This window comes from Accipiter gentilis, chromosome 15 (assembly GCF_929443795.1).
Source record: "Accipiter gentilis chromosome 15, bAccGen1.1, whole genome shotgun sequence".
NCBI lineage: Eukaryota > Metazoa > Chordata > Aves > Accipitriformes > Accipitridae > Astur > Astur gentilis.
The window spans coordinates 8,509,911-8,581,999 of NC_064894.1; the positions used below are offsets into that span (position 1 = coordinate 8,509,911).

General features: G+C 40.0%; 1 protein-coding gene across 1 annotated transcript; it reads left to right on the forward strand.

Moving 5' to 3' along the window:
• The first annotated feature begins 10,869 nt into the window (after nt 1-10,869).
• On the forward strand, nt 10,870-52,727 carry TTK (TTK protein kinase). Its single transcript, XM_049818156.1, has 24 exons — nt 10,870-10,952; nt 14,209-14,382; nt 16,751-16,895; nt 17,165-17,390; nt 21,875-21,981; nt 25,783-25,926; nt 30,460-30,568; nt 30,671-30,746; nt 30,829-30,926; nt 31,963-32,053; nt 32,751-32,847; nt 35,602-35,783; nt 35,909-36,045; nt 37,598-37,724; nt 38,829-38,921; nt 43,039-43,196; nt 43,287-43,438; nt 44,699-44,823; nt 45,132-45,212; nt 47,134-47,310; nt 48,037-48,127; nt 48,359-48,456; nt 49,660-49,783; nt 52,525-52,727. The coding sequence occupies exons 3-23, from the start codon at nt 16,751-16,753 to the stop codon at nt 49,747-49,749; spliced, it is 2,604 nt and encodes an 867-aa protein (XP_049674113.1). The 5' UTR covers nt 10,870-10,952; nt 14,209-14,382; the 3' UTR covers nt 49,750-49,783; nt 52,525-52,727.
• Nucleotides 52,728-72,089: the final 19,362 nt, after the last annotated feature.

Consider the following 72,089-nt stretch of genomic DNA (forward strand, 5'->3'; position numbering starts at 1 on the left):
GCTTTTTACATTTCTGTCCCTAGCTTGGCAGTGAAAAAAATTGGCAAAATTTTGATCCTGCTTCCGAGTTGCAAAACTACTTATAGAATAGACTGTCTAGTAGATTTGATGGGTTGAAGAAGTTTCGCGTTGCCAAAAAAAAGAGAAAATGGAATTGTTACCTCTTCAAACATCCAAGCACTCCAAGAAAATGTCTTTGCTGGCTTTTCCAGGGTATTCTGTAACACATTTTCTCAGAAAAGGTGGACTTTATATAAAAAAATCAACCTGAAAATCTTTTCATAGATAGTATTAGAAAGTATTTAATTTAAAGTCATCTGATCCTGCAATTTTTAGTATGTAGCGGCATTCACAAAATCACAGGTTAATATGCTATCTCTGTAAATAAATAGGGAAGGATTTTGCTTCATGGAGGACTCCTGAAATACACCTTCCTGTTTCAAGCTAGGTACTGTAGGTTTCCTGAATGGAAATAATTACTCTTCTCAAATGCAGTTACTGTCCCTGACCCAAAAGCAATCAAACTTAGGAGAACAGCAAGTGGACAGACTGCCAGGCGGTAATCTAGGGATCTGAACTCCCCACATGTCAGCTACTCGTCGGTATCTGCCTATATGCCTGTCCTCACCTTCTAGTAAAAGTGAGTTCACCAAGGGGTTATCTATTTGCCACATTCTTTGGAGATTAAACCAGACAGTAATGCATGGTAACATGGGCAATTATGGGAGAGCTGATGCATTGTAAATTCATACCCTACCTTAGCCCGCAGTAACTGGCTGATACATTCATCTCTTCAATTTACCTTCCTGGTATTAATATGAGACCACACGTGGTTTCTTCTCAGAAGACATGTAAGATAAAGACTAGGGCAAAACCTGATGTGATGTTATTGGTTGCTCTGCCAGTCTTCTGGCCAGCTAGCATAAAACATTGTGGGATTTTTAGAGATGGGAATTCAGATTCCAGTGAAACAGTCAATGTGGAGTGTAATGGTTTGGTATGTGAGAAAATTTTGCTGCACCTGTCTAATGTTGGGTGAGAACTCAGCAGATTTTTCTAAGATGCTTTTTGTTTTTTGTGAAGAAACGCAATAAATCAGGCACTCAGCTGCCATGCATTTCAGAAAGACAGCAGGCACTTTGTGGGGGACAAAACAGGACCCAATACTTCACAGAGCGCTCAAAAATACTATAAGGCATTGGATTTGTTCAACCATGAATGCTTGATTCTTTCAGTTTAACATGGAGAACAAAAATCTTCCTCCTTATCCACTTAGATAATGTCAGATTTGCACACCACAGTGAATAATTCACTATTCCTGCTCTGATAAGTTTTTTAACTTTAACTTCTATTATCTTAAGTTATCATTTATTTTTGGAAGGAATCACACTGGCAAATAAGACAACTTTTATTTGTAATCTGTTTTTCTAAGGCATCTTGAAACTATTAGCTTACATTTTTGTATGAAAAAGTTGGTACTGAGGCATGAGACATGCCTGTATTGATAGCGGCTGGGTAAGTAGAAGTACCTGTAAACACTCAGGATGTAGGTTTTATCTCTGTGCTTTTTACAGAAATGATAGAGATCATCTGCTGAAACACTTTCAACATCTGTAGGGTAGACTTCCTTTACATCACTCATTGACAGGTCAGATTAATTCCTCATTCAAACATATCCCAGTCATCTCCTCTCCACACTTTTCCTTTAAGCTAGCTCAGTCCTTGATCTTTGCTGCTACCTTGTTCAACACTCAGGCCATCTTCAACGCATTCAGTACTTTCTAAACATCCACGGAGGTTTCAGTTATTAATGGTTTAAAGTTTCCAACATAATTCTTCAAACAGTGTTAAGCTTGAAGGGTTCCTGACAGGTTTCTCTATTTGGAAGGCAGTCCTTGCAATGCTTTCTTGGTTACACAGGATCCTCCTTTTTGACAATCAAGAGATATCATTTGGTCACAATTAAATTCCCTTCTTGCTACTGGAAACAGGCACAAGCTTTTCAAACTACTTTTCATGCAGAATCTATGTAAGCATACACTAGAGCACCCTTTGGCTACATCAGCATAACAAACCTCTTCACTGACAATGAGGCTAAGTGCCAACGTCCTACCAAGTAATTACTGTAGCCAATAATCAAGTTTTCCTAGTATGTATGAAACGGCCAGCATAGGTAGGCTCAAGATGTCAACAACTTTACCTGCCTGTGACTGTAATTGAGTTTTGAAGGATTTATTATCAGCGGTGTTAAGATCATTTGCTCACTTAAGACAATGGTCTTAAGGTCATAATCTTTGATTTTCAACTTTCCTAGGGCATGAGGTAACAAACTGGACAACTGGTGTGGTTTATCCCCTAGACAGCATCAGAAATGTGCACTGCCATGATGACTCCCCTTCCTTTATTTTCTCCCCGGGGACAAGTCCTCTTGTGATGCAAAGTATGGAATAACTGGTTATTCTCATGTCTTTGCTTTTAAAAAGAAGTTTTGTTTTGCCTTACCTCTGGGTACCTATTTCACACACAGTGAAAACAAGTGTTACTGCAAGACTACAGCAAGTAGATCAGCCCTTCCAATGAACCTGGAATTGCCTTGGCAAGCTTAGCCCTCCTGGTAGTATAACCCCCATCTCCACTGGCCTCTCCACATGTTCACCTACAAATGGGATGCACAGCAGCAGCATTGGTAAGTACCACTGTGTGGGCTGTAATCTGGCTAGCTCAGTTAACTGCAGCATTGACAATCATAACATCAGCAGTAGCCGGGGCTATACAATGAAAATAGAATATGTCGGTTACTGGCCCACACTGCGCTGCCATGTCTTGACTGCTATGTTACCTCTGAAAGCTAACTCATGCATGTCTATTCATGCTGCTCACACACCCAATGGAAAACAGGGTGGACAAAGCCTTCTAATCTCTTTTTATCAGTATTGTGTGTCTGGACATTTGCTAATTGCTAATTTCAACTCTCATACCTTTGATTAAATGACTCTTGGCCGTTGGTTCCTTTTGTGCCATTAATCTATGAGTTCCTCTTTGAGTAACCTCCTTCCTTGGGAAACCTTGGGAGGAGGTGTTGCTGCAGTGAGTTAACATGAGTAGAGATCGCTACCAAAGCCATGGTTCCTTTCCTAATTTTCTGCTGCTTTCATACCCCATCAATTAGAGAAATGTGCAGCTCAGCATGCAAGATCTGATTCCCGAAGAAGTAACCTGATTTTTCCTTATCAACCTTCTTGCAAACCGGTCAGGACACAACAGAGGAACTGGCTCAGTACAAAATCACGATCATTTCTCAAGTTACAGTCAGATTCTTGTGGAGCAGGCAATACTTTCTATCAGGCAATAGTCTGTACCATGCTATACATTATAGGTTTCTTTAAAAGATGTAATTTGGGTACCAGAAGCAACAGTGACAGCATGGAGAACCATGCAGAATAGTGCACGGCTTCTCAGCTCAACAGCTCTCAGCAGCGTATGGGAGCCCACATTGCTCTCTGTTGCTGCCCTTGGACTGCTTTCAATAACCAGGTTAGCTCATTTAAGATGAGCTAAAATTAAGAGCTCTAATGAGGATGTCCTGAGGTGGATCTTTTGGCTTTCATGCTACTATTTACAGCTGTGATAAAAATCAGTTACATATTTATTCCTAGTAATAACATCTTAAAATGCACCTCATGTTTGGCAGGCTTAGATCCATTTTTTCTTCTAAATATCTCCTGAGGCTCCATTCTGGGCAATCTGCCTAGTAACAGCTTCCACTTTCTTTGCTTCATTGTGTCATCTTGAGTTGCATTTTCACCTGGAAAAGTCAGTTCTTTTTGTGGGAAAATATCATCCAGTATCATTATTTTAGCCCTTTTTAATAACTTAATATTGGGGACCAGACTTTTACCTTCAGTTTAAATTTTAATTTCCTCAGTGCTTTACAGAAACAGCATTTCAATCAATTTTATGTCCATTCTAAAATTTCAGTTTGCTTCTCTTTTGATGAATTTTAAAATCTGATTTTTACTTCCAGCAATGGTAACAATCCCTGATATTTCAAAACTTACCACTCTTCACTGTTTACATGGTCTCATATTATGAAAACGAAAAAAGCTCTTTATTTCCATTTACTGGGAGGTATCCAAAAAATAGCCGAAGAAACATTCAGTTCCCTTAAATGCTTATTCTTCAGTTGACCAAAGTTTTCGCAGAGAAAATGAAAGAAAACAGTTTCTACACTCTGTGCATTTTGTGGAGAGTGTTGATGGGATTATTTGGCTGTATTGGTAATTAAAAAATGACTTGCGTAACTTCAGATTAAGCAGTATCCACAAGCAGGTATTCTTCTGAGACTGCAACAGTTTGTACCTCAGGTTCTATCTTTCTCTCTGGCAAGGTCTGATTAATCCCTATTTCCTATATGAATAGAAATAACAGGGCCCACTTTCTCAACAATACTGATGAATAGTAATTACAATGTACCTCAAAGAGTGCTCAAGACATTAACATCAAGATGATGCAACACAAAGCTGACCTATCTGCATGGTACTAGAATCTGTTGCTTCTGCGTGTAATTTTAACTATCAGTCCAACTGAATATTATAGTACGATACATTGTTACTTCTTCACAATGTCTGGCTTCACAAATAAAATTCATTCAATTTTGTCCCCATGTCACTTTTTACCAACTGCCTGAATTTTTTAGTATTTTTCCAAACTCCTTCCAATTTGTACATAACTTTGTGATAATGTAATAACTTTGTGCTAATATGGTAATCAGAAGCTCCAGTGATGCTTTTCATGCAGTCTGTCCAGGGCTGTTAAGAAAAAGAAGATATGAAAGTCTGAATCTGATCTCTCTGCTAATTCTGGCAGCAAAGGTTTCTGAATTCATGTCCCTGCCATCCTGGCTGAAATGACAGGTTTCTTTGTTAGCAGATCATTAATTTGTTGTATAGTTGAGGTTTGTTCATGCTCACAGCTCATCTACCACATGAACACCTCCTGTTGAAATGAGCAGATGAATGCTTCATGTCGCTGGAGTCTTCCACTAATGCTAAGCGTGAGACAAATGTCAAACGCTGTGTGTTGTTAACATTTGAGTTGTTTACTCATTATTATCAGCAAGAACAGTGAGAACTTTCAAGGTAGAAATTAATTTATCCATTTCCAGAGGTAGGAGATGATTTTGAGAGTAACTGGCCTGAATATTTTGATCATACTGCTGAGAAAAGAGGTGAACCAGTTCGAGGGACTCCCTTCATCCCACTGGCTGAGGTTACCTTCCCTGGAGCAGAGGGCATCAGAAAGAACGCATATTTGAGCTGCACCATTTCAGTCGAGCATCTCGCTTTCACTGGGATTAAAGAAGTATGCTGCATTCTTTATCTGCATTATGGTAGTAGTGACCTCCAACAAAAGAGGAAGAAAACAGGTAAAGGGTGAAAAGCAAGATTCATGAGAACTCTGTCAGAGTCCTTAATCGCTTAAAATGACAATTGCTTTTGGGGACAGTTATGACATACTTATGTCCTTGTGTGACATTATCTATACTTCCCTTGCAGCATTACTGACTGCCCACTTAGTCATTCTTTTCGAATGCTTGTGGTTTTATTTTTATAATTTTTTTTTCTGTTCTGGTTCTATTTTGTATTCTCCTAAGGTTGTTATATGTTACTCACTTCTGTTCCAACTGCTCCCATTCACTTAACAATTTCACTAATATTTTATTTACTTCCTTCTTAAGGTCATTAATAAAGATGGGTCAGAAGTGCAGTCTCTGTGGCATAATAATACATTGTTTGGATGCATTGATAATTCAGAGGGTGGAGTATTAATGATTGGCTGCTTAAATAAATTTTGAACCCTACTTTTTCTAGTCATGAGGGTACACTTCATTCCAGTACAAATATATTATTATTTATGCAATAATAACAATAACTGCATTTACATACTTATAACAGTATCTCCCACATGAGGAACTGCAATGATTACAAATCATTATCATCATTTTTCATAGATAAGGAAGAAGAAAAAAAGCAAAGCCCTAAGCCTTAGCTAAATGTCAGTAAGATGGTGGAAGACTTGTAAAGAAAACACAAGCCTTTTCCCTATTAGCTTTTCGTCAGCTCAGTTTTTACAAAATTGTTGAAAAGGGATGCTGGGAAAAGAAGTAGCTGGCAAGTAAGAAGTGGCGTAGATATGGGGTCATACTTAATCCTGAGGGGCACAGGAAGTGTTCCCATCTGTTGGATTTAGTGTCTGAAGGCCTGACCCTGTCTAGGCTTGTCGGATCCTGATTGTGTGTTCTTGGATGTAGTCATCCGCAAAGACTTTCTCTCTCTCTAGGTCTACTCTTTTTCCCAGCAGATGATTTCTGGAAAATCAACTCATCTGTCGGGTTTTTGTGTGTGTGTGGGGGCGTCTGTTACTAAATATCATAGTTACATGGCCTTATAGAAGCTGCATATGAAACCAGTCTGATAAGAACCAACTTCTTTGTTAAATATTTAGAAGTCACTTCATGTTCTTCTGGTTAAGAGTATCATTTAGATTACCCAAATCTAGATCTTGCCATCACTTTTTCAGGACTAAATTCACAATTATATGCGGTATCTTTGCTTGCTTTCACTGGTTGTGGTAAAGGAGTCATCAAAGGAGACTTTTAGCTATTGCAACGGTCTCAACAGTTACACAGTCTGTGGAGCAGCAAGCCCAACATTTTATAGATCTCCCAACCTTCTAAAGACCCCATACAGTCACACAGACTGGTGAACTAACAGAACCAAATCCATATCCTATTTTCTCTGCAGGGTCCTACAGTCTGACAATAAACAAATGTGGTTTGGTATTTATGTTGGGGTTTTCTTTTAGACACCGAAACAAGAAGTGTCTGATACCATAGCTGTATGTCATATTAGAGCTATAATGGTGATTGCTGTTTAGATGTCTGTTACACCTCTTTTGAAAGGTATATGTTAAAATGACTGATGCACATTATTGCGTTATGGCCACCTACTCTTTGAAATACTCTTAATAATCCAGTGAACAATGGTAACATGTTGTAATACCTTTAGGCCCTGATCGGGTATCGTGAATGAGTGCCTCTTTCAGCTGTGTACATTCTTAAATTTACTACTTTGAGCTGCCCAAGTAAAACTACTTTTACTCGGTTCCTTCTGATAGTCTTTTCTCCAAAACCTAACAATAGCAAAGTCTCAAGTCAGTCATTTATGAGGAGTGATGTCAGGAACAGATGTGGAGCAAGCTCAAGTCTCAGATTTCTTAAACCGGAAGACATTCACAGATGATGTCCCTCTACCCACACCCCTTATTTTCATTACAAAGTAAATTGCAGTCTCTCAGGGCTTTCTAAGGGAGAGGTAAAAGTAGATTCAGGTTTCTCTGGCCAAGGTTAAGCTAGTCACATAGAAACCACATGCAGTCTAAGGGCTGTACAGAGGAATGCTATGCACAGACTAGCATATGCTGCTTCTCAGGCAGGTTTTAGAGGACTGTCCCAGTAAAATTGCGTCTCTTCTGAACTGGACCAGAACGTGGGCAGAAAAGATTGTCACTTGTAGCTATGTGACTAATTGCTCTTAACTGACCTCTACTGCCAAAGCTTTAATCACAGAAGTAGTAGTCAGTATTATCTACAGTTTTACAGGTCAAAGCTCAGATTAAAAATTTCACTGAGGAACTGACTAACAGCCAGTATAACAAGTTGGATAGGTTTTATTGCAGTTAATATATATTATCTGACATTTTTAGAAATACTCAAGAATACATTTATATAAAATCAGTGCAGTAAACATGGCAACTGTACCATGCTTAGCTGCTATAAGATGGACACTCAATAGGAAATTTTCACCATATATATATGAAAAATATGTTTTCTTCTGTTCTTTTTACATGGACATCCAACAGAACCTATGGATCCAGCATGACCTGAAGTTGTGAACCTGCACAACAGACTGTTCACATGATTTCTCAACTCTGTTCTTTTCTAGTTATTTCCAGCCCACATAAATCTGTAACTCAGTCTGGCCATAGATGAAGTAAGCTGCTGAACAGCACCAGCTGGATCTGATGAAATCGATCTGTACAGCAGGGTATTATCCTCCTACTGAAGGTACCATAACTCTCATATCATCACGGATTTCCTGTGTGGCCTCATACATACATTGTACTGGCTGGATAACAGAACAAAACACAGGAGAACCCCAGCTGTAAAGTCATCCACAGCAGATTACTCATTATCCAGTATGCAGGTGAGCAATCACCTATTGTTTGTTGTAGTCAGTGCCAACCTGTAGAGGCTGTCACTATAATAGGTCTACAATTATCACCGTTTGAAGTGGGTATATATAATAATCCACTTTTCCTCAAGGATTAGTGCAGCTATTGAGTGCCAAAGAAATCCTCAAATGAGAAAGTTCTTAATGTGCTGGAATTGTTATCAGGATCTCTGGGGTTGATCCCTAGATCTGTTTTGGGCATCCTGTATGACTTAAGGTTTGCCACTCACTTTCCCATGCCTTAGTTTTCCAATATAAGATGTGAATAATACTTCTCAGTCTTACGTAGGTGCTGAAAACAAAATTCTCAGATATTTTCAAGGTATTCTAATGAGATGGCGATGCACAGAAAAGCATCTGAAAATGAAAAGGCACTGACAGGATGAAAGTGGATGTTTGGACTGTGTAGCAATTCATCACCGAGATATACAGGCTGCCTTGTTACTTCCAGGGGGAGTAAGTTAAAATTTGGAAAGTGGGCAATCAGCTGAATTAAAGCCACTTGTTTTTTTAACTTAAAAACAAAATACAGATTGTCCAGTGAAAAAGTATATCCGTGAAGGCAGGAAGCTAGTAACAAATTATGTTAGGAGATACAGCAGAGGACAGGATGAGGAGAAATGTTACTGCCTGGGGAAGGAAGCAGTTTAGAAAGAATTCACTTTACCTTATGAGTGCAAGTTACGCATTTGGACTAAGATAGCTGCAGACATTCCCTCAACAGTCAGCTGAGAGGACAAAAGACACCTCTAGAGAGTCCCTCACCTCATCTGGGGTTAGACAGTCTCCCCTGCGCTGGCTGGTAAGGGAACATGGGTCACTAGCTTTGTCTGGCTATCTAACTTTCAGATAGCTCAGAGAAGGCGAAATTAACCCTACCCTCCCGTTTTGATTTTTTTTTTGATAGTAGCCAAAAGCTTAATGCTAGCAATTATCTCAAATTGTAATAATGAACAATCAGACATTGCACCACCATGAGTAAAGATGCGTCCTTATTATAAGAGTATAATTAACCCTGTCTTCTCCATAGCTCTCTCTTGCGCAACTGCTAGCTGTTTTTTAGCAAATAACAGAGGTTTACATCCAGATTAAGCAACTCTTGTTTGATAGATTTGAGACCAGTGTTCCTTAAGCAGCAAAGCAGAAAGCAAAGAACAAAGAAAGAAAAAGAACAGAAAGTGGGAGAACCAGAAACACAGATTTATACAAGGGGTAAGAAGGGTTGTCAGAAATTATTTCTCCGATTCCCCAGGAAGCAGATGCTGTGACAAAACAAATCTGACTGAAAGAAACTTTGTAAGATGAGTCCCATACTTTCCACGTGATAAAGAATGCTGATCAATTCTTGAACACCAAGGATACGTCTCCCCTGAGTCTTGTGGATTCATGGAGTTCAAGGTGGAAAGGACCATTGGATTATCCAGCCTGATCTCTTCTTAGCACAGTTTAGAAATTTTCATGTAGTGGCTCTACTAATGATCAGAGTAAGTTATGCTAAACATATTGTACTACAAGCCTTAGCTTAACTGTGAAAAGCAAGAAAATGTATGCATTTCTTTCCAGAGCTTATCACCTCTTTTCCCATTTCTCAGTTCTTTTTTGCTGGCGCTGTGCCTCCCTCCCTTTCTCTGTCCCAGACTCCTCCCAAATACAGAACCTGCCTCAAATTCCTTTTTCTCCATTGGCCCCAGATTTGACAAATCTATATTGAAATCTGGTATGGCTGGCACCATTACTGAAGTGATCTCATACTTATGTGGTGGTATTCCTGATGTGGTTACGTAGGTGCTCTTGGTGTTGTACGACCGTACTCCACAAAAGATGCCCTTTTCAAAATATTCCACTTCAAATACCCGTGAAGTTTGTCTGTTCCTCACATAACTCCCCAGATGTGAGATCCAGTGACCTTTCAAGGTGTGATCCGTGGCTTTCGTCAGCTTCTTACCATGTTATGTTCAGCAATTTCACATCCCATTCTCTGGATTTCCATGTCCCCTCAGTCAGCTTAACCTCAGGCCAAAGCCTTGTCAACAGCCCGATCGTTTGCCTGCAGCCTTAACAGCATCTTTGCATCAAGTTTATTGGCACCCATTTCCTATCACCAATATAACACTCAAAATACGTCACGGTTAGAGCCAATCCCTGTGGTATCCTTCCGAAACGAACACCTTGAACGCTTCTCCCCGACCATTCCTTTTCGGGGCCTGGTGATTAGCCGGTTTCTAAACCAGTATGATGTGCGTGCGGACATCTGCGCATTTTACAGACTTCCAGCAAAAACGGGTACCGGGCTCCAGGAAGAAAGGGACAGCTCAGAGAAAGGGCCGCTTTTAGCAGCCTCAGGCATACTGCAGGTGCGGGATCAGTCAGTCCAGAGCCCGCCTGAGGAGAAGGCGAGCGCCCGCCATCACCAGGCGCTGGAAGGACCCGCCCCTGTTATGAGGAGCGCGGCGGCCACGACGCCCCTCCAATAGGCGGGCGGGCTCCGCTGTTTTTCCTTCCTCCGGCCAATCAGCGCTCGCTTCTCCCCCCGACACGTGAGCCGCTCTGACCAATGAGAAGCGGACTCTTTGGGCGTCGGTGATATTCAAACGGCGAGCGGCGGGCGCGCTCGGCCGGAGCCTCGTCCCGGCCCTGAGGCGGCAGCGGCGGGTGGTGAGGGTGAGTGGGCCCGGCTCGGCCCAGGGGGTCGCAGCCGTCTACCGGCGAAGCTCTTGGCGGCGGTGGCCGCGGGCCTCGCTTCCCACCGGCTCCGCTTTCCGCTCGCCGCCGGTGGGAGGCCCGGGCAGCGCGGCCCGGCGCACGCCTGAGGGAAACGGGAGCGGGCGGGCGGGCCCTGCGGGGCGGGGGGCCCGGCGGAGAACGGGGCCTGCGGCCACGCTGGGCTGCCGCCCCTGAGGGTGAGGAGAGCCGGTGTGTCTGTCGGCTCGTCTCCCTCGCCACCGTTTCTCACGGCCTCCCGGGATTCCTTCTGCTCTTTACCTGGGTGATAGAGCCGGTTGCAGGCTCGGCAGCCGGCGAGAGGATACGGTTGGGCGAGGATCGCAATCCGTTGTGGAAGTTATCCTCGGTGAGGCCGAGGAGTAGTGCTTTCTAGTAATAGGTATAAAGGAGAGCTGTGCTTGGTATTAAGTTACGCAAATGGTTTTGGAAAAAAAGGAAGGTGCGCGTGGGCAAGGAGAGGGAAAAGGAGAGAAAAATCTTGGAATGCGTACCCACTCAGCTCTGGCTAGCACAGGTGACAAAGCAGTAGCTATTCCTGAAGTGATACCCTACATTAAAACTGCTCTCAGCTACGTCCCTTGTTACTGCTTGGCTATATCCTTAAGCCCTCAGAACTTAAAATTGTGTCTCAGTGGTTTTGTGTGATGATGCTCTGTTCCCCGCTGCCTCTTGGTAGCTCTTACCCTGCCATAGGGCCTCCAGTTTGTTTGTGCTGCAGTAGCTCACATTCTTTTCTGCTGTTGAGCCTCTTTGTGATTAGCCCTATTTTGTATCTTTGAGTCTTATCTTTTTTTGTAGCTAACACTAGAATTTCAGTTTTTCCTATTTCTTTTCATAGTTAATATTGCTAACTTTTAAAAAGTATTTTTTTTCGAATGTTGGGTGTTTTGTTTCCCTTTAAGAAAATCCTGATTTAGGCTTTAGGACTTGTAAACAAAACCAAGTAAAGATTATGCACGTGTAGTGTTTTTTTAAAGCCTGGCTAGAGGCTTTAGCAACACCATATTTCTACGTATTTTGGGAAATAGTGGCTGGGTGAAGGAGGCACTTCTAGTGGCTGCAGTAGGGAACAGAAGTGCGTTATTGAGTGTCTAGTTAGAAAGCAAATTAATAATCTTGTAACCTTGGTCTTGTAATCATATGGGATATGAAGGGAGCTAAAGTTAGAGAGGATTTGGAGGGCTTTGCCACTCATCTGAATTCAGATTTTGGTGACTGCTTACGGAAAAATTAATCTTGACTCTTTCTAGTAACTGTTTTTTAACATGTCTGGAGTAGGCAAAAGTCCTAGGATTTCTTTCATATTCCTACCATTGCAATTTGCTCTTTAGACTTCAACCAAAAAGCTCCTACTTTTAAAAAAGAGGTCTTCTGCTTTTGTGACTTCCCATGGGTTTTAAAAAAACTCAGCAGTGTGAAAACTAGTATCTGTTCTTTCAAAGCAGTAATAAAAACTAGCTTCTGCTGTAATATCTACAGAACACTAATAGCTGGATGAATGGCAGATAATACTATGAGTTTCTGAAGATGGTTGTATGTTGTTGCATGTTTCCATTATTACTTGCCTTCAACCAAGACAGCAAGGCGGGAACTTTAAACACTTACATGTCCATCTAATAGATCCTAATGTTCAGGAAGGATCTTTGGTAGTACTGTAGTAGTGTGTTTAAGCAATGTTGATATAACTGCACTTGGAGATAGTTCCACTTTCTGTAACTGACAGCATTTTCTGCACCACATGCAAGCATGTGTGTGTCTTTGCTTAAATGGTGAGCACTATTAAATAGTGAACTGAATATATGAACAGAATAATGCAAATACTGTAGAAGGCAGCGGCTACAGTTAGTTTTCCCCTCTTGTTTGTGTGTGATCTTTCTGCATAGGAAGGGAAGGATAGCTTAAATATTGAGGGGGGAGGGGAGGAAAAACTGTCAGAAAACATATGCATGGGTAAAGTTTCTGGTTTAGAGGGATACATGGCTTTTTACCTCTTCTACACTGAGTAGAGTTCTGCAACATGTGGTCTCTTGACCTTAGTAGATGCTTTAATCAGGCCATAGGATCAGTGCTAAACAAGTGTTTAAGATAACAGTGTAGCCACAATGGTGTAGGGGTATAAGGAAAATACAGGTAATAGGATAACATTAATTTCTTTTACTAGGCCGATCAATTCACTTGGAGGAAAAAAGCTGGGCAAGCTCTTGGGCACTTAATTTTTGCTGTCCTCTACACCTCCTTGGATAGACAGATGCAAAATATCAGTTGATTCCGGGGTAGGAATAGTGTGCCTTTTTGTTCAATAATTAAAAAGTATTTTCATAACTTTTCAAAGTTTGCGTTTGAGGAAAAACTGTATCTGGCTCCATTCAGAAACTGAACAAATAGTGTAACACAGCAAATCCAGTATTTCAAGACTGGATGCTATTTCTTTTTATTATCAACAAATATTTTTGGGTATATTGCACGTGAAATCCTATGGCTAACCTGTATTGCCACTTCATCCATTTACAACATATACTGCTCTTTAGTTTCTGTCCCTTGGCTCCTTATTTAGTGGGTCTGTATGAGGGGTTGAAGTTATTTTAACAACTACGCTTTTTTTTAGAGATAGATCTATATCTTCCTGGTCTCTGCATACATGTTTTCCCTGTTTCTTGGTTCCCTGTCCCTAATCTTCTCTGTATGGACTTCTAGATCTCGGATGTACTGCCATGTAACCCTTGCAGTTAGAAGCTCAGTTCCTATTCAGTGCATATATAACAGCAAGTTGCTATTTTACGGTCTTTGTCTTGTCAGAGTTTGAACGTACTTCACAGAGAAATTCACGGCAAATGCTTTCTTTAAAAGTAATCATGCAGCAGATTAAGTTTAAAAAGAGACACTGAATGCTTGTTTACGGTTGAACTTAAGCATGAGTAGAAAGATTAGTTGCAAATCATGACAATACACAGGTGAATATGCTCTTAGTGTGTGTTTATTTGTAAATGTTGTAACAAGCTGACACATTTGGAAGTGCTTGCCCTCAGTCCAAAAGTAATCTTTGAGCTTTTTTTTCTGTTTTTATTACTAACTAGGAATAGTTTTGCTGATTAATGAAAGCTGTATTTCTGGGATGTCATGAAGATTAGGCAAGCTTACAGGGTGTACTGATATTCAGTTGTCAATGTCTAACCATTCCATTTTTCATACACAGGAACTTCAGGATGGGGAGGTATATTTCTTGCCTTTGCTGGATTCTTGGGATCGTGTGAGATAGTCTGACCCTCATCCATGTTATCTTTTTGACAAGGCATATCCATTCTTCAGGAGAGGTTTTCTCCATATAGTACACATTGAACCTTGAACAGTTAAGCAGCACGCTAGAAATGTAAGTTTGTGTATTGATGAGAGTTAAGATCAAATTTATGCAGAAAATGATTTTTTTGTCTACTACATTTGACAAGCTGTCACTGCAAAAGAATAATGAACCTTTTACATTGGTGAGGAAAATATTTATATTGTGTTTAAAAAAATAAAATCCACCTGGGAATTGTTAGCAATTACAGTTGTAATGAGAGATCACAGTATTGCTAAACATGAGGTGAATTTCTTTTGATCTTGGTGCTTCAGGTTCTGGAGAAGCTGACTTTGTCCATACTTTGAGGGAATGGGTACAGTTTAAGGACAGACCTTTAAGGTTATTCTCACCCATAAAGAGGAGATTTGGAGTATGAGTTCCTGTAGCCCCTTCTACTGTATTTATAAAAGTCAAAACTGGAACATGTACCAAAATCTTCCTTATGAAGAGACAAACCTGTTTTTCCCTATGAAGTAAATAAGTATCATCTTCAGAATGGCATGTGAACAGTCTTTGCTACAGTAATCACCTGTGTAATTTTTAGCAACACAATCTCCAAATGATGGGATAGTTTACAGAGCCAGTCTCGGAACAGCCCAAGTTGATTTTTCTCTATGCTCTTTAGGGAGAAACAGATACTGAAGGAAGTTCCAAACAAGCACTGAAATTAGAATTTATTCAGTGTACTTTTCTGAAGAAAAATGAGGGGAGGCTTGTTTTTTGTCTCGGGTCAATGAAACAAAAATTGTATTCCAGATTTAGAATGCTGTCTCTAGCTTTCATAGGTTTTTTTCTGTATAGGTCTTGGTTCCAGCTATATTTGGGGATGCTTGTTTCTACTTAGACCACTGAAAATATTTCATTTTGTAAAGGAAGGAAGGAACCATCTTCAGAACTCAGGGCTTTTTTTGCTTTTCTGCAAAGATATTATAAAGTCACATCTTGAACATTTCACCAGACTCTCAGTTGTTAAAGTGATGCTAAGATCTTTTGATAGTGGTAATGTAGATGGTGCTTTTGGCAGACTAAATCTTGGAGTTTACACAAAAACCTGTGTTTTAAACCTACTAAAACAATACTTCTATATAGACAAGAGCGGACTTATTCTTGGTGGGCCATTTCTCATACAGGAAGAACATGAAGAAAGCCTACTTCTGCTGTATAAGCAAGCTGTGTAAACGTGACGTCTAGTTTATGGTCTCTGCTTGGGGAAAGCTGGGAGTCTGCTGCTCTTAAAGAAATGCACACTTGCCATGGCTAATGTTCTAAAATGCACACGGGTCAGAGCATTCCCAAGCACAAATCCAGGCTGGGTGATGAGTGGATTGAGGGCAGCCCTGAGGAGAGGACTTAAGTGTGTGTTGGTTGACAAGAAGCTCAACATGACCCAGCAATTTGCAGTCCAGAAAGCCAACTGTATCCTGGGCTGCATCAAAAGAAGTGTGACCAGCAGGTTGAGGGAGGTGATTCTCCCCCTCTGCTCTCCTGAGACCCCACCTGGAGTACTGTGTTCAGCTCTGGGGTCCTCAGCACAGGAAAGACATGGACCTGTTGGAGCGGGTCCAGAGGAGGGCCATGAAAATAGGAGAGGGGTTGGAGAACCTCTCCTATGAGGACAGGCTGAGAGAGTTGGGATTGTTCGGCCTGGAGGAGAGAAGGCTTTGGGGAAATGTTACTGCAGCCTTCCAGGCTTCCCTTGAACACTGCCAGGGATGGGGCATCCACAGCTTCTCTGGGCAACCTGTGCCAGCGTCTCACCACCCTCACAGTGAAGAATTTCTTCCTAGTATCTATCTAAATCTACCCTCTTTCAGTTTAAAACCATTACCCCTTGTCCTATCACTACATGCCCTTGTAAAAAGTCCCTCTCTGGCTTTCCTGTAAACCCCCTTTAGGTACTATAAGGCTGCAGTAAGGTTTCCCCAGAGCCTTCTCCAGGCTGAACAACCCCAAGTCTCTCAGCCTGTCTTCATAGGAGAGGTGCTCCAGCCCCCGATCATCTTTGTGGCGCTCCTCTAGACTTGCTCCAACAGGTCCATGTCCTGGATTCAGGATGTGATTTAATACAGAAGACTTATAGCTATTCAGGCAACATATCCTACCCCCCATTTTATTCAAACACTGGACATAATTGTTGTAAGGGGCTACTGTGAAGCATGGACTAGTATTTGGGCAGATCAGTTAAGTACCAATTCCTTTTGCTCATCTAAGTTGGCTTCTGCTAAGAAGTTTACTTGTATAATGAGATTGACAAAGGCTTAATAGAATATTTGTTACATAATGTGGTTGAGGCTCAAGCTGCAAAATATACAGAGGCTTTTGCATGGTAATTCCAATTAAGGTGAGCTACGACAGGGTTCTTCAGTAACTTCACTGTATTTTAACCTTGTGCCTGCAGATGGAGGAGGAGGACCTAAGTGAAAGAGGATTGCCACAAATTGCTTCAATCATGAATAGAGTTAGAGACTTGAAAAACAAATACAGAAATGAAGACAATAACACAGATGAGCTTAACTGTACTAAAATCTCGGCTGATACAACAGGTGTGTGTTTTTCTTGCTCGATTGACACTTAAGCAACAGATCTTAACCTAGACTGAGTGAAGGAACCATTAACTGAAAGGATATAAAGTTTAGCATTTCTTCAGTATTAATGACCACAAAACATGTTTCATCTGTTTCTTTAGTTAACTGTGTTGCTCTAATATTAAAAAAAATCATTAATCATCTTAAATGAAAGGTTATAAAAAGTGTTTTCTTCTGTGCATGTTTGCTGCAGTTTTAATCAATCTCCTTTGTTATTTTTCTGTCAGATAACTCTGGAACTGTTAATCAAATAATGATGACAACAAATAATCCAGAAGATTGGCTGTGTTTTTTGCTTAAGCTAGAGAAAAAGGGTTTTCCTCAGATGGATGTTAGCCTGCTGAATAGACTCATTGGTCGTTACAGTCAGGCAGTGACTGCATTACCTGCAGAAAAGCATAGTCAAGATGAGAGCTATGCTCGCATCCTTGTGAGATTTGCTGAGTTGAAAGCGTAAGTACAAATTTTCAATATAAGAACTCATTACAAATTCTGCATTTGAATGATAAGTAGCTTGTTTAGTGGTTTCTGCAACAAATTATCATTTTGAGTGTGGATGTTTTCATATTAGCTCCTTGAAACTGAGCAGCTTTGGCTAGTCAGTTTATCTGTTGTCTCCACAGTACCTGCATTTTTCTAATATGATTGTTCAGAGCTATTTGATTTAGAGATGTTAACACATGTTTTTTTCTGGGTTCTGTGTGTAAGGTACATGGGGAAATAGCATGAGACCCTCTTTTTTTCCAGCTTTATACTTGAGCTCAAAAGAAGCTGCATGGGTGAATTCTGATATAACTTTGGGTAACTATAATCTGTATAGTAAATTGTGTATGTTGTAAGTTAGGATTCATTTCCCTGTGGACTTCTGTAACTAATTTGGCTGTGAGGTAGACAATTTGCTATTATCTATTCCATCTAGTCAAACCATAGTGGTCTATCCTTCTCTAGTCTGCTTTCTTCCTTACTAGGAGAGACTCATCCCAGCTACATTAAATTAGCTGCCTTTAGGGTAGGAAGAATGTCCCAGAGCATCATTTCATACCTTTATACTTATGAAATTAGTTTTGTGCTCATTTATTGCTTTATTCAGTCCAAATTTGAACAGTGTGGTGGTTCAGATGTTTTCCAGACATAATTTGGGACAGGGTTATAATTGGATTTTTATTATAAGGAGGTCTTTTGTCAATTGAAATATCATTACAGCAAATTTCTTGATGAAGAGCTGTGTTTTAACATTGCAGCAATCAACAATTAGAGTGGAGCAGGTGGTTTTCCAGTGAATATAGCTAGTCTTTTCCTGTTTCTTGTATGTCCTCTTATTTGGCTTTTTGGCAGGTGGCTTGATCTCGGAGTATGATATTGTTTACTTTGTCTGTACTGTCATTTGCATGGATCTTGCTGCATCAGTGTTTACTAAAAGCATACAATGTAAGTAATCTGTTGAATCTACTCTTGAGAAACCAGCAGGAGTGAATAATGACCTGCTGTGAATCCTTAGTAGGATTGAAGAGGTAGGGTGGTTTTATGTAAATGAAGTAAAGCGTATCTTCCAGAAAGACCTCCTGTCTTTAAAGATACTGAGAGATGGTGTTCTTGTTCAAAGGTGTTAGTTGCTTTTCCTCAGAACAGAAATTGCGTAGCATAGGCTTCCAGCTCACACTTCCTGGAATTTTCTTTTCCAGAGTGGTGATTGGATGTTATTATCAAGTCGCATCTGTTACCTCATTAGGTACAGTAGGAGTTTAAGTACAGAAAGATTATTTCCTACTTCCCTAATCACTTCAAAACTCTTGGACCTATTTCCACTTGATCTTTAAAACACGGTTTTAAAGGTGCATACTTTTAAATGGATACTAGAACTATGTTCAGTATTCTGTGTGTTGTATTGCAGACAGCAAAACTGAAGGTACTGTCAGTAGCCTGTTAATGCTAGAATGCATGAGTTATTGACAGTTTTAGTTGTGGTGTCCCACTGAAATGTCTTTAGTTGCTTCACTGCTATAGCCTTTAGGGACCTTCTTGGGAGAGTAGTCTGTCTTGTTTCACTATTAAAATGCCATCTCTATAGCTATACTAAAATACCTTCCACTTTGGAAGCCAGCCTTGCTGTAGAATCTACCTAGCTCACTGGGTAGTTCAGAACTGCCCTTTTTGTTTTCTGCGTCGTATTTCTGGCTGGCAAATACCATCAGTCATGTTTCCTGACTTGCTAATGAAAAATATTTTTTAAAAAAAGATGAACGGTCCACACCCAAACCCCTTTTAAAAGTACGCACCAAAATCTGACATAGCATCAATTTCAATGGAACTCTGCTATAAATATCTCCCTAAATTATGGTCCCCCATTTAAAAATTACTGTCAGAGATTAGCCAGTTCTTAATAATTTATGATAAGCTAATGTTTTCTTATTCGGATTCAGTGGCATATAATGTCACTTATTTATATGAAACTACATTTATGAAGTACATGTGTAATCACACCAGACATGAAATTGCTTTTGACTGATCAGATCTAAAAAACAGCAACAATGTTTATTGTCTGTAGTTTTTGGAGATTAATGTCAAGTTAATTAGCGGGTGGTTATTTGGGTCTTTTGTGTTTGGCATGTTCACTCATTGCTCATAATTTTCTTGGTGTTTGAGATTTCCCTGCTGTTTCATACTTACCTTCTCTGTTCCTGGCTGTCAGTTTGTCTAGTACTATCGGTTTTGCCTCTGCTCAGTTTTAACTTCTGTTAAAGAAAATCCTCTCCTGACCTCCTAGAGTGCTTCTGATTTTTATTTTTAAGCTATTGCAAGTAAAGTAACACTTTGATACATAGGATACTGTGTTTGGTGGGAGAAGAAAGGTGCTCTTCAGTAGAGTTCTGTTTGCTGTTCTTCCAAATGTTCCACCTAACAGGAAAAGCAAGTCAGAGCATAAATGTCAGAAACAGTGACAATGGCTTGAGATTTTAGTGCCTATTGGCATCAACACTGTTTTCTTCTGATGAAAGCTGGATTAGTCCATTCTTGGCATCAGATCTATATTGTCCTGGTGTCTTCTCTAGCTGCAGTCTGACAATGCCAAAATCTTTTGACCTATTATGATACTGAGGTTGTTTGAAGAACCCTTGAATGTATGCTGGAACAGGCAAAGGTGAACAGTTAGCTGCATCTGTGAGTGATTATCTGTAACTTTGCCAGGCCTGCTTTTATGTAATGCTTCTGGCTGTAGCACAGTGCCACCAAGTGTGGGGCACTTGATGCCTGTTGCTAATGTTAGGTCTTGTTCTGCATATTGCTATCCAAGCCGTCACTGCTTTCTACAGGAACTTAATTTTTAACATACTTTTTTGTGAATGTAATTCATGTTAGAGCTTGATTTCTGTTACTCTGACTTTGCTTGCAGATGGGTTATTCTGTGCCTGTCCTATTGCTTTGCGTGATCAGAGCTGAGTTTGTTAAACTTACTGGAGTCCAGTAACATGCCTAAACTATGATAGAGACTTTTCTCATTCTTAATTCCATAGAATTCTAATGGAAATATTTTCTCTTTAGCTTTCCATGTTGTATTTTTCTGTACTTATTTTTTAAGCCATTGTCATAAATTTTTCACCATCCCTACTTCTATGTGCTACCTTTGCTTACCTGTTGATCCAGGGTGGAATTTTGGAAGAAATTCCTTTATTTTTTTGATTGTGGATTTTACTAGTAAAAGTGTTAAAAATTCTTTAAAAAAGAAAGGGGGGGGGAGGGATTCCATCGAAATGCAATGTTAATTTATTATTTCATAGTCATATAGATTCAGGCCTTTATCTTGACAAGTATTTCCTTAAGCTGTAGCTCCTCTAGAATATTTAAGTGTTGGTGTACTTTGTGCAAGCATCTCTGTTGTCCTACTTAGCAATTTCTGGCTGAAAGTAAAAGTAGGATTAAAATTTAGTAAAAGTAAAGAAATTTAAATGTGAAGTATCTTGTCTGGACTTTGTGGCACTATCTCTACATTTTTGAAGTATACCATCTTTGCTATTGCTGCTTCCAGTTTGTCTGCAGAAAATGGACTTAAATCTACTTTGTGATGCCAAATTTAACTGATAAGACTGTGTTGCCTAGGAGTATGGGGAAAATGGAATGAATTCCCTACATTTTGTAAGGAGTCAATGTTCCCATTAGAACCCTTGATAGAGGTAGCTATTGGATAAATGTTCTTGTTATGTCCTAGTTTTCTATAGGTATGGTATTATAGATGTACCAACAACCAACTTCCTTCAGTGACCTCCATCTCTGCTGAGGGAATCTGACAGTTTGGGTGCAGTTGCGGAAGCTCTTCAGTGTAGAAAAGCTCATAACCTCTAGCAAAAACTTTGGAGTTCAGTATTACTTTAATGGATTGGAAACTTTGTGACCATATTGCTGCAGGGTATAACTAATAGTGTAGGTAATATTTCTTCAGACTGGATTAAGACAATATATTTTTCCACCTTGGTGTTTCTAAAGCAATTTCTTCCTTGTCCTCCTGCCTTACGACCTCCTTAGTATAGGAGTGGATGCATCTAGAAGAATGGAGATTTTTTTCTGGATAGTGTTAGCATGTAGCCTGGAAGGGGCTACGGGTGAGTGTTCTGTACAGGTTAGTGGGCATTCTGAGGGAAAATATCTACATATTTTGAGGAATAATATAAGCGGTGACAAAGAATGAGTCCTTAATCTTTCTCTTCAGGTTTGAGCACATTCTGGCTTTTGGAAAGGGTCAGCTTGATATCTTTCAATTATCAGCTTTTAAGACTCTCTGTTTATTTGTACTTCACTGATGGCTCTAAGGAAGAAGAAAAACTTCAGCTATAGATGGATTACTCTTCCAGAATTATCTAAAGCCATCACTCAGCACATGGAAACTTCATTGGTGTTACTCAGGCTCTTTACCTTGTGTAACTGTTGATATGCTGTCTTTACAGTCTTCAAGATCCAGAGGAGGCACGGGACCAATTTCATCTGGCCAGACTGAACTGCAAGAAATTTGCTTTTGTGCATGTGGCTTTTGCACAGTTTGAGCTATCACAAGGTGTGTAGAAAAAATTGTTTGGTGGTGTTCTTCTGCGGTGTTCTAGGTTTTGTCGTTTTAAACGTCTGGTCTGTTACATAATTTTTAAGGAAACTGATAGGTATTAAATCAGAAAAAGAAAAATCCATTTTCTTTTTTGATTGAAATTTAATGACAGCATGTGTGTTCATTTTTTAATGAAAATATGTGCACAGTTCTTAATAGGTTTTTCCTTTTTAGAAATAACTTTCAAACAAGATGAAAATTGACAGTGATTTCAGTTTGGTTTTTTTAAGCTTAGATCTTACTTGGAAGATATGAGTAAGGTTCTTGCTCTGTTGAAAAATGATGCTCAAATTTGGGTGGTAGTTTCCCTTTAGATATTTTCAACTTGCTTGTGGAAGAAATTCTGGCTCCTTCTGAACAGCAACTGTAGATTCTTTGTGTGGTTTTTATTAAACCAAAATATACTGCAGATGTGCAATTTGGTCCAATTACTCTTACTTCTCTGCCCAATACTTTGGGCCACTAGTCCACAAAGTTAACACCTGAGCTTATGTCACTTCTTTCCTATTGTGTGCAGGGGAGGTGGTCCTGGTACTTGGTGGTAGGGCTGTGCTGCCTACCCACAGGCTTGTATTTTTGGGTGTCTTTTTGAATCTTCTTTCCATGGGTGATTTAAGCAATGATCTATGTCACCCTGTTTATCTCAACCCTTTAACAGCTTGCTCTATGCAGAAGGACAAGCACATTCCATTAAAGCTGTTTTCTTTGAAAGAAGAAGCCTTGGTGATATATTTGAGTTTTTTGTGGTTTGTTTTTCTTCATGGCTTTTGTCAGTATCATGCAAGCTGTTGTATACTGCCTAGTATGAGAAATTATCCCCAAAAGTAACTACAATAAAGGAGATTAAACTGTCTGTTCTACACTCTGGATTCTGAATACATCTTACTAGTTATTTCTCTTTACATGTACTTTTGTTTATAGACAAAACCACTACCAGTGGTAAATAGACTTTTGGTCCAGTACTTTTTTAACTGTATTTTGGAATAGAGTTTAGATGTTAAAAATGTGTCCCATGAAGCAGAGCCGTATTATTAAAATCAGTAAGTAAATACTCATTTGTCTTCTCAGGTTTTCCATTTTTTCTTAACTAATAAGTTTATTTGTAATGGAGCAGGAAAGGCTGTGGAAATCCCCCTCAGATACATGCCATGTAAAATAATTGATGGAGGAAGGATACTGAATTTGACTCCTCCCCAGGATGGGGAGAAGGCAAAAATCTGCGTATTTGTGACTTGAAATTCCATGGTTTCTCTGTTTCAGATGAGTCGGTTATCTGACTGGTCTTGTTCTAATATAAACTTGTAGTGTTGAATTTATTAGCTACTTTTTACTACTGTTTATAATTTCAGTGAGCAACGTATGCTTATTAAAAAATAATAAAACAGTAATACTGCAATAATAAAGATATTGTCAAATAAGTATGATAAACAAAGCCTATTGTGTAATTTAAGTAAAGTGTAGAAATGTTAGTACTGTTTACCAATGACTAAATTCATCCTTCTATCACAATCACTTATGAATTTAATTACCCTGTAGCTATGGGATGTGTTCATGCAATAGTTTCTCTGACAGCAAATAGTCAACCTAAAATGAAGTCCTAATCCCAAAGGTATGAGCCATTTATGATTGGCTTTGTTTTACCTCCAGTGTGCTCTCTGATTGGTATCTGTTACCCTTGAGCTGCTCTGTTTGACATTTGGTAAAGTGTATGGTGCTATAGTGTCCCTGCTGGGTGTTTCAGAGAGGATTAATGCAAGTTGTACATTACTTTAAGAAGAGCTGTTTCTTTTTCACTGTGTGTGTCCAGCTTAGGCCAGAGGGAAAGGAGAAAGGTAGTGCTTTGTTACTCCCTCATCCTGGTGATTTCAGCAGTGCTTTGGCACACCTGACAGTTGCTTCTGGATTAATCTGTATTTACCTTTTCATTAAGAAGGATAAGTTAATTATACATTCACTTCCCTATATTCAGCAAAACTGTGACCTAAAGCTCAATTCTGAAATTATGGTTGGCAAATTGATATTGATTTCCTTACAAATTGAATATTTATGACCTGAAAATGGAGTGACACAATAAAGGTACCATTCTGTTTTGGTTTTATTTAAATGCTGAATACAACTTCATTTAAATAGGTCAGATGAGGAGCTGTCTCTTCCTTACTTCTGGTGTGCCTTGGGTAGTGTACTGGAAGCCAGATTTGCTGTGAATTGCTCTGAACTCATGACCATAAATAAAACTCTACTTTTGGCTATATAAAATGTTATGCCTAGGTGGATCATTCAGGCTTTTTGTATGTGATGAAATGGACTGGTTGAAACTCACAGATACTTCTGGCTTTACTTTTGTGCCTTGGTTCCTCCTCTGTTAAGGGGAATGGAGCAGTTCATTTTTCACATAGGTGTTTTGGTGTCATGTTATTTCTTATTCAATGTGGCACATAATACTAGGAGGAATTAGTTTCATTTTGAGTAGCAGGTCTTGATGAAGCAATGTGTGGTTACTAAATATAGCCAAAGGTAGAATGCTGGTTAAGGTTTCTTGAAAAGAAATACTAAGCCTATCCACTTGCTAAAGATTTGGGAGAAAAATAGTATTTGATTATATGATTAAAAAAAAAATCATAACTAATATGCACAAAATTTAAATGAAATCATAGCTAATCTTACTTTGGTGTTTCCTTGCGTCGGTGTCCAACATTACCCATTTATTATTCTTAAAATAGGTTTCTTAAGTGTAAGTTCCTAATATATATTACCCCACTCATGCCCCAGTCTGAACTGCAGGTGATATCGACATCTAACTAGAGTTAATCAGTGGAGTTTTGAGTGCTGGAGATCTCATGAAGCTCTGAAATATACTATTATATAGTAAAGAAATAATTATATACATAGGTAGCACCTGTAAGAACAAAAGTGGTTTACATTTTGCTGCTTTGGGACTGAGGAAGGTCATTTGCGACTTCAGGGGCATTAACAGCTGTAAGAAAATATCGTATCATTTTGCCCTAGTGCTCTCTAAACCAAGGAGAAGATATTGGTTGCAGTACACTTCTTTCCTTATTTGACTGTTACTGTTTTTTAATAGCTGTATGTGTACATACTTACATATGTAAATTAATTGCTTTCAATATGTTTTGTTAAAACACCTGCTCTTCTCCCTCCAGTTCTCTTCAGTCTCTGTTTATGGCATTTAGTAATATGTAAAACTAATGAAAAAATATCCTTCCTTTTCATTCCTCTTTTCTTAACTGTAGTGCTGTCTGGAGTAATGATGTTTGATTTAACAACAAGCTTTTAACCTTGATTTCTATTGAGTGCATTAAAGATGTTTTGTAATGCATATGAATAAAGTGTATATCTGGTCCGATCTAAATGAAAGTCCCTAAAGGTCGTCGTCTTGCTGGTACTACAGAAAAAAATGGATTTCAGAATTTGTGTTGTATTTTCTTACAGTTCCTATAACACTAAAAAATACTGAGAATGCAGTTTTGTGGGTTCATAAAGCATATTTTGTGGCTTGGTGTTCAACTTCATGTGAAAAATTGACTTACATGATGCACTTGTAAGTAGTTGTAGGCAGTATCTTTAAAGTGAATGCCTAAGACAGGGGGAAGTGTCTAATGAACAATGGCTTCAGAGAATAATACAAAGTGAATATAAGACAGCATGAATGTCATCATGTCTTTAAAAAAAGACCATGTTGCCCCAGTGTAATTGTTTATTTCCTTGATTTCTAACTCTGTGTTCCTTACTACTTAGGAAATGTGAAGAAGTGTAAGCAGCTCCTTCAGAAAGCTGTGGAGTGCTCTGCTGTTCCACTAGAAATGTTGGAAACTGCTCTACAAAATTTTCATTCACAAAAAAAGCAGTTGCTTTCAGATGAGGAGAAGGAGAACTTAGCAGGTAGTTGCAATTTCTTAAAATGTTGCTTGAGTTTATGCATGTTGTAATTCTAGATTGAAAATATCTTTCTAATGTTTGTCCCTCTTAGATACAAACTCATAATCGGCTATCATCTAATAAAGTCATATTTATAATATAAATCTTATACCTTCAATACTTGCTTCCATCTTCAATGTAGTGACTGTAGTTTGCAGGAGCCATAGGATGGTTAATTCTCTAACTCTGCAGAGGGTGCTCCTCTCACTGTCATTAGGTGTTTGTACTTTCTAATGGAGACTTACAGCTGGAAATGTGAAATAGGAGCTATTGGTGGTAGAGAAGAATTGGAACTAAACCATGCAGGCTGAACTATACAGACAGCTTACTTGAAGGTGTATCTTGTGACAGGTTCGTGAAGTTCTAGCATTCATTTCAGTGAAGCCAAATCTAGGAAAAATAACCCATTTCAACTTAATATTTATTTTACAAATGGACAAAACCCTTGTATTAGTACAAAATCGGAGTGCTTGGCTTTATTATAAAACATAACTGATACTGATTGCTGGGTATACAACTTCAATAAGGGAACAGCTACCTCATGAAGTTTTCAAGAGATAAATTTGTTTGGAGTAGAATTGAGCAAAAAATGGTTTGACTTCAGTTTTGAAGTGCATGTGACTGACTCTTTCAAGAGTGATATCCAACACTTCTATATTTTTGCTTTGTGTAAGGACAGAATTAGTCTGATTTCATTTCCCTAGGGATATGTCTTCAGGAATGTGGTGTGAGATTTGGCTGGCTTCTGTTGAATCAACCTTTGTGTGAAACACTAGTTGTGGTAGGGGGGAGGCATCAAACATTTGGTAACACTTGCAATAATATTCAGTTATGGTATTAATTTTTTAATAAACTTCATTTTTGGTCCTATTCTGTTTACCACTAATCAGATATAGACATCATAAGTGCCACAGCTGATGTACTGTGCTGCAGGAGAATATCCTGTGGAATATCCTTCATGGATTGTACAGTTTCTATCTGATGATATTGGCTTTACATGCTGCAGAGCTAAGGGAATACATGTCAGAAGCCTGTTTGCTATTTAGGAAGCAGTGAACTTTGGGGGAAGAGTAGGCTGATGTAGTATTTCATTTATATGAACTTGTAACATTAAGGATTTGAAAAATGCAAGTATTAATCCAGCTATTTAAAGATAAAAGTTTAAAAGGCAAATAACACTGGACTTGAAATATCTCAAAACTCAGGGATATATGTGGCCTGAATTGCTGAACTTGGCTTTAAGTGAATTTGGTCCTTCTGGAACAATAGAGACTGTTTTAGTGTATAGGCATTTGTCTCGTCTGTTTTGTATTTGCATTTAAAGAGCTGCTTTTGAAAGCTTTTTTATTTGCAAACAGGAATGCTGTATGTGTAAATGCATTTCTTCACAGCTTCAAAAGATTGTTCAGAAAGCTTTTGACAAGTTATATGCAGTTATTGTAGTGATGCAAATATAAAAACTGTGCAGCAAGTCTAGAAGCCATTGGTTTAATTCCTTTTTCTCCTCTTTCATTCATGCACAGAAATCTAAAGTATTTGACATACCAGGTGCAAACAAATATGTTTAATTGGGAAAAAAATACTTAAATGTAGGTCATTAAAATAATTTTAGAATCATTTACGTTGGAAAAGACCCTTAAGATCACAGTCTCTGACTGTAGTCATGAATAGTATGAGAGGCAGATAAGTGTTCTCAGCCTGAAGGAATAACAGTACGCAGATCACCAACTGAATGTGAGAATCCAGTGGTAAGCTTGGAGAAAAAAATCTTTCTGTGTATATGAAAAAAAGTGTGGAATGTGTGTGTGTGAGCTGGTGATGGTACTGGATTGGTAAATTGCTAATTCAAAACTAAGTATCAATGTTATGTAAAGAAAAACTTAGAACTACATTATATAATGAGGCACTTTTTTATTTTAGTTCGGTCTATTGGCACAAGTAGTTTATAAAAAAATTAAGGACTAGAAAAATAGCTAATACTGTGTTCATCTGTCAGAAGTCTATCTTCTGCTGGCTGAAGGTAGAAGGGATACATGGGAGGATTCAAAATAAAAATCAATAAATGAACTGATCCAGAATTTAAAAATCTTAAGAGAAATGGTATATAGAAGTCCTTAAATTGTGACTTCTTGAGAGGCTGTGTATAGCCATGAATTATTCTGTTTATTGGTCAAGCAAATTTCCTATACTGATGGAAAACAAGGCTTCTGTGATGTAGAAGATCATATTATATAGTAGTTGTCTTTGATTTTTTAAAAATACATGTTCCTTGGTGTCTGACTGTCTTTAAAAAAATTTCTTGTATTGTGGAAAAGATCTTTCTACCTGAATAATCAAATATTAATTTCAATTTTTAAAAGGGTTTGTCAGGAAAATAACTGAATTTAAGATGTTAGTGTATATCTGAAGGCTCTTAAAATAGCTTGTACTCAACAATGTTCCCTAAATGAAGAATTAAGCTACCTTTTCTATATTGTAACACACGAACACAGCGTGTTTATGGGCAGTTACTAAAGCATTGATGTATTTGCATCAGTGTGTTCTGACTTCTGGTCATTTGTTGTTCTCTGAGAAATGACCTTCCCTTCTTCACCTTTAGGCAAAAATAGTTTGGATGATGACCATGTTGTTCTGACCTGTATATTTGTGGTTTTGAGGTTCTAGAATGACTTTTCAAATAACTTGATTTCTGCTTCTGCTTACTGTAAAGTACGTCTGAAATAATACTTCATTTTCACAAAGGTCTACTAATAATGTGACTAGGGGTTGACTTGACATTTAATTTTAAGATGAATGTACAACTTCACATAACTTTTGCCAGATCTTCAATAACTGAGCAAGATTCTTTACTGGATTAATATGGGGCTGGTGAATGAGCTGTTTGCTATTGCCTACCTTGATCTTTCCTGACCTGGCAGTAGAGCATGGTTTATAAGACCACTCTCAAATTTGCTATCAGTGAAATCAACTGGTTTAATTTAACCTAACTAATTGCTTAGACTAATGCAATTGAATTTACCTGATATGAATTAGGGATTACTCTAAGTGCTGTGTTGGCAGATTCAGTGAGGTGGAGGGATAAGCAAAATGTCTTTGGTAACAAGTCACCTGAGTTAGTAAATTCTTCAACTGGTTAGTAGAGTTGGCTCTAGAAGGAAATGTGTCTGTGGCCTAACTCTGTCAGGAGGCTTGGAGGTGAACTTTGAAATTTCTTTCAGCCTAGGATTTGTCAGTATGAAAAACATGTTTAGTAACTGAAATTGGGAAGCTTCTTAGGGTTTCAGTGACTAAAACTGTATTTAAAGTGCCTTTCTAAGAGCAAGAAGGAGAATCTGAAAGGAGAAAAACAAGTGTTTAATTGATGATTGGTAATTCTGATGTCCTGATTCCTGTCGTCTACCCCGACACAGTAGGTGGTTAGGGATTTAGTATGCAGCCTTCTGGAAATTATACTGAAAAACCTAAAGAAGGTATGCCTGTGAAAACTTAGCTACTCATGTTGTGATTGCAAAAGTGTCCAGCCTTTTCAGTTCTAGTGAAAGTTATAAAAAAGTAGCAATTGCAGGCACCCTTTAAGTCCTGATGGATCTACAGAAACATAACTGATGTAGCACAAAAATGGTCTATCAAAATGAAACACCACATAAGAGCCCTAAAGCAAGTGCTCAACTTGAGGACAACAGGGCAGGTCAAGGATATTATCAATATCTTGGGTCTCTAGTAGCAGGATCTTTGTAGGGATTGTCTAGACAGCTGTACCTTTGAGATACTACCTCTGAAACAAGCTAGGTTTTGATGCTTAATTTAGTATTTATTGTAGTTATTTAGGTGTGGGTGTCCTCCTCATGTGTAGTGATAAATAATTGGAATTAACAAAAGAATCCAAATGTAAGCAGTTTTAAATCTTTTGAGTAATCCTTGTGGAGCAAGCTTCAGAGGCATCCTTGAGATGATGCTGTTTTGGAGTGGAGGTTTATTTTGAGAATGTAGATTTGGAAAATCATCTTGTTCTGAAAGCATGGGTTTCTTCCTCACTCCCCCAAGATACTGTTCAAACCAGTGGTTTTGGTGCTCGTATTCCTTCTGCATATAGGATAAGATTAACAGTGAGGTTTTACAGTTAGAAGTTAAATTGCTTTGCATAGTCTTTGGACATCTTGAATCTCCCTTTTATGTGTTTAAACATAGTTTACAACTATAACTGTAGAAAACAAGTAGCTAATATATTTAACAATTGTTACAGGCCATTTTGTGCTTATCCTGGAAAGCTCCTTCTGGTTGTAAGTCTGTGTTTGTTTTTTTCTCTTTATCTGAATTAATGTATCTTCTATAATTACATAATATATCTGTCCACATCAGTAGAAAGTGGTGATGTATGTCATTGATACGAGATTACTAATGTATGTATTTTTAAATTTCACTTATGAAAGAACATTTTTTTCTTTTGAACCAAATACAATCTTTAGTATTATCTGAATAATTCTAATTTACCTACAGTATCAAGTACACAAGAGTCTGGACTTCAGAGCATAGCTGGAAATCACAGAAGCATAAAAAGGAATGATTCTGGTGAAAATTCTTCTACTGTTACCAGACTTTTGCTTGGGTAATGTCTTGATTTCGTATTTTATTTCTTAAAACATCATTTAAACCAAACCCTAATGAATGCTACAGTGCTGTGGTTTTTTTTTCTTTTTCTTGCCTTCAGGGAGGAGAAGTCACATGAACTTGATGCTCTAGTTAATTACCACAATCCCTTAAGACCACTAAACAAATCTAACCAGGTAACACATGTAAAATTTTGCTTCAAAATCTTAAACTTTTCATTCTGCTTTACATACCTGATAACTTTCAATTTGCTCTTAGGCTTGCCCCTTTGGGAGGGTTCCTGTTAAACTGGTAACAGATGCTGGTGATGATATGAAGATGACGGATGTACCACTTACAGCTAGTGTTATGAAGAGGTATGGTTATTGGGTTTACTACAGCACAACAGATTTTGATGTTCCTTTTCACAGTGTTTCTACTGGATAGTGGAAATGTCAGATGTTAAGAATGTTAACATTGATCTAAAGATTTTTGACAAATAGTCATTATAGTTGCAGTAGGAATTGAAATAACCTATTTCATATCTTACTACTCAGATTCTTTGTATGAGAGCATGCAAAGATCAATTTCTTGTTCTGACTAATCAATCGGCTCAAAAGAAATGGAGAGTGAGGCAAAAATATATTTTGTTTAAAGTAACTTTTACATTTGTGTATTCCAGTTTCTAAAATTAAATATAAGGCAGTCTTGTAACTTCCAAAAGATTTTTTTAAATCCTCATTTTTAACATAATCTATATGATAATGATTATATTAAGGAAGTCGTTATGGTCACTTTATTGTGAATAACTGTTCAGCAGTGGAAGAATCTGACAAGGAAAATAGTATTTTGCTACATGTTACCTGACTGTAGCATAGCTTGAAAGTAAACAGAGGAGAAAGCTTTCTGCTCCCTGCCCTGCCAAATCAAGTCTGTTACACTAACTTTCTTCCCTTATTGCTGTGTGATTAAATCCATGCAGAAATGGGAACTTTGGGGAGAAATACGTAACCAAAGAGTGAAAACTGCTTACTTAGCCTCTCAGAAGTTAAAGCCCAATATTCTGAATCTGTGAAAGTAGTGGGATGATGCATTTCACATAATAGTATTGTTCTGTATTTCAAAATTTACTTTTGAACACACCATTGGGGTTTAGGATCTTATCCATAGCTTATTACTGTTTTCTATGGAAGACAACCAATTAAGTGATCTGTTATTTCGTAGGATGATGGTGGCATTGTTAGAGATTTCTTGTATTGTTTCTCACTGGGCTGTCAGTGTGCCTGCTTTTCTGTATATTTGAAACTTGTAGCCAAAAGTCTTCACGCAACTGTGTTTTTCATCCGGTTCACAAAAGGCAATCGTTACATTGTATGTTGGCATGTGATATAATTAACAATGTTATCTCAATAGGCAAATACCCAGTTCCAGATGTACAGCCTTTGTTGCACCTTTTCCACCATCAGAAGTGAAATCTAGTGGGGGTGACTCGGGAGACTTACAGGTAATCTAAATCTCTTTAAAATAGATACAAGGAAGTCTACCTGGCTGTCCTATGGTATTAGAAAGGAAAAAAATAACAACACTTTCTTCAAGAAAGAAATAAGGTAGAATTTGCCTTTATGTTAAGTAATCAATTGTGAATAGAAACATTCATTGTGGTTTTAAATTTGAAAATTGTTATGCATAATCAGGCATTAAGAGCTTTCTCTGAACAATACATCTGTCATATGATTTATGAAGAGGGGATAAACACATTTCATCTCGACTATAGGAGCTCTTTCAGCCATGAGTCTTATCACGGGAAGTACTGTATTCAATGAAGTCCATTTAATTGAGTTCATTAAGTGCTCTATGGAGCTGTAAATTATGGCTTTTGATAAAGATTAATTTTGAACTATGCCTTGCATTTTTATGTCTTGTGCCCCCTGAAGGAAAATTCAAGAATAGAAAGCATTTAGGTCTTTGTAATAGAAACTGTATGATTGGACATTCAGAGTATTGATGGATTTAAAAATAGTATCAGTAATACTTGTCTGTGTACCCTGCACTGTTTTCTGAAGCATGTTTCCTTTGTGGTGCATCGGTCATTAATTATCATAAAGAAATGTCTTTTGGACACTGTACTTGGCATCTCCTTTGATTCTTTTTAAGATGCTTTTTGTTTTCTTTAGTCCTTACAAGAAAAAAATTCTTTACAGTTGCAGATGTTGGATGAGGACAGCTTAGAAATGGCTACCAATTCAACTATAACTCTCAAAACCAAAATGGATGCAAGTCTTGCGATGAAAAGAGAAGGTAACTATTAATACGTGATGTTTCAGTAGTTTGAAATAGAATGAGCATTGAAAATTAGCTCTTTATTTTTTTAAAAATGCATTCCTAAATAAAAAATTCTTCAAAAAGTGAAAAAGTTGATCTGCTTGGAATTGAGGAGCATTTAATTAAAATTTGACTTTTGAGTGGTATATGTGAAAGTAGTAAAAAAACCCAAGCAAGCCAACCCACCCTCCCCACATCCACCCTGCCAAAACCCACAAAAAAATCCTCACTGCAACACTGCCCAAAAGTATGGAGTGCTGGGCTTGAAGTAAAATGCCACAGTGTAGTGCTAATTCATTATGTCCTTAGCTCTTACAATACACATGACATAAATAGGCATTGGCATAGCAACAATGCAAGGTTTCAGATTAAGACTTGCCAGCCTAAGTGTAGTAAAAATAATATTGCCAGAGTATCAGATCAGTGCTAGTTTATACAAAAAAAAAAATAAGGTCGATGTTGGCTGAGGGAAATTCAAACTAAGTATTACAATGTTCTTGACGGGGTTGTTTAGATTTTTTTTTTGAGACAGACTCAAATTATAGTAGTTTGCTTCTCCTGTGACTTTCCTTATGCATGCTCCTAGCTTACCCTATAGATGCTATAGCTCTAATTTCTTTTGTTGAAGTTTAATCTGAGATTGTTTTGGCTGAAGTAAGGTTTAAAAAGGTGAGACCGTGACATTGTCTTTCACTAGAAAAAAAGTGCAAAGCTCCCGCAATTCTCTCTGAATTCAGAACCTCTGTGTCATCTGTTGCTTTCAGTGCTCTGCTTTCTATCCTGTTTATCCATTATGTGAAACTAGCTTTTTCTGCTGCTGTTTACATATCAGACTGTTTCTCAGATTAGGATTCTTCACATATCTGAATTAATTGCTTCCGCTTTGGTCAGGCTTCTCTTTTTCTTGGTTTCAACTGTTAAGTATCTGTCGTCTTTGGTCAGCTTCACTGCCCCATGTACATGTTAACTTTATGTCACTGTGGGGATTTCTTAACTTGTTCTAATATAGTGTTTTCCTCACCTGAGTTTTACCACAGGATATGCATGCATCTTAATCTTTGGGCAAAGTACAGAATAAATAAGTTTCTTTAAAGGCATAGTTACTTTCTTATGAGGTTTTCCAAAAGTGTGAAAACGCTTTGTCAAAAGACAAATTGTTTTCCTCTTTTCCTATGTCCTGTGAAAAACCCCTGAATTATTTTCTCTGTTCTTTCCATATACTCAGTGCAATCCAATTTATGAATTTGTATTGCAGGAATCCTTTGTGTGAATGACACTTGTACTAAATAAATGTGTACTCTTTAGAGACTTAGTAAATTTCAGTCAATCAAATGCACTGTTACACTTTTGCTTTAAACAATATAGTGTTTCAGCGTTAACCGTATTGTAATTTTTAGAAATTTTATTTTTAAAGAAATCTAAGTTTTGCTACCATTCGAATGGCTGAGATTCTCATTGCGTTATTAACGTACTTTTGAGGAATGAGTTTTAACTTATTTTAGAAACAGGTGGTTTTGGTGTATTTGAAAAATAACCTAAGCTCTACTTATCTGTTTATCTAATGCATGGAGTTTGACTGTTGTGTGAAGTCACCTCACGACATAGAAATAGTGGTGGTGTGAGACCACTTTACATTGTGGTCTTTCTGGGATATGTTATAAACAACTCAGATTTATAGCAAGTATTTCAGGGCTGGTAAAATTTAGAAGGTTACTACTAATGACTTAGCACCAACACTGTGGAATATGGAATATGTGTACTCATCTTTTACTGTTACTTGCCAGTTCTGTGCTTCATTAGAAATCTAGTTCCCTAGATGGCTTTCTGATCTTCCTGAAGAAATCCAGTGAAAATGTCTAATATTGCAAGAGCTGGATTTAGGATTATATATGTACCTATATATTGTAGGAAGGAAAGAAAAAGATTTCATTTGAAAAATGGTGATTTTTTTTTTTTTTTAACTTCAGTGTCCCCTCAACCCCCTGCGAAACCTTTCCCATGGACTTGTATTGGGAATAGTTTGGGTTTCAGGTCATACTGTCCCTGTTTGTGCTTCATTCAAGCTTCCAGATGAGATCCCGGTTGTACTAGCTCAGTCCTTTGGTAGCTGAATTGCACTCAGCTTCTGCTTAGCATGGAATACTGCTTTCTAGTCATGGGAAAAGAAAACTGAATGACCGTGTGCAGGAGCATTCTTAGGCTGTGCTATCTGCAGCCTGACCTGCAATCTTCTACCAATTCAATGTCCTGTTATGTCTGCAGAAGGAACCCTGAGATGGAGCATGCCTTCTCCCGTTATGCCTTTGTCTTCAGTCATTACAGCTTGTAGGCTGCCTGTTGTCACACACAACAGATTTCTGATTTGAAGTATTGCAGTAAACTTATCTTCAGTGCTTTATAAACCTGCTCAGCGTCCCTGGATGTTGTAGTAAAAATTATGAATATGATCTTTTTCTGTGCGTTGGTGAAGGAAATAGTTGTATCTCTGTTACTGATATAGTAGTATCTTAAGATTCTGAATAAAGTTGCCACGTCACTACACTGAATGGAATATGAATCCTGAAGATTACATTAATGCCTTTTAATGCCTGATTCCAGTAAGTCAACTGTGTTCATTTATTCTGATACAGAAAATGAGGTAAAATTATTCTAGAAACTATGGGATAAATCTGCCAGAAACTGTTTCAAGTACTAAATATCAAGTCTTTATCTGACTTTTTTTTCTTCCAGAAAATAAAATCCAGCATCAGGAGCTGAAGATACCAGAGCCAAGGAGTCTGGAAAGTCAACAGCAACCATCTAGTTCTGGTGAAAGCTATAGAAAGCAATTGGATCAGATTAAACTAAACTCTGTTAATGCCAGAAAAAAATGGCCAAGTCAAGAAGTGACACAGCAGAGCTGCTACAGAGAGGTAAAGTAACAAGAATACGTAGTGGTTTTCTAGCTGCAGCAGCCTTTACATGTTGAAAAAAATGATTTCTGTGTTCTCAATTGTGGTTCCTTTTGTGGAATAATACCTTGTTTTGCCCTCTGTAGGGAAAACAATCGAGCCTTGAACAGTCTGGTCATTCCATTTCAAAAGGATTATCACCACCAGATGCTGTTTCGAAGAAGAGTGATCCATCACGTGTTTGTGGAACACCAAGCACCACATATAGTGATTATATGGACTGGTAAGCTAGTTCTTTGAGCTACACACTCATAAATGGTAGTCGATCTCTGGAAAGACTTTAGCAGTTTTCAACAGGGTTTCTTAAGCTTTTCTGTTCAGATAGCAAACTAGATTTGAGTGCTTCCAATGCTTGATGTCAAATGCCTGACTTCTAAGATTCAGATTTCATTTAGAGAGCTTTGTCTTCCATGTCAGCTTTTCAGCATTTGGAAGTACATCAAATCAAGAAGGCCTTATTACAGTATTTACCTCTTTCTCTTTCTGCTATATGACACTTTCTTCTGGATGCCTTGCTGTTTGTGGCTGACAGGCTTTTTAAATTGATAACTGTGTATCAGTCTGGTTCCCATGATGCAAATGTCTGGGTTCTGTTTAAAAGAAGTGAAAGGAATCTAGAGGCTTGCAGAATTGAGCACTCAAGTTAGGAAATGCTAGCATTTGTTTATCCATGCAGTCTTAAATTAGGCATAAACCCCTGTGCATATGTTAATAAATCTTTCTAATTACATGATTACTTACTATTTTTATAAGTCTCTAGGATGAATCATGTAGGTCAAGGCTATATGATGAGTAAGCACTGTTCCTGTTGGTAGGGCCTCTGTCTCTGTAGCTGTAGAATTTAGAATATACGTAGTGAATGAAGCACATCATCTCATTGATGGGCCTTGATAAAAGTAGTCCTTGAATAGATTCTGTTCTTGTTTCTTTCAAACTTGTGATAATATGTAAATTTTTTAAAAATAAATTCTCATTACACACAGTATGTATGACATGTGGTAAAAATGCAGAATTGTTGAGTGCTTTTGTGTTCAGTGAGAACCGTGCCTTTTGACTGGTTTTGACTGGGTTTTTTTCCCAACTTTTGTCACTTTATTCTCTACAAAAAAGTCCTAGGCATATACATTCTTATCCAGTTCTAATCTTAGCATCAGTTTCTGTAAATACTGTGGAAAAAACATTTATTTTATAATATAACTAAATATATGGTAGACATATCAAGGGAACAAATAAAAAAAAATAAAGGGTTTCTTGCAATCTTTAGTTTTCTGAAATACACAATCTTTATGCTAATATACAGCATAGCTAAAGTTCTCAAACCTCTCATGATTGCCTTGAAGTTGTTTGTCTCAATATGCTCACTTTAAAAAAAGTCTCATCTAAAAAAAGTTTTGAATAAAGAACAATAAGCTAAAGAAAACTGACTGTGGCTTAGACTATCTTTCTGTCTTATGGTCAGCTGTTCCAGTTATATGGTAATTTCATTTTCCAGTTTATGCGGAGTGCTGGCTAGTATCTGAAGATGGGGATTTAATTAATTACTGTTTTAAGAAATGTTTCCTAAGTATGTTATAGTTTAAGTGTACTTCTAAAGGGCTTCAAAGTCAAGAAGTTGAAGTGGTCTTAATGCCAATTATTGAATGTAGCAGAGGCTTGGGCTTTTGCTAGTCAATAGCATTTAACTTTCAAGCAGCACTGAAAATTTCAATTTTGTTGTTAGAATAATCTTTAAAAATATACAACTAAACGCAGATATTGTTCATAATTTCCTTTAGTTTCAGAACACCAGTTGTAAAGAACAACTTTCTACCAGGATGTCAAATTTCTACTCCGTACAGCCAGCTCTCATATTTCTTGCCACATACTCCAGCAACTCCATTTCAGAATCAAGCTGGCTTGCAGGTAATGATTTTAGGCTGTCTTTTGCCATTTTTCAGTACATATTTTCATTGGAGACTACGTTAAATATATGCAGTATATGTATTTTTTAATCTAAAGTTGCTGTTCATCTTCCTGGATGAGTAATGGAAAGTAGTCTGTATTGCTTATTCTCAAAATAACTGTTTCTTCATATGTATTTCTGAATTTAGGTAAAATAAGTCATTTCTTGAAAAATCAGTTCAGTTGTGTCAAAATCCTGAAGCCTTTAAGTCTGCAATCTAAGCCATTTCAGATTCTACTTCATGACAGAGACAAGAACTAGTCACTATTTTTGTTCTGCTATGCTTTTATAGTTGTACTACACACTACAGTGGAGTACCCATAAAGAGAAGCGGTGTGCATTGCAAATCATAAGAGTCTGAGGGAGGTAAAAGAATGAAGAATTACATTCATTCTGCATTTTGTTAGACTTCATAAATTTTGATGCATTTGTAGTGGCCTGAAATCATGTAAAAATGGATTACCTTAGATGGATTGCACATTCAGGTAGGAATTTTGCTAACTGTAGACAGAATTGGGGGATAGGTTTAAGCTTCCTACCAGAGGATTAACATTTAAAATTTGTGGGCGTTCTACAGTTTGGTATAGCAGGTACGGGCAAGACAGGCTGTTTCAGCTTCACAGCACTTAAGTCTGCTAGCTAGTAGTTAACTTCAAATAAAATAGTAGGTGATTTGAGTACAGCTCTAAGTTGCGTGCTGTGACTGAAAATGTCTTGGATTTAAACAAAGCTTCCAACGTTATCTGTAAAGAGGGAGGTGTCTCTAACGATCTGAGAAGCCTTATAAGGAACACCCTTTTCTTGATTTCCAGGGTGAAAAGCATTGGTATCTTTTATAAGAGTTCAGTGATGTTAACATGCCAAGTGATGATCATTATACAAATACTTCTGCTATTGGGATCTTTAGCTTTCAAGACCTATTTAAAGCTTAGCTTTACTACACTTTATGTTGTTCAGAAAGACCAAGACAACTTAAAGCATATTAACTTGATAAAAAGTAGAGTTCTACCAAGTTCCACTGCATGTATATCAATGTTTTCTTAACTTTTTCTGTATGTACACAGGTTCCAGCTTCTATACCATCACATGAATGTCTTGCCATCAAAGGAAGAATTTATACAATATTGAAGCAAATAGGTAGTGGAGGCTCAAGTAAGGTAAGGTGCTCTTCTATCCTTTTAGACAGTCACTCATTTACACAGTAGTAGTTGTATTGTAAACAAACGTTGAAGTTATCTGAGTGTGTAGTACTAGCATGTACAAAGTGTTTGAGTGACCCAGAGAATCCAGGAATTTGTCACTTTAATGCTATGCTTAGACTTTCTCCCTCATGGATGCAGAAGAAACAGCACACATTACATTTGGTACAATGCCGTTTTATCTGAGTCTTCAGATAGCCTGCAATAACAACTGAATGAATGTATTATGAAAATGGTGCTTCAATTATTACAGCATGGTAAGCACAGTTAGCTGCTTTTTATAAGGAAATTTGGGGTCACAGGAGCTTGGGAAACAGTTTTGGCAAAACCTCTTGTTCAGAAGATAAAGAATTATAACAAAACCAATATAACCAGTTCTGTGTGAGTTAGATTTCTCTTCTGTTGGCTTTCTTCTGTCTCCCACACCTCTGTTTTACCTGTATTATTAGTCACAGGGACAGCCTAATAATTTCTGTAAGGGAAATTTGATTCATGGACTCATTGGTTAATCTTCAGTAACAGCCTACGTAGTACTTAGTCTGCAGCACACAGAAAGTGAAATGGTTACTTTGAGGCATGCAGTGAAATATAAATTGGATCCTTAAGTTCAATGACAACATTTCTATTTAAAACTCTCTCTTTTTTTAACGTATCTTTTTGACTTGCCAAAAATTGCCCAGAGAGCTTTAGTTAGAGCTAGTTTTAGAACTGAGTATCTCTAATCTTAGCCTAAAGTTCAGTCCACTAAATCATCTGGTGTTTTGTTTTAAATGCATGGATTTTCCTGAACTGGCTTTAAGTATCTGAGATAAGTACTTAAGATTGACCTTGTTTTATAGCTTTTCTATTTTTTAATTAAAAATATTTGATAGTTGCCATTTCATCAGTAGCTTACTTGGATGGAGGATGCTCAAGCTCTCATGGTGCAATTAGTATACTCACTTAAAATAGGCCTCCCTTGCAAAACTGAGGAGTGCAGAAGTGCTATCTTAAAAAGTGACAACTATTGTCAACAGCATGTATACTTTATTGGTTTTCAGGCATCTTACAATCCAGTAAATAGTCATGGAAAAGGCACTAGAATTTTGTTTAAAAATCCCCGTATGTCTAGACTTCAAAATTTTAAACGCATTTATCTAATCATATTTATTTAAACTTGGCTTATATTTATGACCCTTTGTGCCTACTTTTATTTTGGTTTCATGTTTGCATATGCAGAAACTGACAGAACCGAAGTGGTACTGAGCAATCAAGCTGTGTGCTTTCTAGTGATAGAAGAAACAGTCTGGATGTGTTATAAGAGATGGGAAATTGGTTTTAAAAGTTGCAATATCTTAATCATAGAATAGTTTGGTTTGGAAGGGACCTTTTAAAAGTCATCTTTAAAAGGTGCTCACCCTGCAGTGAGCAGGGACATCTTCAACCAGATCAGGTTGCTCAGAGCCCCATCCAGCCTGACCTTCAATGTTTCCAGGGATGGGGCATCTGCCACCTCTCTGGGCAACCTGTGCCAGTGTTTCACCACCTTCCTGGTTAAAAATTTCTTCCTTATATCTAGTCTGAATCTACCCTTTTGTTTAAAACCATTACCCCTTGTCTTACTGCAACAAGCCCTGCTAAAAAGTTTGTCCCCATCTTTTTTATAAGCCCCCTTTAAGTACTGAAAGGCCACAAGAAGGTCACCCCGGAGCCTTCTCTCTTTCAGGCTGAACAACCCCAACTCTCTACCCTGTCTTCATAGGAGAGCTGTTCCAGCCCTCTGACCATTTTTGTGGCCCTCCTCTGGACCTGCTCCAACAGGTCCATGTCTTCCCTGTGCTGAGGATGGCAGAGCTGGATGCAGTACTGCAGGTGGGGTCTCACTGGAGTGGAGTAGAGGGGGAGAATCGCCTCCCTCGACCTGCTGGCCACGCTTCTTTTTATGCAGCCCAGGATATGGTTGGCTTTCTGGGCTGTGAGCGCATATTGCTGGGTCATGTCCAGCTTTTCATCTACCGGTACCCCCAAGTCCTCCTCCGCAGAGCTGCTCTCCATCCCTTCATCCCCCAGCCTGTATTGATCCCACTTTCTGTGTCATTGATGAAGGTACTAAACAGTACTGGTCCCAGTATGGACCCCTGAGGGACACCACTTGTCACCCATCTCCGTCTGGCCATCGAGCCGTTGACCACTACCCTCTGGATGCAACCATCCAACCAATTCCTCATCCACCGAACAGTCCACTGATCAAATCCGTATCTCTCCAATTTGGAGAGAAGGATGTTGTGGGGGACTGTGTCAAAGGCCTTACAGAAGTCCAGATAGGTGACAGCAGTAGCTCTTCCCTTGTCCGCTGCTGTAGTCACTCCTTCCTAGAAGGCCACTGGGTTGGTCAGGCAGGACTTGCCCTTGGTGAAGCCATGCTGGCTGTCTCCGATCACCTCCCTGTCCTCCCATGTGCCTTAGCAGAGCTTCTAGGAGGATCTGTTCCATGATCTTCCCAGGCACGGAGGGGGAGGCTGACAGGTCAGTAGTTCCCAGGGTCCTTTCTACCCCTTTTTAAAAAGGGGTGTGATGTTTGCCTTTTTCCAGTCACCAGGCACTTCACTTGACTGCTGTGACTTTTCAAGTATCGTGGTGACTGGCTTGGCCACTGCATCAGCCAATTCCCTCAGGACTCTGGGATGCATCTCGTCAGGTCCCATAGACTTCTGTATGTTCAGGTTCCTCAGGTGGTCTCCAATCTGATCTTCTCTTACCGTGGGAGGGACTTTGCTCCCCCAGGCCCTGTCTTGCAGTCCATCCACTCGAGAGGTGTGGGAGGAGAGGTTGCCAGTGAAGACTGAGGCAAACAAGTTAAGAATCTTACATCATTTTATTAATCCAGAGAGTAATAAATTGAAAAGAATAACAATAGAATAGAATATTTCAGTTGGAAGGGACCTATGATGATCACCTATTCATTCCACAGTTGGACAACTTGTCCAGAAAGATGCTGTGAGGGACAGTATTAAAAGCCTTACTAAACCCTAGAAAAACTACATCCACTGCCTTCCCTTCATCCACTGGGTGGGTGACCTCATGGTAGAAGGATATCAAGTTAGTTAAATGGGGCTTTCCCTTTATGAACCCATGTTGACTGTGCCTGGTGATTGCATTTTCTTTTAAATGCCTTTCAACAGTACCCAGTATGATGATCTCTGTAATTTTTCCAGGAACTGAGGTTAGGCTAACAGTTCTGTAGTTTCTTGGGTCTTCCTTCATGACCATATTGTAAATTGGAATAACGCTGGCCAGCTTCCAGTCAGCAGGGACCTCCAGGAGGAAAAGCTTCCTGTGTTGGCAGCATACAATTGTAGAATGAGGTAGGATGGAAGGGGTGTCTGCATGTCTCTTGGTCTAATGGTCTGCTTAAAGCAAGGCCTAAACACAGCAGGTTGCTTGTTGTCTTTTGCAGTCAAGTTTTGAGTATTGCCAAGCATGGAGATTTCACAGCCCCTCTGGACAAGCTGTTCGACTACATGATGGTGGAAAAAATTTCCTGATATCTAATTGGAATTTTCCTTGTTAGCTATGCATGTTGCCTCTCATACTTTGATGGTTCAAGAGAAGTCTGTCTTTTTTATACCTTCCCTTTAAATAGTTGAAGACAGCAATAAGATTCCTTGTAGCCTTCTCATCTTCAGAGTGGAGGGACTCAGTGCTCTCAGCCCCTTCTCATGTGCCATGTGGTCTAACCTCCAAATCATCTTGGTGTGACGAAATGGATGTGCAGTGGCAGGTCAAGCCCTTACCTTTGTGGGAAGTGTAATTTTGCATGCTTCATTTTAGGAATAGTTCAGACTTGTGATCAAATACACCTAGTGAAATATAATGTGGTACCAAGATGGTTTCTGATAGAGGGTTGTTTCTGTTGTAACTGGTGGCTTCTTAATTTTTCTTCATGCTGACTTGTATGAACTTTTTTCTAAATGTAGTGTTGCTTCTTCCTTTCAAAAAGGTACGCTTTTCCTTTGAAATTCTGGCTGTGGCAAGATGAAGGGCCATGGTAAATCAGAACTGGGATTGAATGAAGTTAACTGATACTGTTTTACAGGTGTTTCAAGTACTGAATGAAAAGAAGCAGCTGTATGCTGTCAAATACGTGAATCTAGAGGAAGCTGATCAACAGACTGTTGAGAGCTATAAAAATGAAATTGCTCATTTGAGTAAACTGCAGCAACATAGTGATAAGATCATCCGCCTTTATGGCTAGTGAGTAAATGCTAGTTTTATTAAACCAGTATCTTTTTATATAAAGAAGTTGCCTTAAATTGTAACGTAAGTATTTTTATTTATTTTTAGTGAAATTACTGAGCATCATATCTACATGGTAATGGAGTGCGGAAATATTGATCTCAATAGCTGGCTCAAAAAGAAAAAAAACATTGATCCATTGGAACGAAAGAGCTATTGGAAAAATATGCTGGAAGCTGTTCACACAATCCATGAATATGGTATTCTTATATAATTCTAGGTATTTGTATAGGCTCTATGGGAGAGATAATGTGTTTAAGTTTCAGAGGTGGTACTGCTTAGTTTTGGTGGAAGCCTAGTGATCTTCAAAGACGGGAATTTACTGTATTGTGAAAAAAAAATTATCAGTGAAACAAAAGACAAAGCGTAAATTTTGATGCAGAAGCAGACTTGCTGACTTTGCTAACTCAAAGGGATCTCTAAGTATCACTGTTGCATAATGCTTTCTATTTCCTTGCAACAACTGGAAAATAATCTTTTCTGTATTGGACTACGTTGTATACTCCCAATACTGCTTGTTCTCCGTTAGACTCAAATTTCAGCTACTCATCTTCTCCAGAGAAGCTTTGATGTTAATGACAGCTTTTACACAGCTCTGTTGTCTTTCCTTTGACATAATGTTTCAGCTTTTCCACATAGTTCTTCAGGCCTTCCTTTCATCTTTACCTGTAACTGAACTGCATGCATCTGTATGCTGTTTGGCTGTATAATATAAAGGAGAGAGCAGATTTGGATCATTTTCCTATTTAAGAAAAAGAGGAGACCTGTACATATAGCAGAGTATCATCTCTTTACAGCACAAGAACCCTAGAACATTCAATAAATAGAAAGACAGCAAAACCTACTAAAGCACAGGCTACATACTACATGATGTGTCCTTGAAACAAACAGTTTTGCAAAACACAAAGATGGATTGACTGATTATATGGATAATAATCAAAATTCATAATAAATCATGTGAGTAGGGTTTGTGAGAAGTCAGTCATAGGTAATCCTCAGTGAGTGGTCCCTTTGAGATCAGGAGGCAGAAAACATCAGACTAAGCAATATAATTCTTTTATTTTAAGTACCTGCTTAGCTGATTTATGTAAGAGAAAGCTACAGGAGTGGACAGGGCATTGAATTGCTCCAGAACAGCAGTTCAGTATGGCAATGTGCACATCCAGCCATAGGGCCTATCGCTGAGAGAAAATACGCAACTTGAGTCTTTTAGAGCTATTTTGGGGTGCCTGCAGGTTTGAATAAGTAATAATTCAAACTATAAGCTTATGCAATCATAACTGTTTAAAAAGAAATGGAAACACTTTATGAAATCTGCAAAGAATAATTAGGTTTTGGCCAAGTAAAGCTGATGGGCAACTTCTCTCTCTGCAGGGGTTATGGCAATTGAGCAATAAAAACCGCCACAGTAGTAACTTGGGTTGACTAAACCTGGATTGACTTTAAACTTTATTTTACAGGCATTATTCACAGTGATCTGAAACCAGCAAACTTTCTGATAGTTGATGGAATGTTAAAACTAATTGACTTTGGCATTGCAAACCAAATGCAGCCAGATGTGACAAGCATCATTAAAGATTCTCAGGTGAAATACTTTTGAGAAATTGATGTACACTTTTCTGTAAAGTGCTATAGTACTTGCTGATTATGTTGATTAATGTAGTAACATCAATGAATACTGAAAGTTTGTGCTAAATGGTTTTATATGTATATATAAATATTCATATATATGACTCTTACATGTTTTAATTGAATGTAATAACAATAGCCTTCAGCCTTAATAGAAACAAATTTTCAAGAAGCTTTTCAGTGCTTCGAGAGAAAAATCTATCAAGTGAGTTAAATTAAGTGCATGTGTCACTTAAAGGAATATTTTTACATTTTAATGGCTAGGTTGGCACAATGAATTATATGCCACCGGAAGCAATAAAAGATTTGTCTTCCTATGGAGAAAATGGGAAATCTCGATCTAAGGTAACAATCTTTTTTCTGCTGTTCTCTTCATGTTAAGAAGAAAGTAGTTCAGGCATATATTATTATAAGACTTAGTTTTCTCAAAAACTTCCACTGAAACTAGAACACAAGGAAATCCATTGTGCCATGGTGATGGTGAGCAGAGAGTGAAGGCTAAGTTCATTCCTCTCAACTACCTAAAAGCATTTTGCAGATGGTGTTTAAAAAAATATAAGTGCTGAATTAATAAGTAAAATTGAAAATAAAACAGATGCACAGGCTTGGGCATTGGAGGACCTGATAATATAATGAGAATACCTAAACTGAATAATAAATGTAAGAATATTTTAAAATCCATTTTTATGGATCAATATAAAAGTCTTCCACTATGTTATCAATGTGAATGGCATTGAACAGCAATATAGAGTACAGTGAAATGCATGCAGCCTCTCACATATCAGAGGCTGTACCATTGACTGATGTTACAAAAGTCTTTTGATCATCTTAAGGGTCCATCATGCTGTGCATCTCTGACAAGTCCTTCTTTGCACTGAAATCACTCCACAGGCTAGAGCTTTCAGAGGGTGTTTCTGGGAGGATATTCTGTGGTGTCAAGTGAAAGAATCATTCCTTGATCACTTCTTGGTTGCCTGTTGTGCTGCCAAAAATTGGTGGAGCTCTTATGGTACTGCTAGCTGCTACACATCTATATTTTAGCATTCTGCATAAATAACCATGGCTTAAAAATCTTTTTCTGAAAGCAAGAAAACTTGCTTTCTGATATAAACCATTGTTAGCATGTTTGCTTAAACAACAAGATATGATGATGCTTGTATCATTGTCCTATTTTTTAATTCTTTTGAGAGGCAGGTTTTGCAAGAAATGAGTGATACCTAATAAGGTCTTTTATAAGATTATACAATGAAGTCTAGTATGTTAGGGGGCACATGTACGAGTTTTGTGTATCCTATTAATTTTTCTATGCTACAGAGTACTGTGTATTGTAGAGCTTATAACTTCAGTAGGGCAACAATGTCAGTTATGAAGAAAGTACTGAAGGAAAGCAATTTCACATTGGCAGTCAAACTTCAGTTAAGGAGTACATAGTTTTGTGGAAAGGTATTTAAAAAATCCATATTCATATAAGTGCATATACACATTCAAAGATTGTGACTTAACAGTTCAATGGAAGTATTACTATGTAGCAAAACAGAATTTTGTCATTCTAAACACAGAATATGATGTTTTATAGACGGATTTCTTCTGTTAAGGATGATACTTTTAACCTCTTTTACATTTTAAAAAATTGTTCTGGAGCTCAGCTTATCCAAGCAAAAATCTAACAATTGTGCTGGAGTCACACTGTGTGCCTCTTTCCCCACCTCCTTTGTCTCCCCTACTCCCCCAACCTTATGTGCTTTTCTTAAAAATGCTTCAGCTTCAACAGGAGAAGTAGAAAGTCCTCCTGTAAGGAACAGCCCAGGTGTGGTGGTTGAAATCTGGTTCCTTTTAAACCCAGAGGAACTGAACTATGCCTTCCCACTTTGGGGACATAGCTGTGATGTCTCACTGCTTTTTAGATTGAATTAATTTAGTATGCTTTTATTTTTATTTACTCATAAAACCAAAATTAGAATCCTGCTGTTCAACTTGTTAAGGACTACCTTTAATTTTATTTTAAGTTGTTTGAGTAAGTTGATTTTCAAAAATAACTAATAAAAATAGCTTTCTTATGGAATATTAGTGAATGAAGCCACATCACTGTCTTAGCAGATAATGGCATGCTGGTTTGGTGATTTTGTGTGATCGTTACTAAGATCTGTTATCCAATGTAAAATAGATATACTGTTAAGTGAAATGACTTTACAATTGCATGATAAGGAACTGACCCTTCAATCAATTTAAGTGAGGACTAATCTTAGTTTTTTTGTTTTTGTATTAGATAAGTCCCAAAAGTGATGTGTGGTCATTGGGATGCATTTTGTACTGTATGACATATGGAAGGACTCCATTTCAACATATAACAAATCCAATTAATAAACTGCATGCTATTGTTGATCCTAGTTATGAAATAGAATTCCCAGATATTGCTGAGAAGGATCTTCAAGATGTGCTAAAGGTAACTGTCCCTTAAGATTAATTTTGATTCAAATAATGGCAATTTCTTTATTTAAAGCGTATTTTCTGAAACTGAATGAGTTGTGCTTGAGAAACTTTTTGACAAATAAATGCTTGCTGCTACTTGTACTAAGAGGCCTTATTCCAAAAGAAGACCTAATGAAGCTAGAGCTACTTCATGTAGTTTCCATATTAAAAGTCTATTTTCAGCTCAGTAGCAAATAAACAAGTAAATACTTAAAGTGGTCTGACTTAACTCCTTTGGCTGAACAATGCAAAGTGAATACAGCAGCTTTTGTACATGCCATCCCTTTCCCTTACCCTGTATATTTGTCTGCTTTTGAAACTTGGCCTATGCTTTAACTTGAGCCCTAATTGTGTTGCTCAGCGAGTAACAAACCGAAATCCAGAAATGCTTATCCCCTTAACTTTCAAACCTTGGGGTCATTTTGTGTCATTTGGAATAAAAGGACATTGTAGGTTCTGGGCTTCACCTCTTCCAACATTGTTGCTTGAGTAAAACAGGATACCAAACTTTACTCTGAAGATAATTGCTAATGAAGGCAATTAGGTTAATCTGTTATTGTATTGAGTTGAGTCTTTCTGAGTATTTAGTTTGGCAGTAAAAAGTTCTGACATGAATCTACAGGGTCTTTTAAAGATCCTCACTGTTAATTCTTGGGAAAATTCTTAATTTATAGGCAAAGCATTCTTCTTTCATTTGCAGCGCTGTTTAATAAGAAATCCTAAACAAAGAATATCTGTTTCGGAGTTGCTGGTACATCCCTATGTTCAAATTCAAAGTCATTGTCAAACAGGTACATTTATTTTAAAACACTTTTTTATTAAATAGTATTTATGATTCTGTTTAAGACAACAAAATGCTTTACTCTTACATGTACTTTGCACTTGCTGGTGTAACAGTATTTTGTTTGATGCCTAAGTATGTTTCAGAAAAGACTTCAGTATTTTAACTCTTAAACCTCTTACAAACTGGTAATTTATACATAGTTGTATACAACTTTATCATAATTATAAATTAACTGCAGGTATTCCAAATGCAAAAGGAACAACAGAGGAAATGAAACGTATCCTTGGCCAGCTTGTTGGCTTGAATTCTCCCAACTCTATTTCTAGAGCTGCTAGGGTAAGTAAACTTTCTTTTCCATTTTGTATGGTAGTATGTGTTCATGCAAACAAAGGTTAGAATGTTTGGTAGTGAAAGCTGAAAGGATGCATGTATCAAAGCTGCAACCACAGCTGGAAAAACATGACACTTTGTAGTGCTTTTGTTTGCAAGCATGAAGAATCTCTCCACAGCCTTCTGAATGGGAAGGGTTGAAAGGATGATGATAATCTTGATTTTCTTTTTTCTTTTCTTTTCTTTCCACCTCCCAGTACATCTGTATAGTTTTATTTCCAATTCCCCCACTGTCCCAGTATCTCTTCTCTGAAACAGTCCTTACTGTGCTGCTTTGCTTTTAAGCTGCCCAAAAACTGTAGTAGGTCTTCTAATTTAAAAACCATCATTATGGAGAAATGATCTAAATCGATCTGTCAAGTGTGCAAGCTTTTGGACTGTATTCTTCCTTCCTGGAAGTTATTGAACTGTTAATGCATTGCTATGTGTTAATTAGTCCCTGTATGTTGAGGTATTATGATTCCAGTCTCTCAGTTTACTGCCTGAAAGAGAAGCTTGATAACTCTTCAACTCAGTTCTTTCCACCTGTCTCTCAGAAGAGGTGGTGATGGTGGTCAAATGTATAATAAGTCGAGATGGAATGCAAAGCTGCTTTCATAGGAAGGAAAGCAAATTCAGTATGCTTAAAGTAAATCTAAAGAAGTTTGTTTACACTTAGACTGCTAGTCATACCTGTTTTTTTAAATATTGGGCCGAACAAGAGATTATCCTTTTAACAATATTGTGATGTGGCTATGTTTCTGGCCACTGATTTCTGTCTCATATGAAACTTGCTCACCCCGAGTATGCAAATACCTCTCCTTCCATGCTGGTGTTTCCATATCAGAGACAATTAATGGAGTAAACTTGATTTTTAAATCTCTGTAATTAGTTTGTTCTCTGCTGACTTGTGAAGCTCTATACCTTTGCTCATGCTGCCAAGTCAGCATATGTGTTTTCTTTATGCGCTGCATTGCATTACAACTGGTACAACTAAGCAGTCTTAAGTGTATCTCTATTCTCTTGAGAGAGAAGTTTTAATATGGAGTTTGGAATACTTCAGTATGAGATGACTTATTTCAAGTGGTAATGTTTGTTACAAAGATATAGTTTGAATCTGTGTGATACAACTGTGTTCACCTGAATACCTGTGTTTTTATTAACTTTCAGACTTTATATGAACAGTGCAACAGTGGTAAAAATCTTGATGTATCAGCATTTGCAAAACTTGGGAGTCAAAAATCATGGACAACAAAATGACGCACTACTGTTCAGGATGCTACAGAGATGTCTGGTCTGTTCAGAAAATTTTGTGCTGCTAGCTTTTAAAAGGACACTCAGCATAAAGTTCATATTTTTAAATGTTCTTTGTGTCTTCTGATAATGCTTGCAGATCATTAAAAAGAATTTAATTGAATGCTTTTCACTGTGGGCTGTTTCACTCTTTGTGCCACTTGGATTGAACGATGACAATTGTTGGTGATTTTGGTCTTTGTTACTCACAAAGCACTACAGTGTTTGGAGTACAGAAACTTTTATGAGTATCTTCAAGTTCTTTTATCCCCCTGAAGCTAAAACAAAAAAGTTCCTAAAATGCTAATTGGTGTACATGAAAAACACGCAAGTATCTCTTGAAATACCTACTATGACACGAACACAGTATTATGCTGTTCTGTCCTTTGCCAACAAATACCTCTTGTGTCCAGTTTTGATCATAACTGAGGAAATAAGCACTCTTATGTAAGTGATCAGTTACAATACAGGCAGATACTTGTAAATGTCATCCAGTTTTTGAGCTGTTCCTGTGGTTAAGTGACATGGTGGAAACATCAGTACTGCTATGAAGTTATATGAATAGAATGGCTTTTGTTCTATTAAATGCTACTATAAATCTAATATGCTTTTCAAATCTCAAAATAATAGAAAACCCATCAAGATTCATGATGGTCAGAAATCACTAACTTGGATTTTTAAAAGCATTAATACAAAGCGCTTTAAAATGCACTGAATGTAGCAGGACGTTTTACATGATTGTTAGCGGATTGATCAGGTTTCCTTTTAACTGAGTTACATTTCTGGTGCAAGTGTATTAATTTTAAATATACTTAAATCATTGAAAGGTGTTAAAGTAATATCTAATAGTTTTAAATTGGACAAAACAATCTTGCCTTTGGTTTCATGACAGCTGCCATGCTGTTCTTGGATGCCTTCTAAAACATGAAGCTTGTCAGCTCTCTATCTTGATCAAGCATTTTGAATTAGTCCGTTTTGCCTTTCTTTCATAATAGCCCTGCATATAAAGAGCCCGACTTCATTATTAAAGTGTCTCTTTCCTTGTTTATCTGCATGAATTAAAGAGTATGACATACACCTTGATCAGTGATGGAAAAAGTTGAAGGTCAGCACTAGGGAAGCTTTCCTTGACAATTTCTGCATGTTAGGTTACTGAGTTCATGTTTTCTTAGCTTCAGAAGAGCATTGAAATGTTTTAAAGGCTTTGTGATAGCAGGTCGATTAGGTCAGATGTCTGGGGGGGTGTAGGGAAACTGGTCATTCTTGCTGCAGGAGGCTTACTTAAGCCAACACATCTTGCTGCCTTGGAAGATGTGGCTAGAGTCCAGAGAATTCTTAAAGTGATTTTGAGCATCATGAAATACTGGGTATTTTGATGTTCTGAGGATGTGGATATTCTTGAATTTTCAGTTTGACCCTATAAAAAGAGAATTCCCACTGCCTTTGCCATGTATGTTAGCAGGGCTGAGATACCTTTATTTTCCTTTTGTCTGGGTAAGCTTATCTTATACCTACAGGAGTAGATATATTGTACTGCATGCTCTATTCTACTCGCCCTTGGTGTTTATGGGGGATGACTCTTTACTGACAACTTCAGTTAAAGAAAATGCGTTACCTTTTTATCCCTGGAAGATGCAGCTATGTCTGCAGTGATCCAGATGCAGAGTGACAGCTATACTTTGCGTCATTCTTCAGTTCACAACATACCCTTTTTCCTTGCTTGCACACTGAGCAGTAGTAGCTTTATTGGTATCACTCACAGCACTATCATAATGTCTCGATCTGAAGTTAATAGCAAAGAGAAAAGGTAGTGAGTTGTAAATACCGATCTCAACAGCAATATTGGAGGAAAGGCTTTATTTCAATGTGTTCTTGCTATCTTTTCTGCCTTTGATTTATCAGTTTTTTGGATGACTTTATAGCCCTGTTAGAACTGAAGCATGAGAGAGAAGAATAGCACACACTTTGATCTCAAATAATACATGAAACTTGGAAGTATTGTATTTTTTAAAAAACTTTAGTAGCTTTGATTTTTAAATGATATTTTCAGAGCTTGCTAATATAATAAAAGCACCCCTTTATAGGTGGGAAACTGTTCTTTCATATTCAATGTAGCAAAACAATTCTTCAAATAATTAAATTAAATAAATACTTTTTTAAAAAGTTCTTTAATGAAGAATAGTATTTCTGTAATTTTATCAGGCCTCTGATAAAATTGTGTGTGTTTCAAAACTCCTAAGTCCTCACTACCTTCATATGCCAGTTAAGACTATCCTCCTGTGACAGAGCAAGTGCTTGTAAAACAGCATTAATTATTCTGGGGTGTGGTGTTCCTGTGTCTGTTCAACACCTGCCCACCTTTGTTTCAGGTTAGCAGTGATTCTCTGGATCACACAGGGAGAGTCACTCCTGATACTGGCCCTTCTCCCCTCAGCCTGGTCTGGGAGGAGGGCTGAGGCAGGGGCAGAGAACGTGTGCTTGCTTCAGTGATGGGGCACATACAGGAGCAGCCCATCCCCTTTATAAGGGCAAACCTGGAATGATAAACTTAAATTTGTTGTTGACCTAATAGATTTTAAAATCCCAGACTTTAGTACTCCTGTGGAAGTTCAGTGGTAGTACAAGCATAATGAGTACATATGCTAATTGTATTCCCCTTGTCTGTTAGGTAAATGTTAAAGTTATAAAGCTTGAAGCTACTGAAAAAAAATATGTTAATGTTCTCTACCTTTCATATTCTAGACAGTTTGGGAGACTACTTATGCTGTGGGAACTGAAATGCGTTCTCTGGAGAGGGGGAAGGAAGTATCAACCTCTTCAGAAGAAAACTTGTGAAGAAAATCCTTACCCTGCAGAAACATCTTTTCATGAAGATATTAGTGACATGTCTCCTAGCTCCTTGTCTGGATTACAGATTTTGAAATATTTCTGCATAATTATTCTAATGTTATAATTGTTAACTTTCATTGTTTGTTTCTCTGGTTAGTGTTGAATATGCAGAGAAACAGTGTTACATGCCTTATTTTTTTTCTGTTGTAGTGTATGGTTTATCAATCCTTTCTCTCATTCCATGACTGCTAAAGAACTCACAGGAAATACAGCTGGCATGGGAGAGTATGAAAGAGGACTGGGGCTGGTGAGAGGCAGTAGGTTGTTACCAGTTGTCCCTTTTATTTAAAAATTTTCCATTGCAAATGCATAATTGCTTTATACTCCTTCCCTGCTGCAGTGATATGCTACGAGATGTCAGCCTACCTTGGCAGCTGCCACTTACTGGCCCTCGGTCTATATTCCTGTTGGATTTTTTTGCTTTACAGACAACCACCTCCCTTTTCAGATTCTGCTGGGTTCTTAAAAGTGTGTGTGAAGTACATGAGTAGCTTTAAAAGACAGAAAATACCAGTCTTAAATGTTGGGTAACAGAGGTTGCTGCCTGAAGCTTTCTCAAGATTACAAAATGCCCATCATGCATTATTGTCACCCGCAAGGCCACAGTTCAGGACATTGTGTATGTATAAAATGGGGAGAGAAGATGGCTGACTAAACCAGAATATGTCTGTCTGTATTCACTGTTACTGGATACAGATATAGTATAATCTTGAGATATACTGATATAGTATAATGCTGAGGTACCACAACTGCATGAATAGTAGGAAGGTAAATGAGAACACTTCAGTAAGTTTCCTTCAGTAATTCTTATTTGAAAAATGGCCTTGGAAACTTTTACAACCTTTAATACTGTGGTCCAAAAAACCTTTACTCAGCAGCTAACACTAAGAAAAGCCTAACTGCAGAAGGGTGACCTTTTTTTTATTTATAGGTGGGTATAGCATTACTCGGCCTGAACAGCTGTATGTATAGTTGGAATTCAAAGACTAAATGAAGTTTAAGTTTTGAAGGCTCTGCTCTTACAGTCTGTCTTGGTGTACCAACACCCAAACTGAGTCCTTGACAAATGTAAGAAAAGGAGGCTCTTCTCTTGCGTAATTCCCTGCTCTCAGGACACTTGTCCAAGGAGCAAGACAAGTCTATTCCCATGGCCCTGGAGGAGTCGGAGCCCTGCTTCTCATCTGGCTTTGTTGAAGGCACTCGAAGCTCCTGGTGCTGGATGGGAAAGAAATGCTTAAATCCCTAACAGTAGAGAGTGCAGAGCAGGTTGTGAGTTAGTCTGAAGGTAAGTGATCAAATTGTCACCATTTTGGTCCCTCCCATGGGTTTCTGCTCTTTCTTTAAGCACCCGATAGTGGTTTCATGCTAAACAGATAACTAATTCTGGGAGTGGTGATACGTATCAAATTAAAAATTAAACAGTTGAAGTAAACTTAAGTTTTAGTCCACCTCTGAAGCCTAGCTTTTACTCCTGAGCTCCTCAGCAAGGACCGCAGGCTAATCCTTGCAGGTGCCAGTTATGGCAAGTAAGAGCTGAAAACTCTTTGCTGCTTCCTTACTGTTGTCTGCACTCTCATATTGCCTTGCTGCTCCCTCGGTTTGTGTGAGTTCTCAGCAGCAAGCGTGAAACAAATACTACTTTGTATCATATTTGTATCTTAGACACTCTCACAGCTAAGTTGCCTCCCTTTTCAGCTAAGTATAAACTGCTAATGCAAAAGTATTCCCTTCTTGCTCAATGCATATATTGTCTCCCAACTTGGTTATCTGTGCCCACCTGCCAAGAGCACAAAGCCTGTCTGTCAGTGAGCTTGCAGAGTATGCCCTTGTTTCCTCACTGCTCCACATAAAGTAATTAAGAGATAAATCTTCTTGGAAGATAAAGGCTATAGAGAATGGAGCAGGCAATGTTGTGTGATTACTTGCAGGATACAGAGGTGTGCACCTGTATGGAAACAGGAGGAGTCTTTGTACAGCCTGCCCATACACTTTCATGGGAGTTGCTGAAATGAAACCAGAGATAAAAATCTGACTTCTCACCTCAATTCCTCCCCTTGGCAGATAGAATATCCACAGCTAAACAGTGGTGCAATTCTAAGATGCCAGCTCTAATCAGATGAACTGCTAAAATCCAGGCAGCTTTTGCAATGAGAGAGATGACTAATGAGGAATAGTGGTGCCACTTTTTTGAACCCTTAATAAACACAAGGAAAAGGTCAATAATTAATAAGCATCAGCCCATTGGTCTTGACTCTTACAGTATTGTAAAGATCTCTGGCTTGTCTCTGTACCCACTTAATGTGCACATTATGTGGTAAGTGCAAGTAAACTTTGAATACCTGCTTGTTACATGCTTTGTCTGTTTCAAGTTTTTTCCCTATTTTACATAGCTGTTGAAAACCAATTAAAAATACAGCTAAGTAACAATATTTAAGGAAATATGAATTAGATTCTTGGCATTGATGCTTGCTTCCTGTGTGGTCTTGGCTTAGAATCATTTAGGTTGGAAAGGACCTTTAAGATCACCAAATCCAACGGTTAACCTAACACTGCCAAGTCAAGGATAAAATTTTTCTGTGAGTCTTTGCTCTTTACATTCCTTGTCTGCTTTCAGTTCGGTAGAAAGCTGTTTCATACCACAAGTCTGTACAACGGGTGTTGCGTTTGGTGACTGTAGGGGACGGAGGTCTTGATGCTGCTCTTGCAGAGTGGCATCATAATTTTTGAAATATTCTTAACGGGGGTAGAATTTGCAATCTGCACGGTGTTTGCATGTTCATACAATGGGGGTCCGATTTACAGATGGGCACAGTTCCGTGCGGCAGAAGGCCTCTGTGGTGGCTGAGGAGTGCTGGGCACTGCGGTGGAGGTCCGGACTCCTGAGCCATCCACCAGGGGAAGCACTGACCAAAATCTGCCCCTGAGGCAGAAGGCGACCTGCAGCTTATGTCTCTCACTTGGCTGAGGAATGTGCTAGCTATTGCGCTGTAATGCAAAACAAAACTTCCACGGCCGCCTCTGCTGCATGTGATTTGGACATATCTAGTGGCCTGGGCCCTTCAGGGAACTTAGCTGCTGAGACAGGGTTTCCAAATTCACGATGGTTTGGATAAAAGGCAGCCAGGTGCTCCTTTCCGACAAGCCAGCGGTGCCTGTTGGCATGGGCAGTGGTGGCACTGTGGTGCTTTGAGTTTTGCAGGTGAAAGTACCCACAGGCATTAATGAGACAAGCAGGAGTTTTGAGTCTTGAGCAGGGCTTGGGTACCTGACTTAAAGGTGAGCGTCTCCCTAAATCTCTTCTGGTCTGATCTTGGGACTTAGAGGTACAGCACTGCAAAGGTAAAGACACTTCCCAACTGTGGTGATTTGTGCTAGGCAATGCAAGTATGAACAGAGAGCAGATGAAGATTCAAAGAAATCCTGGGTCTTGGCACATTGTTTGCCTTGATTTAGAGAATGTTCCTGTTGCTGCTCTTGCTTCTCATCTTCTCTCTGAAGAGAAGACTGTAACAGAAAAAGCGAAGTTATCTGCATCGGTGTTCAGAGCAGAAGAACTCGGCAGTTTTCATGGCAGAGCCTTGCTTTGCAAGAGGTTAGTCCAAGGAACTATTTGAAATTGATGTGCCAGTAACAGCTTTCTAGGGCAGTTGATAAAATGAGCACCAACAGCTCTCCAGGCCCAGATGGTATTGACTAAGAGTCTAAAGGAGTTTGCAGTAACTGTGCTAGACATTATACTGTGTGATTTTTAAATTAGCCTTATGAACACGTAAGTGGAAGGTAGTAAATGTGATACTGGTCTTCAAGAACGTTGGAGCTTGTAAATTAGACTACCAAGTATGACTTCCATAATAAATCAAAGGGAGAAAGTATACTTGAGAGCAGAGTGAAGGGGATACACAAATGAATATAAACTTTCAAGAGAGAATCTTTTGCAGAGAAATAATGCTTACAAATCCACTTAGTTCTTTCCAATGAGTCCATGAGCGTGATCCTCATATATGGTATATATGGATTTTTCAAAAGCTACTACTGCAAGGTCCTACAACAGCTCTTGAGAGAAGCTAATATGCCAAGACAAAGGAGAAAAATCTCAAGGGTAAACGGATGGGAGAAAACTATGGAATAAGTAGTCAGTCATTCCCACTGAAGGAAGTTTAACAGTAAGGTAGATCAAGGAGCTCTGGTAATGCACATTCCCAAGTGGTCTTAGGGTTAAATAGCAGATTGATTGTTGATACAGGAGTATTCCGAAAAATAAAACTTAGAGCTCCCTGTGGGAAAACAGGTAGAAGAATCCCATATTATTGATGAACTAGAAGAAAGCCTACATTGACAGAACACCAAGGAATTCACGTGGGAGGAAAGTATCCTAATACATGTGTAACACAAGGGGCTTGAAGTGGTATTTGGGGAAGGTTCTTCTGCATTATGCATAGTTCTCTGAAAGTGTCTGCCCAACCCTTGTACTGAAGGAGCCAATTAGAATATTAATTATTGGGAACGGAAGAGAACAACCCAAAATATTGATGTGCTGCTATATAAATGTGTTTGGTTTGAATGCTGTCTGCAGCCCTTGAAAAGGATCTAGTTAAACTAGGGAATAGGGAGAGAACCAGTGAAGGTGTCCAAAGGGATGGAACAACTTCCATACGAGACTGCAAGCTGTATGACTGGCTTAGGAGACCTTTTCACTCTGGCAGGGTGCTGGAGAGGAGAAATCAGCACTGCATGGGGCTAGGAGCTGATGAAGTGATCAGTCAGAACTTTCAAATGGATGAAAGGAAGAGACCGGTTTAGAATGCAAAATGTAATTACTTTCGAAATGAGGCTAGTGGGGGATATTGTGGAAGCCAAAGGTATAAGCGTGTTCAGAAAGAGATTAGATACATTCAGGGAGGTTAGGGTGATCCGTGAGACTGAACAGAAGTGGTGCGGATGTAATCTCTGGTTTGGGAATTCCCTTTAAACCTCTGATCTCGGATGTCTGGGATGTTTTGCCAGAGATGCAATTGCTTACCTTGCTGAAAGGGTTCATGTTGGAAAAGTATATCAGAACACACTGCCTCTTGCTCTGACCAACTGTGGCAACAGATTCCTTAATTGGAGCCCTGTGGTTGGGTTTCTTTGGGTACTAGATACTTGATTTCAATCTCCATGCCTGTCAACACAACAATTTTCGCAAGCAGCATTCAAATATATTTGACTAGATACATCAATCATTTGTGTACCGGCAACGGCTTGACTGTATCTGTACAATGTTATCTGGCATCCCAGCTTCGCCTTCTACCTGAGCCGCTGCCTCAAGCAGCCACGCAGGTTTTGTAACTTTGCTGTAACTTCCCTGCTGAGATCATATGCCGTACCTCAGAAGGGCACCTGGAAGCCAGGATCGTGGCAAAGACTTTTGCCTGGGTGCAGGTAGCAGAGTGGTCAACTACAGCACGTTGCGGTAGGAGCAGGGCTCGGGTCTGCTTGGTAGAGGTTTGGTCGTACGGGTTCACCTTTAGGTCCCGCATATGCGCTGTAACATTCTCCGCTCGGCGTGGAACCACGTTCTGACATAGTTGGCACCGGGTCACGTTTTGCGCAGAGCCTGCTGATAATGCCGGCAGCAATTCCTGCCGGGAGCTTAGGTCGGTGCAGGTGGTGATGTTCCAATAACCGCTTTGGCACACCGGTGGGGTTTTTTTCTGTATGGGCAGGTCTATAACCAGTCCTGCGAAACTTGCTTAACTCGCCCTTCCTTTGCAGAGTTCCCTGCGTGCTCAGCCTTCCCACAGCACCTCGCCTCACGTGTTGCTGTATGCGTGTCCTTATTCCCTGTTTCAGGGCAATAGCTGGAAGCTTTCCAGTGGTGGTTTCAGGGGAAATGCCAGTTCAAGGAGTTCACAGTGTTTTTCAAATTCTCCTGGGTTTCACTTTTTGACAGGTGCCTGGTTATCATTTGGGTAAAGTCCTGCATAAGGCTTCCATGTCCTGGAGTTTAGGTCCTTTCAGGATCTGGAGTAAGCCTGATGGAAAATAAGGTGCCCCACAGCATTTGCTGTTCGCTGCGTGGTCTGTCATTATATTGGAACGTTAAATCTTGCCCCTTCAGCCACTGGTCAAGGATGTTTTTGAGTCTAGGGAGGTTCTAGTTCATGGAAAACTAGTGAAAAATAAACTTTCCTGCATATCGGACATCCTGCTTTTGACTATGTCTGGAAACCTATATGTTCCCAGAAGGGATGTACATAAAGACTGGTTGTGTAATAAGTTAATCAGTAAACATTGCTAATGCATGAGTTGTGCATCCAAAGCTAGAGCATCCAAGCACATTTTCCATAACAGCTTATTCATCTTACCTGCTTACGGTAAACAGGAGTCGTTACAAGTGGAGACTTGCTCATTCTTATTAACCAAAATATCACATCTTTCTTAATTTTGCAGTTATAATACTACCTTATCTCAATATAGACCTCAAGTTATCACAGAGGTTAATCGATTTTCATTTTAAGCATCTCTTGGAACATCATAGCTTAATAATGGAGAATTTCCTTTCCCCAAGACAGGCCAAGCATAAAAGAAAAATGAAGATATTAATGCAGGACTAGATGAAGCATCCACTTCCTTCTGCAGCAAAACCATACTGTAGTTCCTGGTGTGAATGGAGCCAGTTTAAAAAAAGAAAGCACACAACAAAACAAACAAAAAAGCCCAACCAGAAACAGGGACGTGCTGCGTCTCCACCGTTCTGCCTTGTGAGCTTGTGCCTCTCTGGGAGGGTGAGAATCTGTCCGGTGCCCTCCTGCTTTCTCCCAGCCTTCCTCCTGCTTGGCTAAGGGATTTGGGCTTTTCTGTAGAGCGTTTCCCTGACCCACCTGTCTTTGCCCTTTTGCACATCCTGGTTGGCCACGTTCAGAGAAAATGAAATTATTTCTGAAGTCTCACCAGGTGCCTTTTAGAGGGAAATACTAATGCTACTTTTTCTTTTCAGGGAATGCTTTTTCTGAGTGCAATCCCAAGGCTGCCTCCTTTTTGTTGGCTTAAGCACTTGTGATTGATAACTAATAAAAAATGACTAATATGGAACTTCCCCCTCCGCCCCTTTTTCACCTCTGACTGCTAAGCTCGCAGCATGCAGGTGAAATGCTTTGGCTTTGGTTCTAGGTCCTTGACCTGTGCTTTGTATGATTGAGTTTGCCGCAACTTATTTTTACCCCTACCCAGTAGACCTGAATTGACAAAGGCAGATATAACGATAAATTTCATTAGAATGCTGTTTTTGTCACTAAGGAGAATATTAGCTGGGATCCTTAAACTTTGAAGGAACTCTAAGAGCCCCTTTTTAGCCTACTGAAACCGGTCTTGCTTTGCACCGAGATCCTCAGGCTTCTGATTTCTTTCTGACCAGCAGGATGACAGCCAAATTCACAACAAGCAAGACCAATGTTAGTGCTGTATGTTGTCACCTGTCTTAATGGTTCACTTTTTCCCCATTTCAACCAGTAAGAACGTGGTGTGCCACGAGCTGTATGTGAAGATATACGTGATATGTCCTGATCTCCTGACTGTCGGGAGGAAGAAAATTCTTCAGTGGGGTCTGATTTAGCGTTAATAAACCCAAGCTGTATTTTGTGTCACTTTCCACATTATTATTGTTACATACTTTTCTCAAATCTAGACATACTTTTGAGATCAGGCTAATTAGTCTTGCATAGATCAGCACCCTTTTGCCTTTTTTTTTAATCTTGGTGATCTTCAAACGTGGTACGTTCATGTTAAAATGAGTCTACCTCACCTGCTATTTCATATGCCAATCCTTTTGGAATTATCGAAGAGCAGCTTGTTGGGGTCAGAATTAAGGTCCACGTAGTCTAATACCTTGTACCTGACCAATACTGGGTGCTAAGGAAAGAGTGGCCCGGGGCAAGCGGGCAGTGATGCTTCCGAGATGGCGATCAGCACCTTCCCTTGAGTGCAAATGAAGCTGCCCTTCCAATTCCAAAAGGGTGAGTTGTGCAGCACCACGCTCCGTTTCAGGACATTAAGGGCCTCGCTGAAAACTGAGAGAATTGGTCTCTTTCGGGGTTTTATGTAAATCTAGCTATCTGTATGTTGTCCTCATTTTGCCCTGTTGTCTTTTGTGTATGAGAGAATATGCTATTTGTTTTAATATCCTTTGCAAGGTCAATCTTGGCTTACCTTTAGATAAGAAATAATTTTTCTGAGAAGTCGTCTTGCTGTGTTGTCGTCCCCCCCCCCTTTTTTTTTTTTTTGCAGGTTCTCAGAATTTTTTATGTCTGGAATTCATGCTCTTTCAGGTTTTAAAAATCAAACCCCATATTTTAAATCCACTTTTGTTTGTCTGTCCTGCCACTTCATTTTAACCTGTGATCACTTGTTATTTCTAAAAGAAAATCTTGCAACCCTTCTATCCTTCTTGCTTAATGAAATGAAATAACTGGCTTTTGTCCTTACAGATTTAGGGGCTGTTTGGTAAAGAGAAACGTCCCTCTCCAGGTTGTGTCTCGAACATTTTTTTAATTTTTATTTTTTCTCCTATTTTTTTTGAGGATGCCAACCTCCCGTGAGGGTATAGCATATGGTGATATTTAGTCTCTGGACAGCGGTCCCTTCCTGTAGGCAGTGCTGCTGCCCAGGGTGGTCAGAACGGTCGGACAGGAATCGTAACCCTGAGGAACTTGGTCTGAAGCAAGACCATAAACCAGTGCCGTCCCCACGCTGCCAGTATGGCATGGCCATAGATCCGCCCTGGGAAGACCATTTCAGCTGGGGCCGGGACTGGAGCTTGGCGAGCGCTGGGGAACCGACTAGAAGAGACTGAAAGCTCAGCAGAAGGATGTTCTGCTGCATCTTCTCTGCCCCAGGCTCAACTACTTGCCCTGATCATAACGTTCTCTTTTAATTGCTTAACGTTGCATTTCTGCTGTAACTGCTGCTTCCTGGGTTGTCCTTGCATTAATGACCGCCAGCTTTTAATGTGTGTTGTGACTGTATCAAAATCGGATCTGTACCAGCGGCAGCCAGGGTGCAGGTTTGATTCCGTTGCGGTTATTTAACTGTCCCAAAGTGTCCCGGTCGGAACAAAGCAGTGCCGATGTGTGGGGTGGTTTTTCTCTTCGTACTGTTGTCAGGTACTGTCCTGGGGTGTGTTGTCATCAGTGATGATGTTCTAGAGCAATAAGTCGTCGTCCAGTCAATATCAAATTAATACCGGCATTGGTATAAGAGCCAGTGTCACCAGTCCCTTCTCTTCTCCGCATGGGCCTCTGTATTTAGCATAAAACTGGCAGGTCTTGACAGTGTCTTCAATCTACATATTTGTTTCAAGCTTAGTATGAAATGTCTTTTAGCCTTCTTAGATCTATCTATATAAAATAACTTTATTAGTCAGAGTCTAGGTGTACTTGAACAGGTTTCTGCCTGTACTGACAGTTTCCTCATATGCCAGGAAGAGGTTGTTCATAATCTTTTGTACTCATAGCTCTGCCTTTTTCTTTTTGGTATTGGTTTTGTTTTGAGTTACAGCTCTTGTTGTTGTCTGAGCTGTACAATACTTTACTGACACACCACTACCTCTGGACTATACTTCAGCTCGCTTCTGATGGATCCTCAGTGAAAAATTTCTGAACTCACCAAATCTCTCCCAGGTTGACATTTGATTTACAAATTACACGTGTTGACTTCAAAGCCTTTTGGTGACGTCTGAACGGTGTCCTTCTTGAGGCCATTGATCACAAACGATTTTTTTGTCCAGAGTCAGACAATGCTGGTCTGCCAATGAGCAGGTTTAAAATTTGTTATGACTGTACACTGACCAAATCTGCTGTTTCTGCTCAAAGACGCCGGTTTGGTGTCTGTTGGTGCCTGGTCCTCGTACTACCAGCCCCTTGGGCTGAACCATGTGCTGCTAGTGTTTCAGGACTACGATGCCCATGCGCTCCTTCGATGCATTGCTGTTACTGTAATCAGGTTCTTTAACTCCTTCAAGAGTTAAATCTTTCCTACGGTTTGTGTGAGTGTGTTGGATGCTTTTGGATGGGAATGCTCTAACACAGCTGATTCGGAGAGCTAACTTGGGTACTAATTTCTGAACTTAGTTTACTGTTTTAAGGAAGTTTGTATTTCTTCCTCCTCTGCTAGACAGCTGTTTACGATTGGCTCCTGTTGACCATGATTTCTCTATATACCTAGGAATGCTCCTTCTAATAAGTACAGTTTGCTGTAGCTCTAGTCTTATATTGCTAGTTCTTCCCACAGCTGCTGATTAAGTCATACTTGATGAACCTGATTGCCTTCTGTGATGAAATGACTGGATCTGGGAATGAGGGGAAAGCAAGGGATGGTGTTTACCTTGACTTTAGCAAGGCTTTTGACACTGCCTCTCACAACACTTCTGTATCCAAGGCATGATATTAGGGACTTGGGTGGACGGATGGACAGCTAGATGGGTGAAATGCTGGTTGGATGGCCGGCCTCAGCGGCAGTGGCTACTGGGTTGTACTTTACAGAGCTCCGCAGTTCTCCGCTTGTCGCTGGGGTGTCCCCACTTCAACACCTTCATCGGTGCCCTGGAGGAGGCGACGCAACGCGCCCTCATCCCCTTTGCAGGTGGTAAATGTTTGAGGGCAGGGCTGCTTTTCTTGGGCGGGCTGGAGGAACGGATCAACAGGAACCCCGCAGAATTCAGCAAGGACAAATGGCAAGCCCTGCCCCGGGGAGGAAGAGCACCGGGACAGGCTGGGACTGCCTGGCTGGGGAGCAGCTCCGCAGAAAACGCCGCGGTCGGCAGCGAGCTGAGAATGCGCGTGAATGTGCACCAGCACCTGCACTGCCTTCTAACAGACCTCTGCCCATGGCGTGTTTAGCTGAGGTTAAATTAGCTAAGCGTAGCCGTTAAGATTTACGTCACCCACCGTGATTCAAGTCCTCTCTAGTAGTAGCGTGGCTTGCCCTGTGACCTCTGAGCAGTAAGCTCAGCCAGGCTCATTGCATAGCCTTAAAAGCGAGGGATTTTTTAAAATTATGTGAACTGAGTGTCAGGGTCTTTTTATTTCCAGCCCAGCTTCCCAAGATCTTTCCTGTCTTCTTTAAGGGTGTCTGTTGGAGCCTGTGCTGCCCCTGTATCTTTCTGATATGACAAAGAGCAGGGTCCATTTGTAATGTAAAGATGGGAAGGAGGAAGCCATAAATGGGGCCTGTGTCTTTTCTAACGTGCTGTTAACCTACAGGTGTCCGGTTCACTGCTGATTATCTTTATGGTGGTATCTTTATTGCTGCTTTCTGTCCATCCTCTGCTGTAACAGTGCTGTTACTGTTGAAGAGCGGTGATTCTGGCATCTGTTTCCAGTTACGTGTTGCAGCATCTCTCGATGACAAGCAGTACTCCTGGCTCGGGACTCATGCTGGCTTGACAGGTCTGCTTCGTGCAGTGCCCAGATCGCAGCTTCACCCGTGTTATGTGACACAGACCTCCCAGAGGAGCATCCTTCCCTCTGCCTCGGTGCCTCTCTCCGCTCTGGCAGGTAGAGCGGACCAGGACCCCTGGGGTGCTGCATGGCTCACATCCGTACACCTGAACTTGCTCCTGTCCCAGAATAGGGTCATCTCGCCCAAACTGCCTCCCCTGACCTTGGGCTGTCCCTTGAATTTTCTCGGAAGGGAGTAGTTGGCTCAATGAAAAATTCTGGTGGGCACTTTGCCACCAGTGAAGCAGGAGGGGATAAAACAGAGTATTTCACAGCTCTGGCACAGGGAGGAGACTGGATGGCACATCAGCAAGGGCTGGTGTCAGGCAATTCGGCATCAACCACTGATTTCCAGAGCAAGGCAAACAATACTGCATCTGGGAAGAGAATCGAGGTCAATGGAGTTTGGTCTGCGGTTGGGCCCACAGGCCCCTCAGTTTTCTGCTTAGCCTTGGACACATCAGGAGGGTAATGCTGCAACTAATGCTTTTTTTTTTTTTTTCCTTCTCCTTGCCCTAAATCAAATAATTTCTTGAAAAAAAAATTTCTTTTACATATGTGAGAAACTTTTTGTTCTGGCACTCTTTTAATGTTGAAGCACATTGTCATGGTTTAACCCCTGACACCAATTCAGCCCCAGGCAGCTGCTTGCTCACACCCCTCACAGTGGGATGGGGGAGAGAAGTGGAAGGATAAAAGTGAGAAAACTCATGGGTTGAGAAAAAGACAGCTCAATAGGTAAAGCAGAAGCCGCGCACACAAGCAAAGCAAACCAAGGACTCCATTCCCCGCTTCCCACGGGCAGGCAGGTGTTCAGCCATCTCCAGGACAGCAGGGCTCCAGCACGCCTGACGGGGACTTGGGAAGACAAACGCCATCACTCCCAACGTCCCCCCTTCCTCCTTCTTCCCCAGCTTTATGTGCCGAGCATGACGTCCGATGGTCTGGGATATCCCTGGGTCAGTTGGGGTCGGCTGTCCCGGCTGCCCCCCCTCCAACTCCTTGTGCCCCCCCAGCTCCTCGCTGGTGGGGTGGGGTGAGGAGCAGAACAGCCCTTGGCTCTGGGTAAGCCCTGCTCAGCAGGGACCAAAACGGCCCTGGGTTATCATCACTGTTTCCAGCACAAATCCAAACCACAGCCCCATACCAGCTACTATGAAGATAATTAACTGTATCCCAGCCAAAACCAGTGCATGCATTTATTCCTCTAGCATTGCAAAGGGCTCTTAGGGTGGAAACAGGCTGTGTTTGCAGTCTGGAGTTGCAAACCAGAGAGCACGACCAGGCTCACAAGGACTGTAGCATGTTTCTGAGTGTTTTGCATCCACTTGAGGGCACCATAGTATTGCCGATAGCAGAGTTTTTGCTAAATCTTTTAGGAAAAACAATTGCTTAATTTATTTAAACCCACCACCATCTTGTAAGACCACCTATTTCTGATCTGTTTTATCTTCCTCTGGATTATTGCCCTAGCACACAAACCCCTCTGTTGTGGTACACGTCTTGCACAAACCCTTTCAGTAACTCCAAACAGGGAGGTGAGCTTTGTGGGCGAACAGACTCAAGTGGAGAGAAAATAAGGAGTAATTTAGTTCTGAGCTCTTCTGAGATACAACCTTTGCCTGGAGAGCCAGGGCTGTGACAAGTCACTCACTTGCGAAGGGTCTGAAAGCCGAAGGCAGCCGCTGTGCCCAGCATCGCGGGTGGGCTGGACGTGCAGCTCCCTGCACCGCCGCTCCGGGAGGCAAAGCCTCTTCCACTGAGATGCTGAACTGCTTCTTCCATCCCTTCTCCTCCCGAGCCCACCTCCTGCCCTTCCTCTCCCTTCACGCGCTGCTTCAATCTCAGCCTCTGACATTTCCAGCTACAACCAGGCTAACGCAGTCATGGCTTTTTTTATTACCCTCTGCAACATCCCCTGCGGGCAGGGGCAAGTCCAGATTTGAGTGCAGCTGCATTTGCTCAGCAAAGGGTGCCTTTAAACGAGAAGGTCACCTTCACGTGGCCGCACAGGTCTGCCCGGTGTCACCCAGCTCCCGAGAGCAGCGGAGCAAGCCCCAGGACCGAGCAGAATTGAGTCGCCCCGCGTCCGCTCCAAGATGCGGCATCTTGGCTTCGTCGCTCGAAGGAGGGCGATGCTGATGGATGGTTACTTGCTGGTTTTGGGGGGGGGGTCTGAATTTTGGCAGAGAGGGTTGACTGAACTGGAAAGGACAAAAGGGTGGTCTGCTCCTGCTAGGGACAATTGCTAACCACGCAGGAGTGCTTCGAAGCACTGCGGAGAGCTGCCCGGGGAAACTTCTCGAGGGGTGCTTTGAATTTAAGCTTATTACCCAAGAGGAATAAAAAGGAGGAGGTGCGTGCTTCTCTGGCAAGTGCTGCGGCCTTGGCGTTGTGCCCAAAAAAGTGTTTCTGTTTGTATTTCAGACGCTGGGCCGATTCAGGCTTGTCACCACAAGAACAGGCTCCCAAATGCATAAAGCTTCAGTAGGAGAGATCTGTCCTACAGAGCGAGAAAGACCATGTGTAGATTTAATATGGGGCTCAGTCGGGGACTCCGAAGGGCCCTGGCTGGCAGGGCACCAGGTGAAGAATGAGGAAAGATGGTTTTGAGTCTCAAATCTACCACCGGTCGTGTGACAAGCTGCGTGGGTAGCTTCGCTAGCTGCACACCATACTTAATTATGCTCAAATTCAATGGCCTAAAATGCAAGGGCGACATAGGTGTCTAGATTTGCTTTTGTTATTTATGGCTTCGTTGAGGACCTTATCTTTCTCAGTAATTCATCTCTTCCAGAGCTCCCCTGCAACAGATGAAATTTCACCCGGATAAAAGGCTTTAGGCAGGCGAGCGTTGGTCCGTGGGGTGGGAAAGATGAAAGCCTCTTGTCACTGGGTCAGCTACTTGCTCGCCAGATATTTATGTCTCTGAGATTTTTAGCTTTGTTGAATGAGGCTGGTGATCAGGCTGTGAGATCTGGGACTGCCACTCATTCTGGTGAGCTCGTGCTCTCCACAGAGGCCGCAAATTGGGCGATGGCTGATTTTCATGAACTGTTTGGAGAAGGAGGATCGATAGAAGTAATTCCCTGGCTTTCCACGACGAGAACCCAGATGTCTCCCCCTCGCAGAGCTGTCGCGGTGGGAGAGCTGCACGAGGGTGTCCCACCGTCCCGGTCAGCCCGCGGTACCTGGACTGTCTCTTGCTTCACGTACTCCGCGTCGACGTGTGGTTTGAAAGCCCAGGGATCAGCTCCACAAGCCGTTGTGTCCATTATCCCCTTCCTCTTGTCAGGCCAGCTAACCAACCGATATTCTGTAAGGAAGTCGGAACTACGAACTGTGAACGTTGCCTCCAGGATCATTTCCGAGTCACCCTTTTAAAGCAGTTTGGTATGGGTGTCAGAAGAAAATGGCTCCAGTTCACCAGCATCTCAGAGATGACTGTTAACAGGCACCCGCACAGTTCAAAAAGGCATCGAGAAACGGGCTTGACTCTCTGCTTTTGTGGGGCGTTTCCACCACCTTCAGAGGCCCGTAGGCTCTCCTCTGGGTGTCTGTGAGCTCTGCGCTCTCCCTTCGAGGTGCTGGGTAGCTCAGCTCTGCTCCTCAGTCTTCAGCTCCTTTCCCTTCCTGCCCAATGACTCCATCCATGCTACACGCAGTGGTTACCTGCAAACCCCTCTCCCTCCTTGTTTTCTTTCGCGTAAATCCATTAGCTTGGCAGCCTCTAGTACCCGTATGCCTCATCTTCTCCAGTGCACGTTTTTCATGTAAGTTTTTACGCTATTGGAGGTGGTCCCCCTGGCCACCGTCTCTGCTGGGGTGAGATACAGATTCCATCTGTGCCACCACAGAGCGGTCATTGCAAACCTGTTTTGTATTCCTAGCTCTATGTTGTAGGGCAGCACCGCCTAAAATAACCTTTGCGGCCCTGTTTTCATTTCACATGGAAATCCTAGTCATTCAAACTGACTGAAATATCTACGTGCAGTGGAACGTAGGGGTGAAGGTGTGAAGGACTTCTTCAATAAATTTAGGAGGGGATACACAGCTTGCCTTTTTTTTGTGTGCCCTATGTCTCTTGTAAATATAAACTAGGACATTAGTATTAGAATTACATCACTGGACAGAGGTGCAGCAAGAAGGGATCAGTCATAGGTGATGTTAGCTGGGGAACGCTGCCTCTGGGCTTTCTCTTGGGCTGTTCTACAACACCGCAAGGCATATGCAAAAACCTGATTAGAGAGGCCTGCTTGTGCTTAAATACGTGTATGTGTCAATGATGATTTTATTAAAAAAAAACCCCAAACTTTGGTGCCTTTGCAAAGCTGACATTAAAGCACTGGTTTCACAGTGTGAAGTAAAGACAAAATCAAATCAATCCTACTTGAGTCAAATGGTACTCACTGCACTGTGGCTTTATAACATAAACACGGTCGTGTCAGACCAGAGATTAACATTTTCCATTAATTTTACTTGTTGCATAAACAAAATGGGATTATGTATATTTTTCCTTTTGAAGCAGCATATTTAGCAAGCACATGCTGCTGCTGCTGGATCCCAATTAAAGGTTAACTACAGTCAGCTGTCATATTGGTCTCTTATCAGATGTTTTCTATCTGTGAAGTCAAGCTGCGTATAATTCTCTGTCCTTGGATTTTGCAATTACATCTGGGTAGTTTGGTTTACCTTTAAGACGGTTAGATTGAAAATAAATAATATATTCATGGAGATCATCGTCAGATCAAAAGTCACTGGGTTCATGCATAGAAGTACCGGGTGCGTGGTCGTCATCCTGTTCGTAGCTAATCCATCTGCACCTTCAGGGACTCAGAAGTGTACCTGGATTTGTCAAATGACGGAATGAGAAAAAAGAAGTCTTGGAAATAGAGTGACAGCGCAAAGCTTCATAATAGTCCTACCACAGGATGGGACCCGTTGGCCCAGCTTAGTACATCTTGTCCCAGCAGCCTCTCCAAATACTGAGCTGGGAACTGGGTTGAGGTACTACCCTGGTTTCGGCTAGGATAGAGTTAATTTTCTTCTTAGTAGCTGGTACACTGTGTTTTGGATTTAGTGTGAGAATAATGTTGATAACACACTGATGTTTTAGTTGTTGCCAAGTAGTGTTTATACTAAATCAAGGATTTTTTCAGTTTCCCATGCTCTGCCGCCAAGCAGGTGCACGAGAAGCTGGGAGAGGGCATGGCCAGGACGGCTGACCCGAACTAGCCAAAGGGATATTCCATACCATACAATGTCATGTTCAGTATAGAAACTGGGGGGAGTTGGCTGGGAGGCACAAATCGCTGCTCAGGCATTGGTCAGCAGGTGGTGAGCAATTGCATTGTGCATCACTTGTATTTTCTTGTTGTTGGGTTTTTTTTGTTTTTTTTTTTTTTAAATTATATTAATTTTCATTACAATTATTATTATTGTTATTATATTTTATTAGTATTGTTAGTATTACATTTTATTTTACTTTAGTTATTAAATTGTTCTTATCTCAAGCCATGAGTTTTACTTTTTTTTCCAATTCTCCTCCCCATTCCACTGCGGGGGGGAGTGAGCAATTGCCTGCGTGGTGCCTAGTTGCTGGCTGGGCTTAAACCATGACAGGTACCCTCCAAAATCCTGTCACCTCCCTGTGTGTGGTTGCCACCAACTCTGGTCTCAAATGAGATCAAGTAATGAGCTGTGTCATTTGTTCACACTTAGGAGTTTGTATAAAACATGATTATCAGGTGTGGTTTAACCCCAGGCAGCAACTAAGCACCACGCAACAGCTTAATCACTCCCCCCACCCCGCCCAGTGGGGTGGAGGAGAGAATCAGGAAAAAAAGTAAACTCCTGGGTTGAGATAAGGACAGTTTAACAGAACAGAAAAGAAGAAACTAATAATGATCATAATAACAATAATAAAATGATAATAATAATAATAAAAGGATTGGAATATACAAAACAAGTGATGCACAATGCAATTGCTCACCACTCGCTAACTGATGCCCAGTTAGTTCCCGAGCAGTGATCCACCCCCCGCAGGCCAACTCCCCCCAGTTTCTATACCGGGCATGACGTCACATAGTATAGAATACCCCTTTGGCCATTTTGGGTCAGCTGTCCCGGCTGTGTCCCCTCCCAACTCCTTGTGCCCCTCCAGCCTTCTTGCTGGCTGGGCATGAGAAGCTGAAAAATCCCTGACTTGGTATAAACACTAGTTGGCAACAACTGAAAACATCAGTGTGTTATTAACATCATTCTCATGCTGAACCCAAAACACAGCACTGTACCAGCTACTAGGAAGAAAATTAACTCTGTCCCAGCCAAATCCAGGACACCAGGGTACAGAATAGGAGGTTTAATATGAAACATTTATACCCTGAGATTTGAGCATTTTCCAGCTCAGCTCTACTTCCCAATGAGCTGAGAGCTTGTTAAGGGTCTTGGCCAGTTATGGGAATAGCTGTGACCTGCCTGACCACGGACAAACCCTCCAGCCCTGTCCAAAGGAGATTCCCATCTCCACAAGAGATGGTATTGAGTACTGGCTTAATGGAAGAAAGTGCTAGAACCTTTCCTACTTGACCTAATGAGCAAGGAGTATACGGGCAGGAGGAGGGAGGAAAAGGGGGAGAGGTTTAGACCCTCACCGTTGGATCTGAAGCAGGTCTTGAAGGTATAAATGCTTCGGCGCATCTGAGTTGGATGAACCCTCCTACAGGACTGCTCTTCCAATCTTGTCGGAGGAATCGGGGAGGGTGAAAGGATTGTTGAGCACTAACCTAAGCGCTCTGCAGACGTGCGCTTCTCTTGGTCTTTTGTTTCTTTTTACATGTTCACTCAAGCCTTGCAGCTCTACTGACGGGGCTGGATTCTCCAACGCTCTGAGTTGCTTTCAGATGAATCTTGCCTTTCTGAACACGATTTCAAGTACACGGCTGGACTCTAAGGCGTCTGTTCCCTTCGGGGTGGTAGCTGTAGGTATCAGACACTCTCTCGAGGACAATGCTCCTCACACGTGTGTTTCCCAGGGTAGCTAAAGGAGGAAAATCTATGTCTCCGCTTAGTTCCAAAGGCCAGTTTGAGAGGTGACAATGCAGGCGTCTCTGAAGGAAAAATACCTTTTGGTAGCCACTGCAAGCTAGGAGCAGTCACTGGCATATAGCATGATAAAATCACTCCGCAGTTGTGTGGGTCCTGAAGGAGAACATTACACTAAGACTAGAGAACACACTTGATTTCCTGCCTACTGTTTTATAACATGTTTGAAATCAGTACATTGCATACATTTCAATTTCCATCGCTCTAATGATCTGATGATTTCCTGAAACACTTTAATGGAGTTTCCACTGACCTTAAAATAATAGTGGGTTTTTAAAAGTGGTTAAGTCCAGACTTTTATGAGACAAATGGAGCCAGACTTCTCTTTCAAAAATATGATTTTTGCAAATGTGCTCGCCTCTAAAAATCTCAGAGCTGTTTCTCAGAGTGACAGGAATAACATAAACACCAGAGAAGCAGCAGCTAATCTCACAACACTGAAATCTCAATACTGAGTAAGCAATCTCAATACTCAGTGAGCAAAGAATTCATTTACTGCATAGAGAAACAGATCCCCAAGAAGGTCTGAATGTATTTCAAACTACCAGTGAACAGCATGGAAATGCTTGTGTTTTCTGTCCACTTTGACTCCGCAGGCAACTCACATCTGCATACGAATATCTGCAAATAATATTTATCCCATCATAATCTGCTCTTATTAAATGTGCTCAGGTTTATCTTTTCCTCCTTTCCCTTCCTTCAGTTTTCAACCTGTACTATTTAAATGTTTCAGAATCTTCTACTCTCTCAGCATCCCATTTCTTTCTACACAGAGGCACTGCAACTATCTTACTCTGGGTTTGAGCACATTTTCTTAGCCTTAGTTTCCTAATCCTATTT

Bases quoted from the DNA above. Each gene is read 5' to 3' on its own strand.
- TTK (XM_049818156.1), top strand. From the start codon at position 16,751: ATGGAGGAGGAGGACCTAAGTGAAAGAGGATTGCCACAAATTGCTTCA. The intron at 21,982-25,782 runs GTGTGTAGAAAA...CTTACTACTTAG, and splicing joins ACAGTTTGAGCTATCACAAG to GAAATGTGAAGAAGTGTAAG. The intron at 43,439-44,698 runs GTATTCTTATAT...TTTATTTTACAG, and splicing joins TCACACAATCCATGAATATG to GCATTATTCACAGTGATCTG.